General features: G+C 47.3%; 2 protein-coding genes across 7 annotated transcripts; one reads left to right on the forward strand and one right to left on the reverse strand.

Annotated features, from left to right (window-relative positions):
- Positions 1-20,506: 20,506 nt before the first annotated feature.
- Positions 20,507-58,243, forward strand: LOC109732028 (uncharacterized). 6 transcript variants are annotated; one of them, XM_073508857.1, is made up of 22 exons: positions 20,551-21,002; positions 21,087-21,162; positions 21,618-21,790; positions 23,376-23,490; positions 24,517-24,632; positions 37,584-37,798; positions 38,974-39,352; positions 48,607-48,749; positions 48,968-49,010; positions 49,088-49,505; positions 49,824-49,956; positions 50,095-50,188; positions 50,538-50,606; positions 51,945-52,266; positions 52,651-52,909; positions 53,043-53,125; positions 53,493-53,592; positions 53,682-54,165; positions 55,366-55,744; positions 56,298-56,376; positions 57,182-57,267; positions 57,972-58,243. In XM_073508857.1, exons 4-9 carry the CDS (start codon positions 23,456-23,458, stop codon positions 49,004-49,006), a joined length of 927 nt encoding a protein of 308 aa, XP_073364958.1. In that variant the 5' UTR covers positions 20,551-21,002; positions 21,087-21,162; positions 21,618-21,790; positions 23,376-23,455; the 3' UTR covers positions 49,007-49,010; positions 49,088-49,505; positions 49,824-49,956; positions 50,095-50,188; positions 50,538-50,606; positions 51,945-52,266; positions 52,651-52,909; positions 53,043-53,125; positions 53,493-53,592; positions 53,682-54,165; positions 55,366-55,744; positions 56,298-56,376; positions 57,182-57,267; positions 57,972-58,243. The 6 variants fall into 6 exon arrangements, 5 of the variants coding, with proteins under 5 accessions (XP_073364967.1, XP_073364958.1, XP_020146808.3 ...); XM_020291219.4 differs by lacking the exons at positions 48,607-48,749; positions 48,968-49,010; positions 49,088-49,505; ... (10 more) ...; positions 57,182-57,267; positions 57,972-58,243 and adding exons at positions 35,840-37,500; positions 37,911-38,863 and having other exon boundaries at positions 23,376-23,497; positions 38,974-39,543; XR_012203131.1 differs by lacking the exons at positions 20,551-21,002; positions 21,087-21,162; positions 21,618-21,790; ... (11 more) ...; positions 57,182-57,267; positions 57,972-58,243 and adding exons at positions 51,145-51,372; positions 51,455-51,846; positions 53,281-53,394 and having other exon boundaries at positions 55,366-55,794.
- Positions 40,572-41,873, reverse strand: LOC141041737 (uncharacterized). Its single transcript, XM_073508871.1, has 3 exons — positions 41,442-41,873; positions 41,200-41,337; positions 40,572-40,751 (listed from the first exon to the last, which is right to left on the reverse strand). Exons 1-3 carry the CDS (start codon positions 41,535-41,537, stop codon positions 40,662-40,664), a joined length of 324 nt encoding a protein of 107 aa, XP_073364972.1. The 5' UTR covers positions 41,538-41,873; the 3' UTR covers positions 40,572-40,661.
- Positions 58,244-70,959: the final 12,716 nt, after the last annotated feature.

A 70,959-nucleotide genomic window follows, 5' to 3' on the forward strand; every position in this document is an offset into this window, starting at 1 on the left:
CACCCTATGATGATACAAGTTTTGGAGCCTCCTCTAGTTGATCTAATTCTAGTTCTAGTTGGTCGTAGTTGACTAATTAGAGCTAGCCCTAGCCACCTCCAATCCTTATAATTATAAGCCTTGTGTGGTTCTAATCTCCTTCCTCTAATTCTCCGATGACGATTAGCTCTGGACGATGAAGCGCTGCTGGATCGTGAAGACCGTATGCTTGCAACCAAGTAGAGAGGTCGTGCTTTCGTTCTTTGGTTCGAGGGCGGTTCGCTGGATCGACGTTCGAGGGACTCCAGGTATGATAGAAACCGACTCGTCTACTTCCGCTTCACTCCAGAGTCAGTAACGATAGTTGATCCCAACCTAATATGCATCTTCATATTGTTCCTGGGTGTTCGTAGGGTGAATTTTTTTGTTTTCTACTATGTTTCCCAACACACCTGGGTTGTGGGCCCATGGTTTCTCCCATGTGGTACATCTTTGCTTTAGTATTTTTTATTTATTCCATAAAAAATCACCGTAAAGTTTCGTCCAATTCCAGGAACTTTTATTTCTGCACAAAAATAATACCAATGTAGTTATGCTAAACCAACATTAGTCCGGTTTAGTTTCGCTCAAATCATACAAATTAGAGATAGAGTAAAGTGTTTGGAAAAGTAGATACGGTGAAGATGTATCAGTGCGCGCGCTCTCTAATCGCACTATTCCAGTAGAGAAGAGACGGGTAGGACACTAGACGAGCAGAGCATGCATGTGCAAGCTTACGCTCAGGCAAGGCACCTCCGCGTCTAACCACGGCAGGCAAACTCCTTATCCAGGAAACATCCGACTTCCGACTCCATTGCCTGGGGCCGTTACTAGTCTAATCCGTTGAGCAAAGGCGTACTCCCATGCTAGTCAGTGTTGTGCCTTGCACAACAAGGAAATGATGCGAGCGACATGTGATATTCCTATCCACGACAATATATACAAACTATCCGTGAGTACACACATAAACAACCTGTGAAACCCAAATCATGCAGCAGGCTTGCAAAAAGCCCCGAACGATTAATGATACACATAGCAAAGGAGATCTACAACCACAAAGTTTCTTAAAGAAAAAACATCACATACCATTAAAAGCATTGAGAGCATCTAATGTATTGAGCGCCCACGAGAGGGCCCCACGGCATGCCGCCGCATGTTTGCTACTTATGGTATGCGTTGAGATTTACCCGAAGAGAAAGGGTGATGTAGTATAGTAGCAGATAGTATTTCTCTTAGTAGTGAACCAAGGTTAATCAAACCAGTAGGAGATTCACGCAAAAAATGTCAACGATACCTGCACAGACACAAACAAATACATGCAACCAACGCGGGCAAGACGAATGCCAATCCCATTGTACTCGTTAATTGCAAGGATTAATTCTGATAGTGGTACTCATATAAATTGCAAAACTAAATAAAAGTAAATAAATTGTAGCAAGGTATTTAGGGTTTTAGTAATATAAGATGAATGGACCAGGGGGCCATAGCTTTCACTAGAGGCATCTCTCTCAAGAACATAGCAAACGGTGGGTACACAAATTAATTTTGGGCAATTAATAGAAAAGCGCATAATTATGATGTTATTCACGACATGACCAATACATACGTATTCCGTCCATCATAAGTAGACCGTTAAACTTACTGGCGCCTACTACTATTACTCCACTTCGGAGCGCTTCTATGCTTGCCTCTATACGTATTAAGCTCATGACAAACAGAGTAATACTTTTAAGTATGATGACATAATGTAGACAAAAAAGATCAATCAATATGATCAAACCCCACCTGTCTGGGGTGTCGTGCGACATATGCCAATGGGTGGCTTATCATGGAGGGGGCTAATAATACGTCGCCGGTGCCTGGAAACGGGATAAGGCGCAAACATGCCCGCCGACGAATCTTACCCAGGTTCGGGGCTCTCCTAGGAGATAACACCCCTACTCCTGCTCTGCGGGGTCTCCGCATGATCACTCAAGCAACAATGGTGGCTACAAGCTTGCTCCTTGAGCTGTTTCTCTAGAGGGGGAAGAAGAACAAGGCCAGCCCTAGCTTCCTCTCTCTATGTGTATGTATGGGTGGACTAAGGTCTGAACCCTTTGCATGGGAGCCCTGGGGGGTTTATATAGGCCTACCCCTAGGGATCCAATGGTAATCTGGCCGGGTGTAGGACCCGGCTGTCAGTGTCTACGATCGCCGGCTTCTTCGCCGGCCGCTGCGGCCCGCCGCCCGATGGGTCCCGCCGGCTGTCTCGTACTTGGCTGATAGACCGCGCTCGCCGCTGGTGGGTCCTGTCGGCTGCTTAGTACTGTGGCAATGCCACTGATGACGTGTGCTTTGTCGGGGAAAGCATGGCTATAGTACCACCACCTGGTGGGCGTTCACTGTAGCCACTCCCCGTCTCTTCTGATTAATGGCGCACAGACTTTGAGGGAGGGGGAGGGCCGCCTGCTGGGAGTCGGCCTACCCCCGCGCCGACTGGTCGGGGCTTGCCGCCTTCTGGCTTCTCATGGACAGATAGGGCTCGCCGCCTGCGGGCCGTACCGACAGCCCGTAGTGGGAGCATGGCCTTCTCTGCTATGGGTGAGGTCATGGGCTGCGTGGCAACAGTGCCGCGCCGGGCGAGGGACGTTCGCCCGGTACGTTGCACTGCGGCCATGCTCTGCCTGGGATTCAGGGGTGGCAGGCTGCACTGTAGCCACGCCCCGTCTCGTCGTAATTATGTGGGTGCTACTTTTGAGGGCGTGAGGGGCCGCCTGCTAGGAGCCGGTCTCTCTGGAGGCCGCCTGCTAGGAGTCGGCCCGTCTCATGGCTTTCTTCGGAGGACCGCCGCCCTCTGGCAGCCGGCCGCTTGGACCAGCCGGCCCCGAGAAGGCGGCTCTTCGGCCTTGAGGCTTGAGGGGCGCAGCTGGCCCCGATATCTTGAATCGCCATGGGGACCAGATGAGGCTACCCGTGATCGTTTACTCCGACGGTAGTCCCCGAAGCTGGTGGGGCGCCGCTGCTGAGAAGGCGAGAAGCCTCAGCAGCTTCCTACTCCGAGTGGTCTGATTTATCTTGCTCCGTCCGTCTTCTGAAGCGCCGACTGCTTGGAGCCGGCCGTGGCCAGGCAGGCCGCCTGATGATTTCGAAACGTCGTGGCGGGAGCCTGGTGGCGCGCCAGCCAGGCGCCAGGCTCGCCGCCTACTGCCTGCGTGCCACGCGGCGCCAGCCCACGCGCGCGACGGGACGTCGCCGCAGGCTGGGGCCCGCCACTACCGGGCCTCGGCGCGCGCGCGGATTTGGTGCGGCCGAGGCAAACAGTTAGGATTCCGTGGTGCAGTAACTACGCGCTGTTACTGCGCGGTAAATGCGGGGGCATGGGGTCATGGGCACAGTTAATCCCACGTTCTCGCCCACTCGGCTTCGCCGCCTGGGGCTATAAGTAGGGGGAGGGGGCAGCAGACGCACGCGCACCCTCCTCTCCCTTCGCCATTTCCTTCCCTCCTTTCTTCACTGCCGCAGCCCCCTGCCTCTTGCCGAAGCGCTGCCGCAGCTCATCGTCACCGAGCTTTCCCTTCCGCGGCGTTGCTGCTCCGCCGCGGGTTCGCTCTTTCTTCGCCGTGTCGTGCCTCCGTCGGCTCAAGTTCTCATGGCGCGCTTCGGTGACTAGGACGGCTCGAACGTCCACGATGATCACCTCTCCTTCCGCCACTAAACGCGGCGGCTGCCTGGTGAGGGCTACGTACAGGTACGCGCTCCGCCCGCGAGGGAGATCTCGCTGGCGCCGGAGGAAGGCGAACGCGTCATCTTCCGGTCACACTTCCTTCGCGGCTTCGGCCTGCCGGCAAGCGGCTTCCTCCAGTCCTTCCTTCAATTCTATCACCTCCAGCCGCACCACCTCACACCAAACACGGTGGTGCTGCTGTCCGCGTTCGTTACTCTCTGCGAGGGTTACCTTGGTGTTCTCCCCACCCTCGAGCTCTGGGGGAAGTTCTTCTACACCAAGCTCGGCGCCGTCGTCAAGGGGGAGGCGGCCCAGTGCGGATCCTTCATCGCAGTGCGACGTCCGAGCTCCGGGAATAGCTTCCCGTCCATCAGCTTGACACAGTCGGTCAAGCTGTGGGAAAAATCTTATTTCTATGTCAAGAATGTCCACCCGACGGCCGACTTCGTGAACCTGCCGGCTTATACAGCCGGCCCGCCGGCTAAACCTTGCACCAACTGGACTTTCAAGCCGAGGACGCTGTCGGCCGCCTCCAACGCCGCCATCGATCGGCTCAAGGAGATGACCGAGTCAGAGGGCCTCAAGGGGTCGGATTTGCAGACCGCCTTCGTGGTGCGCCGGGTGCTCCCTCTTCAAGGTCAGCCTCATCTGATCAGTCGAATGAGCGGGCATCAAGACCCGTGCTGGATGTGCACTAAGGAGATGCTGGACGCGGAAGTGGCCCGGCTGGTGAACTATATTTCGAACTGCAAGCTCTCGGAAGCGGAGTGGCAGCTTGGCAAACGACCCTACTCCCGCGCAGACCCGCCATCCGCGGTGAGTCCTCAATTCTTTTCTCTTAGTTTGCCGGGTTCTGCTTTGCCACCTGATCAGTCGGTCACGATGCAGATCTTCACAACCCAGCTGGCAGACGACGCCCTAGAACAGGGTCAGGAGTACCAGCCAGACCGGTCAGTGAGTGATGTCAGTGTCAAAACCGGCGGATCTCGAGTAGGGGGTCCCGAACTGTGCATCTAGGATCGATGGTAACAGGAGACAGGGGACACGATGTTTACCCAGGTTCGGGCCCTCTCTATGGAGGTAATACCCTACTTCCTGTTTGATTGATCTTGATGAATATGAGTGTTACAAGAGTTGATCTACCACGAGATCATAATGGCTAAACCCTAGAAGTCCAGCCTATATGAATATGGTAATGAGTCTCTCTATCCAGACTATGCTCTCCGGTTTATATAGGCACCAGAGAGATCTACGGTTACATGGGGTCGGTTACATAAGAGGGAATCTTCGGTCGCCAAGCTTGCCTTCCACGCCAAGTAGAGTCCAATTCGGACACGGGTACAGTCTTCGGCCTTCATGTCTTCACAGCCCATCAGTCCGGCCCATGGATAACAGGCCGCACGCCCGAGGACCCCTTAGTCCAGGACTCCCTCAAGTGATGCAGACGACCCCGACTTAGGGGCGGCCGCCCTGGAAGAAGACAACGCCACAGGTGGCGGTGGCGGAGCAGGCGGCTCGGGAGGAGGCGGCGTCGAGGACTGGCCCGACGACTACGAGGAGGAGGCCGAACCACGCCGCCCGCAGGGCGTCGATAGGGTGGGCGCGAGCTCCTCAGCGGCGCGCCGAAGCGCTGAGCCGGCCCGCCGCTGTTCGGTAGCCGGCCGAAAAAGCTCAGGAACACGGCCCCTGTGACCAGGCGGCAGGAGGCCGCCGCCAAGGCGGCCCAGTTCCAGAGGGCCCTGAAGCAGCCGCCCACAGTGTCTTCGTTAGTGTTTGCTATCTCTTGCGCTTTCTTTTTCTTCTTTCTTGCAAACTCCTACTGAGTTTCTTCTTTTCCTTGTTTGAACAGGGCCCTGCTCTCTCTTGAGCAGTCGGACTCCGCCTCCGTGATTGGGGCGCCGGAAGGCTCCGCCAACACCCGCCGTGTTGACCCGCGCGCCGAGCTCCAGGCGGCGACGGAGCAAAACGCGCAGGAGGCACGCGAGGAGCGGGAGGAGGCGGAGCGGCAGAAGGCGGCGACCACCAAGGCCGCATGGGATGAAGCTGACGCGGCTGCCAGAGCTCAGGCCGACGCCGTGGCCAAGGAGTGGGCGGACGCGGCCGCCAAGGAGCAGGAGGCGAAGGTGGCCCATAGCCGGGCTCCGCAACTCGTCGTCCCACTGCGCTCCGCGCCACCTGCGCCCGAGATCCCAGCGCCGACTGGGGGAGCCGGCAATGTCCAGACGGTCATGGAGAGGGGAGGGGGCGACGCCATCATCTTGGGGGCGGAGGTGCCCCCGCAAGCGCCGACTACCGACGTGCAAGGCAGTCGACCTGAAGTGCCAGTGGCGCCATCAGCTGACAACGAGTTGGTGGTGGGTTCGACTCAGGTGGTCCGCACTCCGGAGCGCCGTCGTTCGGAGAAGGCGGCGTCCGCGCCAAGGCCGCTGGACTTTGGAGCCGCAAGTTCTTCGGCCCCTGACGCCGAAGCCAGCAGCGCCGCCCCACCAGGGTGGACTCCTGGGGGCGGTACGGGCATGCTGAATCGGGCGGCGAATGACGTCCAGGCCCATCTTTAGGCCCAAGGCGCCGCCCTCCAACAGTACACAAAGGAGTTTTTGGCGACGCGTGCAGCCATCCGGGTATGTCTCTTGACTGCTTGTTTTTTATTCTTGCGATCTTCTCGAAATCTTCCGTGGGGGCGCGCCAGCGCACCCACTGGGTGTAGCCCCCGAGTTCCGGGCTGGCTGCTGAGCAGGCGGCTCGGAACTTAGAAGTAAGTTCCGAGTGCTAACCTTTTTCTTTTCTCTTCTGTTGTCTTCGGTGTAGGACTACCACAACAACCGCGCGACCGCCTTCAACTCCCATGTCCAAGAGCTGGCCAAGCGGACCGCCGACCTGTCCGACAGCCGGAGTGAGCACTCCGCCCTTATTCTCACGGGGGCGCGCCAGCGCACCCGCGGGGTGTAGCCCCCGAGATTTGGGTCGACTGCTGAGCAATCGGGCCGGATCTTCCAGTAACTACTTTTTTCTTTTGTTGATCGCTGACTGTCTTTTCTTTCTTGTCTTCCGCAGGAGCCAACGCCGCCTTGCAGCAGCAGCTGGGCGAGGCCCAAACCGCGCTGCGTGCTAAGGAGGAGGAGTGTCGCAAGGTGGCCAAAGAGCGCGACCGTCTGGGCAAGAATCTGGCTGACCAGGCGGATCAGCACAAGGCGGCCCTCGAGGCAGCGAAGGACGGCGAGGCCAGCCTCCTGGCCGAGTTTGAGACTGAGCGTTCGAGCTGGGCCGAGAAGGAGAAGGCGTTGAGCGACGGCTATGGCTATATTGAGGACATGATTGACGGTGAGTTGCCTCTTCCTTTTGAACAGCCGCCGACTGCTGCAGAAGTCGGCTTCTGGTTTCTAATATTTTCTTCTCGTGCAGAATTCTTCCCTGGCTACGCCGTTGCCGCCGGTCAGGCCATCGAGGCACGCCGCGACGAGCGAAGGAGCGAAGGCGCAGAAATCGCGCCCAACGCGCCCCGGACCCTCAACGAGCAGCTTCTCGCCATCCGGGCGCGCCTTCAGCCGGCTCACCGAATGCTTCGCCGCCTGCAGCGCGTCGGAGCTCAGGTGATGTCCGCCCTCTGGCCAAAAGCCAATATTCTGCGCACTCCCCGTCGAACTGCCGACTGGCTGGAAGTGGCAGTTGGCTGTCTTGAGGCGTGGAAAGGCTCTTCGGCCCGGGCGGGTGCACACAGGGCCTTGGAATTCGTCAAGGCCTGGTATCCCGGGTTGAACCTCGACCAGTTGGCCACCTTCCGGCTGGAGGCTGCCGGGGAGTTGGCGGTGGTGGCAGCCAAGCTTACTCAGCGTGCGGCAGCGATCGCCGAGTACACCAACACCAATGACTTCATCCCCAAGCTGGACGAGGAGGGTGTCGAGCTGCCGCCCAACTGGTTAGGGCTGAACCCGGCCGATGGCAAGGACTCGATGGAGGAGATCGCCTCCAGCGACGAAGGTGAGGACGAGAAGGGCGAGGATGGTGAAGACGACGCGCCGGAGGACGGAGCGGATGGGGAAGTCGGAGCAGATGGCCAGCCTCAACTTGACCGCACCTCGAGCAACGAGCCGCGTGCGAGCACGTCGACTGCTGCTGAAGGCAACCAAGCCGAGACCCGCCAGCCAGCCGCTCCACCTGCCGGACCCGCCTACTGCTCCTCTGGCCTAGGCGGCCAGTTTTATCTTTAACTTTTCCTGCTTCGTAGTTTCTTTGAACAAAACTTGTCAAATTTGCGCAGTTCCACCCGTTGGGGGTGTATTCAAACTTTGTTGAATGCTGGCCAAGGGCCCTTTGATATGTAAATTAATGCTCGCACGAGTTGTGCTTTTGCCGAATTCCGACTTTTCTTGCTTTCTGTTCTTTGGCCTTTTTCCTTTGCCGCCCTCCCACGACTGCCGTCTTGCCAGGCAGACAGCCGCTCTGCGGACCGTGGCTAGGTCAAGTACTTAGTCATTTGGGAGGGCAAGTACTTTGGCCGATTAGAATGTAGTAAGCTAAGTAGGAAGCCGGCCGGCCGGCTGCTGCTGCAGCCAGTCGGTGAGGCGAGGAGCCGGCTTGGCCTATGTGAGTGCTTTGGTCCTTAGACATTTTTCATGTGGGCATTGTTTCTTGCCTTTAGCTCTTGCCAGCCGAACAGTCGCTCTGCGAACCGCGGCTTGTGGTAAGAGAGGGCTTAGATGCCGGCACATTACTTGTCTGACTGCAGGTAGCACCGGCATAGTACAAGGCGGCAAGCCCCCGGGCCGAATGGTCGAACCCGGTGCCAGGCAGAAGAATGAAATAACGCATTCATAGGCATAATATTTATCATATAGATAAAAAGGGTAGCCCCCGAGTGCTCCTCGAGGGACCCGATGTCTTGCGCTTAATACAAAAGGTAGCGTGGTACATACTGCATTAACTGTAAAATCTTCGGAGGAGATTTGCATTCCACGAGCGCTCTGATTCCTTGCCAGAGTCGTCTCTCTTGCGTGCCCTGGGCTTCTGTGCGTCGATCAGGTAGTAGGAGTCGTTGCCCAAGGCTTTGCTGATGATGAAGGGGCCTTCCCAAGGGGCCGAGAGCTTGTGCTGGCCGGCTGTTCGCTGGATCAGCCGAAGCACAAGGTCTCCCTCTTGGAAGGATCTTGGCTTGACCTTCCGACTGTAGTAGTGGCGCAGACTCTGCTGGTAGATGGCGGACCGGCTGAGTGCCAACAGCCGGCCCTCTTCCAGCAGATCGACGTCGTCTTCTCGTGCTTCCTTCGCCTCCGCCTCCGTGTACATGGTGACGCGAGGTGAGTCGAACTCGATGTCAGTTGGGATGACAACCTCGGCCTCGTACACGAGGAAGAAAGGAGTGAAGCTGGTTGACTTCTTTGGAGTGGTGCGCAGACTCCAGAGGATGGTCGGCAGCTTGTCGATCCAGCAGCCGGCCGAGCGCTCCAGAGGCTCGACCAGTCGGGGCTTGATGCCGGATAAGATGAGGCCGTTTGCTCACTCAACCTGGCCGTTTGACTGCGGATGGGCAACGGATGCTAAGTCCAGTCGGATGCCCTGCGTCGCGAAGAAATGGGCCAAGGCGCCTTTGGCAAATTTTGTGCCATTGTCGGTGATGATGCTGTGTGGTATACCGTACCGGACGGTGATATCTGCGATGAAGGTCACAGCAGTCGGACCATTGAGCTTCTTGATTGGCTTTGCTTCAATCCACTTGGTAAATTTGTCCACGGCGGCAAGCAGGTGGGTCATGCCGCCGCGCGCTGTCTTGAATGGTCCCACCATGTCCAGCCCCCACACGGCAAAGGGCCAAGTGAGGGGGATGGTCTTGAGTGCAGAAGCCGGTAGATGTTGCTTGGAGCTAAACTTCTGGCACCCTTTGCAATGCTTGACCAACTCCTTGGCGTCTTCCAAAGCAGTCGGCCAGAAGAAACCATGGCGGAAAGCTTTGGCGCCAAGGGATCTGGAGGCCGCGCGGTGGCCGCACTCGCCTTGGTGGATATCCTTGAGGATTGCTTGGCCCTTCTCTGGTTCTACGCAGCGCTGGAGACTCCAGTCACGCTGCATCTGACAAGCTCTCCGTTTATTATTGTGTAGGCTCCTGCTCGGCGCTGCACTTGCCGGGCTGAGTTCTCATCGGCCGGCAGCTCTCTGTTCACCAGAAACTTGAGGATGGGTTGTGCCCATGATGGTGCTTGAATTTCTTCTACTGCCAGTTGTACTAGGGCGGTTGGGTTGGGAGGCGGCGGGTTGGGGTTGGTTGTCGCTTGCTGCATCGTTGAAGTCCCCGGGCCGACTGCTGCAGCCCCCGGGCCGGGTTGTGAAGTCCCCGGACCGGGTGCGACTGCTGTAGTCCCCGAAACGCTTGGTGAAGTCCCCGGGCCGACTGCTGCAGCTCCCGGGACGGGTTGTGAAGTCCCCGGGCTGGGTGCGACTGCTGCAGTCCCCATGCCGCCTACCGAAGTCCCCGGGCTGGCTGCTGCAGCCCCCGAGTTGGATCCGACTGCTTCAGGAGGAGCCGGCACGAAGATGGACTCAGATTCTGGAGAAGGCTTGATTGACGGCTTGCAGAAGCACTGAAGGGAGACGCCGGCTGGTATTGCTTGACAGGTGGAGCCGATCCGTGCGAGAGCGTCAGCTGGCTCGTTTTCATTCCGTGGCACGTGAAGGAACTAGCACCCCTCAAAATATCCGCTGAGCTACTGAACGAGGAAGCGGTAACTTGCCATGTTTGCATCCTTGGCGTCCCAGTCACCAGACGACTATTGGACCACCAAGTCAGAGTCGCCGTAGCACAGGATCCGACGGATGCCGATCTCTTTGGCTAGCCGGAGGCCGTGTACTAGCGCCTCATACTCGGCCACGTTGTTGGAGGTGGCGAAGTGAATTTGCAATGTGTATCTGAGCTTGTCGCCTTTGGTAGAGGTGAGGACAACGCCGGCTCCCAAGCCAGTGTGCATCTTCGAGCCAACAAAGTGCATTCGCCAATGAGTGGAGTCCGGAGCTGGCGGCAGGTACTGGGTCTCGGCCCAGTCGACGAGGAAGTCGGCTAGTGCTTGGGACTTGATGGCGGTGCGTGGCTGGTAGAAGATGGTGTAGGGGGCCAACTCGATGGCCCATTTGGCCACCCGATCAGATGCATCTCTGTTGCCAATGATCTCAGCAAGCGGGGCAGTGCAGACAACCGTGATTGGGTGCTCTTGAAAGTATGGCTTCAGCTTCTTGGCGGCAAAGTGCATGCCGTAGCACATCTTTTGGTAGTGAGGGTAGTTCTGCTTTGAGGTTGACCTCACTCAAATAGTACACAGGCCTCTGGACCGGCTCTGCCATGCCGTCTTCTGGGTGCTCTACTACCATAACAGTGCTGACCACCCAGCCGGTGGCGGCGATGTAGAGGTACATGGGTTCTTTAGCAGTCGGAGCCGCCAAGACAAGCGGCGTGATCAACATCTTTTTCAACTGGAGGAAAGCTTCGTCCGCCTTGTCATTCCACTCGAAATGAGTGGTCTTCTTCATGAGCTGGTACAGGGGAAGAGCCTTCTCGCCCAGCCGAATGATGAAACGGCTGATGGACGCCAAACAGACGGTGAATTTCTAGACGTCTCTCAGTCGGGTGGGTCTCTCCATCCTCTCAATGGCCTTGATCTTCACAGGGTTGCACTCAATGCCGCGTTCTGAGACCAGGAAGCCAAGGAGCTGGCCGACTGGTACTCCGAAAACACACTTCTCTGGGTTGATCTTGATTTCAAACCAGCGCAGATTTTCAAAAGTTTCCTTGAGATCTTCCAAGAGGGTGTCGCGCTTCTCCATCTTCACCACAATATCGTCTATGTAGACGTGGGCATTCCTGCCGAGTTGCTTGAGGAGGCACTTCTGCATGCAACACTGAAACGTGGCACCAGCATTTCTCAAGCCGAATGTCATGGTCAGGTAGCAGAAGGCTCCGAATGGTGTGATGAAGGCGGTCTTCAGGCGGTTTGCCGGGTTCAACTTGATATGGTGGTACCTTGAGTAGGCATCCAAGAAACTCAACAGCCCGCATCCGGCTGTGGAGTCTATCACTTGGTCAATCCGAGGCAACGCAAGCGGATCATTGGGGCAGGCTTTGTTGAGACTGGTGTAATCAATGCACATGCGCCACTTGTTGTTTTTCTTCAGTACAAGGACAGGGTTGGCAAGCCACTTTGGAAAAAAAACACTTCCATGATGAAGCTGGCTGCTAGAAGCCGGGCTATTTCTTCACCAACATTTCTTCTCTTTTCTTCCGACAGTCGGCGGATGGGTTGTTTGACTGGTTTGGCATCTGCTCTGACATGTAGCTTGTGCTCGACGAAATCCGTCAGAACACCCGGCATGTCCTTGGGAGACCATGCAAAGATGTCCCGATTCTCACGGAGGAAATCGACGAGCTCGCCTTCCTATTTGATGTCGAGGTGAGCACCTATGACAGCAAACTTCTCCGGGTGGTTCGGGTCCAAGGAATCTTCTTGGTTTCTTTGGCCGGCTGGAAAGAGCCCTAGGTCTCTGACTCTTTGGGATCTGGTGACAGGTCCGGCTGCTTGCTAGCCATGGCCACCACCCGGTCCAGGAGCTTCTTCTCGGCAGCAATCACAAGGGACTCGGCCAGCCGGCTGCTGGCAGCAGCACAGGCGACCGACTTCTTGTAGTCTCCAGCTATAGTGATAATGCCCTTGGTGCCCGGAATCTTCATCTTGAGGTAGGCGTAGTGTGGTACCACCATGAACTTGGCCAGAGCAGGCCGGCCAAGCAGCGCGTGGTAGGGGCTCTCCAGGTCAACCACCTCAAACCAAATTGCTTCGCGGCGGAAGTGATCTTTGTCTTCGAAGAGGACATCTATCTTGGTCTTGCCGATTGGTGAGCAGGAAAGGCCAAGTACAATGCCGTGGAAGACAGTCCGACTGGGCTGGAGTTGCTTCTCTTTGATGCACAACTTCTCCATGGTGTCGTGGTAAAGGATGTTGATGCTGCTACCGCAGTCTATCAGAACTCGGGAGAAATGAGCAGCTCGCCTCTATATTGTGAAGGTGGCATCCAACACCAGGGCATAGGAACCCGGGGAAGGCATCACCTCCGGGTGGTCAGCTCGGCTCTAACTAATGGGCTTCTCGGACCAGTGCATGAATTCCGGGCTTCTGAGGCGACACCGTTCACCTCTCGGTGTTGCTGGCGTCGGTTTTGCTTGTTGTCGGCCACACTGGTGAAGACAACGTAGGCTCCATGCTCCTCAGGGAATTCGTCTTGGATGGCGCCAAGTGCCGGACGGCCGCCGGCTGCTGAGGAGGCGGCGCTGGCGGGCTGGAAGGCAGAGGAGGCAGCAGTCCTTCGCCCTGGGAGATTCGGGTGAGCCAGTGGCACTTTCGGGTGGTGTGGTTGGACGGCTTCGCGCCGCTATGGAACTTGCAGGGAGCATCGAGGGTTTGCTCATAGGAGAAGGCAGGCAACCAAGCCGGCTTGCCGCCCTTCTGACGCTTGGGTAAGGGTTGTCCCTCCGGCTGCTGATCCTCAACTGTCGCCACCTGCCGGCTGGTGAAAGCCAACTGCGGGGCCTTGCACTTGTTGTCGTTCTGTTGCTGGCGCCGGCTGTTGTCTCCAGACGACGTTCTAGGAGCCGGTGGGAGCACTTTTCCGGAAGCGTCCACTCGGAGCTCCGACTTCATGGAGGAATCGGCAGTGGTGTACTTGTCCGCTGTGATCAGCAGCTCGTCGAGGGTAGCCGGCTCGTCGTAGAGGAGTCGGTGCTTGAGTAAGGTGCCCTCTCGGCACCCGGCGGTGAAGTACTCTATGGCTTGTACTTCGTGCACCCCTTCGCAGGAGTTGCGCAGTTCAGCCCACCGCGTCAAGTAGTCGCGGGTGGACTCATCCGGGCCTTGAACGCACAGCGAGAGCTGGCGAGGCTTGGGCGGCCGCTTGTAGGTGCTAGTGAAGTTCCGGATGAACACTTCGGTGAAATCTACCCAGCTGTTGACGCTGTAAGGCTTCAGGTTGTTCAGCCATGTCCGGGCCGTGCCCTGGAGCATGAGCGGAACGTACTTTACGGCAACGCTATGTTGACGGCCGTGGAGTAGTCGACCAGCCAATCTTCCGGATTCACGGAACCGTTGTACTTGGGCGTGTCTCGTGGGAGCGAGAACCCCATCGGGAAGGGCTCGTCACAAAAGGCGGGGCCATCGTGTCTTCTTCTTCTAATGCCAAGGATCGAGCGAGGCGGTCGTTCCGGTGGCGGGCATCATTCCCTCCGACTCCTTCACGGCGGCCCAACCAGTCGCCGAGAGTCGGGTGCTCAACAGGCGGCAAGGAGGCGCACCTCTCCCTACGAGGAGGAGGAGGAGGCGGGCGATCGCCCTGTCGTTCCACTGCTCGTGGGCGGCCGTCTTGGGCGCGCTCGATGGTGATACACGTCCGGCTGCGGCTAGCAGCCGGCTCTCGGTCTCTCTGGTCGCGGGCGCCGCCTGTCGGTGTCCGGGAGATCGTGCCTTGATCTCAGCGGGGGGGGTCTCATCGTGCGCGCCAGGCTCTGACACGCGGCGGCCGGCTTCTTGCTGCGCGGCAGCCGCGTCGATGAGCTGCTGGACGTGCTTCATCATGCAGCGATGCTCGTCTCCTTCCAGGCGGTCCAGCTCGTCTGCCGCCGCTTGGGCAGCACGTATGTTTTCCACGGTCATGGTGTAGATCGGGCGGTCCACCCCAAACATGCTGGCGATGGCGCCCCCACGTTGCCGGACCATGCCCACGCAGCTGGGTTCTCCAACAGCCGGGTTGCCGCTGATGGCGCGGTCGACCTCGCGCTGATAGGCCTCGAAGAGGCGTCTCTAATGGCAACCAACTTCTTGGCGCTTTCAACGAGCGCGATGCGGCGAGCTTCCAAGGTCTCGGCGTCAGCGTCTGCCGCGATGGGTGCAGACAGATCTCGCACCGCCGCTTGCAACGGGTCCTGAGCGGCTCTGCCAGAGGCCCCGTCGTGGCTGATGACGAGCGCCTCCGTGACGGTGCTGCCGCTGCTATCCGCGCGAGGGAGTGGGTCGTCGATGACCACCACGTTGGTGGGGAAAGCATCGAGGGATGCCGTGTCGGAGTCGACAAGCATCGGGTCGGTGGAGCCGATCGACTCTAGGTCGGAGAAGGGCTCGTTGGCGATGTGGAGCTTGCCAAGGAGGTCGATGAGGCAGCTCTCGGAGCTGGCTGCTCCCGCGTCGGGCGCGGGCTCGTTGGAGAGTCAGATCTCGCCGACAAGATCGGCGAGGCAGCTCGCCGCGCAGGCGACTTCCACGCCATGCAGCGCGTTGGTGCAGACGCCATCGGGCGTGCCGGGTTGGTTGCGCTCGCCAGGAAGGAACAAGGTTCCCGTCCAGAACAGATCTCTGGACACGGTGCACCTAGCCCCATGGTGGGCGCCAAATGTCGGGGGTGTCGTGCGACATATGCCAACGGGTAGCTTATCATGGAGGGGGCTAATAATACGTCGCAGGTGCCTGGAAACGGGATAAGGCGCAAACGTGCCCGCCGGCGAATCTTACCCAGGTTCGGGGCTCTCCTAGGAGATAACACCCCTACTCCTGCTCTGCGGGGTCTCCACATGATCACTCAAGCAACAATGGTGGCTACAAGCTTGCTTCTTGAGCTGTTTCTCTAGAGGGGGAAGAAGAATAAGGCTAGCCCTAACTTCCTCTCTCTATGTGTATGTATGGGTGGACTAAGATCTGAACCCTTTGCATGGGTGCCCTGGGGGTTTATATAGGCCTACCCCCCAGGGGTACAATGGTAATCTGGCCGGTGTAGGACCCGGCTGTCAGTGTCTACGGTCGCCGGCTTCTCCGCCGGCCGCTGGGGCCCGCTGCCCGGTGGGTCCCGCCGGCTGTCTCGTACTTGGCTGACAGGCCGCGCCCGCCGCTGGCGGGTCCTGCCGGCTGCTTAGTACTGTGGCAATGCCACTGATGACGTGTGCTTTGTCAGGGAAAGCTTGGCTACAGTACCGCCGCCTGGCGGGCGTTCACTGTAGCCACTCCCCGTCTCTTCTGATTAATGGCGCACAGACTTTGAGGGAGGGGGAGGGCCGCCTGCTGGGAGTCGGCCTCCCCCCGCGCCGACTGGTCGGGGCTCGCGGCCTTCTGGCTTCTCACGGACAGGTAGGGCCCGCCGCCTGCGGGCCGTATCGACAGCCCGTAGTGGGAGCATGGCCTTCTCTGCTATGGGTGAGGTCATGGGCTGCGTGGCAACAGTGCCGCGTTGGGTGAGGGACGTCCGCCCGGTATGCTGCACTGCGGCCACGCTCTGCCCAGGATTCGGGGGTGGCAGGCTGCACTGTAGCCACACCCAGTCTCGTCGTAATTATGTGGGTGCTAACTTTTGAGGGCGTGAGGGGCCGCCTGCTAGGAGTCGGCCCGTCTCATGGCTTTCTTCTGAGGACCGCCGCCCTCTGGCAGCCGGCCGCTTGGACCAGCCGGCCCCAAGAAGGCGGATCTTCGGCCTTGAGGCTTGAGGGGCGCAGCTGGCCCCGATGTCTTGAATCTCCATGGGGAGCAGATGAGGCTACCCGTGGTCGTTTACTCCGACACCACCGTTTATCCTTGGTGGCAACAATATAAATATGTGCCTCGCTACCCCTTCTGTCACGAGGTGACGACACCGCAAGATTGAACCTAGTAATATGCACCACTTTCCACTGAAGATCTAATCATCAATTTTCCCAAAGATGACTCATATATCGGAAAGCATTACATAGCTATAACAATCACACATAATAAAGTTAAGAAAATACTTAATTACTTTCAATGAATAGTCTGATCATAAACCCACAATTCATCGGATCCCAACAAAACGCACCTCAAAAAGATTACACCAAATAGATTAGGGAGTTTTGGAATAATTGTTTCGGGTCTCTCTCTAGGATATTTGGGAATTTATAGCACTGGAATTAGGTCAAACGGAGCCACGCAGGGCCCACTAGGTGCACAACGCGCCTACCCCCCAGGGCGCATTGTGCCGCCTTGCCGTCTCCTCGTATGATCTCTGGACTCCCCCCAAAATTTCCTAGATCTCTTTTGGTCGAGAAAAAATCATTGAAAAGTTTCGGCGTGTTTTGACTTCGTTTGGTATGTATTTTATGTAAAACCAAAAACCTGCAGTAGTTCTAAAAAATGATATAAAATGATGTATAAAACATATAAGATTGATAATATAACAGTATGAAAAATAAAAAATTATAGATACATTGGAGACATGTTAGTGATGCACAACTCGAAGGCTCTCTCCGCTCGGGCCAATGTGAGAAAGGGGGCCGCGCCCACCGCTGCCCAATGACGGTGGCCCCAGGCGTGCCCTATGGTCCACCCTTCATGGACCTCCCGGCCAGGTCGCCTAGGTCTGAGCCGTCCGGGGAGATCGAACAATTCGGATCCGCCCTGAGAGGTCCTCACAGGACGAATGGCTTGGAAGCGCTCTTCACTCGCGAGGTACCTAGGGAGGCGGGTACTCTAGCATCTTTTATAGGAGTAGTGATGTAATCATTATCTCACTTCATAATAAAGGTAGAGGAAAGTTATTTAAAAATGCATAGATATAAATAGTACTCCTCCGTCTCAAAATAAGTGACTCAAGTTTGTACTAACTTTATACTAAAGTTAGTATAAAGTTAATATAAAGTTGAGTAACTTATTTTTGGACGGAAGGAGTAGTTGAGATAAAAAGAAGGTTTGTTTCTCCAATTTTTCGTAACATCAGTTTTTTTCCGTATGTCGTCTGCCTCCTCGGAATTCTCTATTTGAGGAATTCTGCATCAAACAACCGAGGCATCACACACGAGGATCGCATCAGCGGGCGCAATGGGCCGGCCCATTCAGAGGCATTTTGTTCAGGTTTTCGTAACCTTGCAGAAGGTTCCAAGCCATTTTTTCACTGTTTTGGGAAGCTTCTAGAAAACCTCGTTGTTTTCTTCTTCTTTTTTGTTGTTGTTTTTACTGGTTTTTCCAATTTCCTTTTTTGATTTTGATTTTTTGTTTTCTCTTTTTTTGTTTCTTTTTCTTCATAAATTTTAAAATTGCTCAAAATTTCAAATATTATTTGATTTCTCAAAAAAATGAACTTTCAAATTTTTGTTCGTGTTATTCAAATTTGTTCCTATTTTGTTGGAATTACAATTATTTTCATGTTTTATTTTTTCCATTTTTATTTTTCTTTAAAATTTTGAAGCATGTTTACAATTTTCATTAATAGTTCAAAAATTCAAAAAATGATCAGAATTTCAGTTTTATGTTTATATTCTCAGAAATTTACAAGTTTTCAATATTTCATTCAACTTTTCAAAATTTATTCAAAATTTTGAATTATATTCAAACTTTTCAATAATTTTTTGAAAGTTCTAAGTTTGGAATTTCATTTTCTATATGTTTACCAATAATGAAAATTCAAAAAATAGTGTTCACTCATTTTTCCAATTTCGTTTGCAATTTTGAGGGATACGTGGAATTACTTTTTTTAGGGATGCGTGACATAATTGGCTTGCGGCCAATAGGCCGGCCTAGTTTGCTGCCCGCTTGTAGCCTTGTGCTATACACAGCAGAATGCGTCATATAGGACGTCCCCGCCTCCTCTTCTGTGGAGCTCCTATATGGCGACTAACGCGCTGGTTATCGTCCAAGCGCGTACCCCCCTGCTCCCCGCGCACCCTCATGGGCCGACTCATGTGCGGGGCGGAAAGCCTCTTTGTTTTTTTTCTGTTTTCAGTTTTTCCTTTTTTAATAATGATTCGGGATAACAAAAAATTGTGAATTGTGAAAAGAAGTTTGTCAATTCAAAAAATGATCATGATTTGAAAAAATGTTTGGGAAATGATAAATGCTCACGATTCAAGAAAATATTCATGATTTCAAAAAAATGTTAGGTTATTCAAAAAATGTTTTCAATTTCTTTAAGAAATGTTCATGAATTCTAGAAAAATGTTTGTGAAGTTTTAGAAAATATTTATAATATTAAAAATATGTACAATTTAAAATATTTTAGGAAATTCAATAAGATGTACAAGACTTTAAAAAGTGCTCACGAATTTGTAAAAAAAATATTACGATTTTCAAAAAAAGTACTGAATTTATAAAAATGTTCATCATTTGAAAAACTGTTCGCGGTTTCAAAAAGTGTTCACGAATTAACTAAATGTTCATCATTTTGAATTCGTTGAATAAATTTTGGATTAAAAAAGTTCACCCCGATTTGAAAAAACGATGTTCGAATTTCAAAAAATATTCACCAATTTGGAAAAATTGTGCTGGATTTCATAAAATGTTCTGGAAATTTGGGGAAAAATAAAAAAGGAAGAAAAAGAAAACTAAAAGTTAAACGGAAAAAGAAAAATTAAAGGAGTAAATCTGGAACGAAGTAAAACAATGAGAAAACCGGTTTGGAAAGGTTCAACCTTCCCAAAACCGGCCATTCGTGAGTTTGATCGGCCCGCATGTACGCCAGCGGGGGGGGGGGGGGGGGGGGGAGCCGGGTGGTACGCGCGCGGCGTGCGCGCCCTACGTGTTGTATAGGAAAGGCAAAAGTCTAAAATAAACCTTGAATTTGTATCTCGAGTCTGAATCAAACACTGAATTCAGAATCCTTGAAACTGGCACCCTGTACTCACTAATCCCGGTCTATCCCGGTTGATTTCTGCTAAATGCTTGTTTGGCGCACTGGAAAAAGAACGATCTTGATCACCACTCCCGCTGACTACACGGGCCCATGTGTCGTATTCATCTTTCCCTGCCCGGACTCTCTCCGCCAATCCTTCTCCTCTCAGATCCACTCTGCCGCCACATCTTCTCCTCACCTCGAAGTCACACCCGTCGGGTCAAGGTCTCGGAAGAGGCCCGTCATCGCCACCATGGTCAACGGGAAGAGACCGGAGGTGGTCGCCGGTGGGAATGAACGCGCCGACGCATATACTCGTCGCCCTCGAAATCCTCTGCCATACCAAGGGCCACGATCATGGATGATGCCACATTGGATCCGCCTCGCGTGAGCCCGTTGGCTTGTCGCCCTCGCCGCCGACCTGCCGCCCTCGCCGTGGTTGATGGGGGTGCCGGAGCTCGTGATTAGATGCGACAAACTGTCAGCGCTTTGCTGGGAGCAGCACGACCTGATGTGCGTGACGCGGCCGCGTGCGACACCTACTTCCGAGTGCTCCCATGTGTAGCCGATGCGCTCGTGCAGTTCGTAGCACCTCACCGCTAGAGTCTCCGTGCTCACGCTGCCCCCAAAGCTCCACTCTACACACCGGTTGCACCTGCATGGCCGAGGTGATGGAGCCTTGGCGCCCACCACGCTGTAGGCGGAGTACACGCCTGTACGGATGCCCAAGATCCATCCATGTTGGGCTAGTTCCGATTCCAAATTCTTTTGTCTTTTCTTTTTCCCGTTATCTGCATTAGCATGTTGTGATGATGGATCTGGACAGAAGAAAGATAAAGCAGAAAGAAAGAGAGTGTGTGGAAGAAGATGGATATGACTTGTAGGCCCTTGTAATCAGTGAGAGAAGCGGGTAATCCTGACCGGGATTGTTTCTTTCCCGGTTTGACGAAAGTATAGCATAAATCAACTGGAAACGACCGGGATTAGATAATACAGGGTGACAATTTCAAGGATTTTTAGTTTAGGGTTTGATTCAGACTTGGCTTATAAAATCAAGGTTCATTTCAGACTTTTCTCTATGGAAAAACCCCCTATTCTGACCGTTGGTGCGTGGCCTCCACTTACCAAAGTTGTTCTTCAACAAGAAAGAGAAAAAAAAAAACCCAGCCCAGTCGCCCACGAAGCAGAAAAACCAATCCACCGCCGCTGTCTTTTCCCTCTCTCACATCCCGTCGCTTCCGCCGCCGGCCGGTTACCGTTTCTTCGTCCGTCGCACGCACGCACGCACGCGCACACCTCCTCTCATCCCCGTCTCACGAGGAGCAGGGGATCGATGGATGTAAGGTTCGGCTTCCAATCCATCCAGGACGCCGGCCAGTCCACCGAGGGGAGAGTCCAAATTGTGCACGCGAAAGCCCTAGGCGCCGCGCATACCATCTTCGCCGCCTCGCCCAGCTCTTGCTCGCCTTAGCTCGCGGAGATGGAGCAGGACGCGCCGCCCGTGCCGCACCAGGCCCAGGACGACGGCGCCGTGGACGGCTGGGCGCGCGACGACACGGAGCCCTCCCCTACGGCGTCCCGGCGGAGTGCCCCGAGGCGTAGATCCTCCTCCTTGCCGCCGCCTCCGTGCAGCCGCTCGTCCGCACCCTCAACTACGACTGTGCGTGCTCTTCAACCCTTTGTCTCGAATCCATGGATTGTATTGTCATTTGTTTCTGATTTGAGCGTCCATGGGTGGTGGCAGCGGTGGGGAGGAGCCCTGGGACGACCTCGACGCCTGTTCCCGCGACCACAACCACTGCGTCCGCCCCGCAAGAAAGGTACTAAACCAACCACACATCCCCCCTCAGGAATCAGAAACAACCATACATGCTGCCATGAACAGCCCAAACATTACATTGCGTTGTTAGGACCAGCGAATTCACATGGTAGGAACGGTTAATAAGATGAGCAGCCGTGGATACAGGGAAGTGGCTACAGAATTTCAGAATCCAGACTGTTTGCTGCTAGCTCTACTCTGCTCCACCATTTGGTAACTGATGGCAATGCAGCAGCTGTGTGGTTCCCACTTTATGCGGCAGCTGTTCTTCTACCAATCTGTTGCTCGGTGATCAATTGTGTGTGGTTGGTTAATTTACTGGGTAAACTGCACAGCTCAGTAGCATGCAATGCGCTGGGATGACCGGACAAGTCACATGTTCCGTCAGCCATTCCCTGCCTGCCTATGGCTGTGTGTTCCAGCGATTTCCTTCTAAATTCCACTTGTTATGTGCAGCCGCATGGATTGGGGATATGTACTTCGGTTTGGGTTCATCAAAAGGGGCAATTGTTGAGCATTTGTATCAACTATCGAGGATCTCAAGTTCACATGGATCACACTATGATCAAGTGCATTCTGGTGCTGTGATGATTGTGACGGAAAATGTTAGCAGCAGAAGCAATCGCTACGTAAGTGATAGCCTGTATGACGTCTCTTTTGATCCTGCTTTGTTTATTTTTCAAATCATTAATATTTCCATTGCTTTTCTTCTTGCATAATTGCTCTAATCTCCAGCAATTTTCTGTTGTTGATAAAAATTGGTAGTATATGCAGCTGTGATCATGAAATTGTATTGGGCAGAATAGGGAAAAGGTCATTTGATTAATGGAATAGATGATGCCTTAACTCTGTTCAAGATAGGTCTCAGCTGTTCAAGATAGGTCTCAGCTGTGATCATGAAATTGTATTGGGCAGAATAGGGAAAAGGTCATTTCATTAATGGAATAGATGATGCCTAACTCTGTTCAAGATAGGTCTCAGCTGTGATAATGAAATTGTATTGAGCAAAACAAGGAAAATGTTATTTGTTTAATGGAATAGACTATGCCCTCGTGGCAGGTCTCAGCTCCAATATTAAAAATCAGTGCACCTGAATTGCGACACAATTTTTCTCATTTGGAACTGTGGTTATAAGGTGTTTAATCTGAAAGCTATGCGTTCATGAAATCATCAAGTATGGAAATGCTTGACCATTTCTGTAAATTACATAGTACAACATTATCAGTTTGTTTTTTGCATTATTTCCCAGTTCTCTTGCGGTACTATTCAACAACCTATCTTCCTGTCTACTAGATGAAAGAGGGTTTTTGTTTACTTAACATGGTTGCCTTATTAACAAAGTCATGGTTTCTGTCAGTTATTTTTTATACACTACCTAAGGAACAACTCATCTTCCTGCCTACCAGATATACTACTGCTTGATTGCGTAGCTCCCTGCTTAAGAAGCTCCACCGTTCTTCTATATGTAAAAAATTGAGTTCTAATTTTGTGGAAAGACACGCACAGTGCTGATGTTCTGAGGGCCGGTGTTCATTTCTAGTGGCAAATAATCTCAGATTTCTATGTGAACTATAATCCCATCTAGATAATCCCTCTCGATAAAGCTCCCTTCATTTGAACAGCACAATCTAGCATACAACGGTTCTGATTTGGATTATGGGTGTTTCTCCAAAAACTAAGATTATATGCCTGAGAACAAACAAATAACATTATAAACTTACCTCAAAGCCTATGGGATGACTGAAGCTTGATAAATAGTTTAATATGCACTGTGGTCTTGTAACAGTAGAAATAACCTTCGAGGGAAAGAGAACCATAAGTATAGGTCACTGCATAGTAGAAGGCCTGTAATCGTGTCGTTCGTATGCACTATAGTCTCTTTATAGAAGCCGACAAAAACAGGGACATCCTAAATTTGGTTTTCTGCTCTTTCTCGTCAGTTAAGAAAAGAAACATTAACTCTTGGATTATCAGTAAGGGAATATGCCTTATTAGAATACTCTTATGGTGGTTATTATTGCTCAACGTTGTGAGGAAAAAGAAGAATATCACGTTTTTGTCTTAGAAAAGGGTTGTGGCAATGTTTTCATAAGCGCACCCTGTTATAAGAAATGGAAGTATAGACAATTAGATCAGCTGCATATTTCCTTTGTTATTATATATGTAATCCAGAAGTGCAGGTTCGTGAACTGAAAAAATGGTGGCTCCATGCAGGATCTTGACCTCCATACGAAATCTGCAAGGGTATCAACAACAAAGGAAACTGGTGTAAGATTGAGTACTAAGACTTGAAGATGAGCTACCATCAAGATTATGTCTCGACAATCAAGTATAGTGTGAGCACTTATTTTTCTTTTATACATCAATTAAAATTATCAATTAACTACAAAGTTATCAACATATTTGTCTTAGATATTAAGAAAACTTAGTAATGTCATGTGCTGTATGGACTTAACTTTGTGTCATCTAGTTAATCAGAGCACAAAGAGTGAATATCAAGTTGTCTAACTTGAATTATCTGGAACTTTCACCATACCACCTGTACAGTATCCATTAAAATCTGAAATTGGCTCAGTAGTGGCCTTCCCTACTGATTTTCAGTTTAAAAAAAAAATCTCAAACTTAAGACTGCAATGCAATATGGGTGCATGTCATTTTTATGATGCCCGAGTAACTGAGAAAGAATTCATATATAGTTCTGTTGTGAGTAAACTAAGAAGGGTAAAGTTGCGAAGAAGAAACACAACGATCAACAGTAGTCATATCTTTATTGTTGAATTATAAACTAAAGTTGCCATGGTAGCAATATTTAGAAAAATCTGATTTTGTAGCAGGGCGCTAAGTTTGACTTAACCTGCAAAAAGTTAAATAAGATTCTAGCATATTCTGATGGCCAGCAGATATGAATGTTTCTAGAATAATTATATTTGATAAACTTACACACTTTACTGGCTTGATTGATCTAAAAAATTATTGTTATGCAACCAAATTATATTTCTAAAGTTGGTACTATATATAAATTTGAGAAGTGATATAAACAAAGCAGTACGTAAACATGCAAAAAATGTCAGAAGAACTTTAAGGTATCATATTAGTTTAATAATCACAGTTATGCAAGAGAATACAGAAATAAAGTGGACTATTGCTTGAATCTCGAAATAACGCATGATCCATATTAAGTTAATTACCAATACGGTGTCACTTACATAAAAGATCTTATATTAGTTTACAGAGGGAGTACTTAAGATAATATTCCTCCAAACCTGATGAAAGTTCTTTTACAGTTAAGATCTTTGTTAAAAGGAAATACAAATTCAGTATTTTTGCAATATAACTGGTGTTGGCTGTTCTGCAGGAATTTTTTTACTGAACTCACAGAAGTAGATTGCGTACCCCATCCAGCGTTCAACCCAATGGACATCGAGGGAACCACTTTGAGTAGGCAATTGTTTGTGTGGAGGAAAATGCATGGTACTAAAACTAACCTTCCTCTGGTCCAGATGAAATCAAGGCAACTGGGTTTCTATCTTCAAACATCAATTTGTTAGTTCTTCTTGGCTTCAGTGTGTCCCCTCATATTACTGTGTTTAAACTACAATGCAGTGTGCTAATTATTTTCTAAAAAATTTAGAGTGTATTAATTAAGTAAAACTTATTTGAAGTAGATGTAGCACGGCCTTTAGGATTTTGCACATTTACCACACCAATTTCGAGTAGTCGTACTTCTACATACATATCTGCTCACCAAATAGCTGCATGATTATTATGAACGTGGTAAACTCTAAAGCTATTTTCTTTAGTAGTCCTAAAAGAAACTGAACTATTTGCGTGGGGCCAGAGAAGCGTACTTTCAATACAAACTGCAATTGCTTGGGCAAGAGAAATCAACTCAATACTGCAATTTTCCATATGAAGTAGTAAGAGGAGGCGTACCATTGCAAACCAATGTAGGCTGAAGGCTAGCTGCATCTTTGGCGTGTGGTCAAACCCGGCAAGCTGCAACTATGTGGAGCATCCACACTACTGCCACCACATGCTTGCTAAAACGCTTAATCTGACTGTCCCTGTACATCAGCCAAATCTTCGGCGAGCATGTTTGATGGCAAGCTCGGGCAACTGTTGTTGTATTGAGTATCCTGATGATAACCGTCATGAAAATCACTATATGGATCGATGTGCCCATCATGTCTGGTAGTAGCCCACTTTGGAGAAGAATACACCAACCATTTTGGTAGTGGGCATCTCAACACTTCTATTTGGGCCTCATTCCCCTAATACGCTAGTAATTGTCTCCTTTCCCGTATTTCTATTAGTCTCACTCCCATACACTTCATGATCCGAGAGAGGGAATGCTAGCAGCCATGGTGTCAGTGTCCCCTCCGGCCGTTCATGCAACTTGAGAGGATGAAGTCTCTAGCGATGTCGCGCGAAAGGCATCGGCGCTAGTGAGTTTGCTACCATCCTAGCCGCGACGACAATGCGGCAGAGCATATAATGGAGGGCAGAGCAAGACGGTCGAGGGAGATGGCTCATCAGAAGAATCCACAACATGTGGACGACCAGTGTAGTAGAGAAGGGAAGCCTCAGGGGATGAGCCAAGTGAGGTAATCTTAGGTAATGAACGAGGCGGGAAAGCCGCATGTGATGATGAGCTTGATAAGAAGCCATTAGAGGTAGAAGAAATCTCAATCCCTAGGAAGTGGCAAAGAGGACCAAGATCAGACATAAGAAACCCACTATGATGAGCCTTCACAAAGGCAATGTACTTAAGAGTCATCGCAGTGATGATCGACATATAGAAGAAGAGTTTGACCATGAGTTGAAAGGTGGGTAAGAAGTGTAGGATCATGAGCACTCGCCGAAAACTAGCCACAATCACCACTGAGACAAAACTCCAACTAGGCACGAGGGGTTTGCTTATGGCCATAAAAGAGCCATCTCCGGTGGTGGCTATATGTAGACCTCATGCAACAGGGAGGAAGAGAAATGATATCCCACATGCCTATGCATGCAAGAGCAACAATCTTCTCTACAATCGCATGCTGTAATTCATGATGAACAAATTCGTCATAGTAAGAAGTCGTCTCGAGAAAAGCGACGCCAGAATAACCAATAACCATAGCGGTCAATAGGCAGAAGCGAGCGAGCTCGGAAGCCATAAGTAGGCTGAGCTTTAGGTGGTGCGTTGCCACCAGGAAAGGCCATAGTAGTCGAGGGAGATGGCTCATTAGAAGGATCACAACACGTGGACCACAAGTTTAGTGAAGATGATAAGGGGGACTCATCGGGGAAACCTCATGGATGAGCGAGGTGAGGTAGCCTCAGGTAATGAACGAGGTGGGGAAGCCGCAGGTGGCGACGTGTGGGATCTATAACAGTAGTACGGGAGGATAAGCTGGGATAGGTGGGCGAGGGCAATAAATGAGTGATAAGTGTATCAAGAAAATTGAGGGAAGAAATATCCTCAATGGGGGAGGCTGAAGGAGAGTATGGACGTGGATAGAAAGGAGGAGACTCAATCGAAAGTCACATCTCAAGAAATGCGCAATCGACGACTAACAAGATCCCAACACCGATAGCCCTTGTGCTCATCACTTTAAACTAAGAAGACACATTCAACAGATTGATCAAACAGTTTGGTGCGTGAAGAACATAGCAAACACAACCAAACAAATGAAGTTGACGCTCAACCAAATAGTTAGGAGAATGCTCAGAAAAATGCTCGAGAGGAATGTCACTCTGTAGAGTTGAGGAGGATGAATGTTGATGAGATAGGTGGCTATGATCATCAACGCGCTAGCTGCCTCACAAAGGTGACGATGCTTGCGCTCAACAACCCCATTCTAAGCATGAGCACCGGGACAAGAGAACCGAGCAAATGTGCTTTGCTCAACAAGGAATCTGCGCAGCAAATGAGAGAGATACACACAAGCTGTATCTGCATGAAAGACAGATAGTAGTGGAAAACTGGGTATGAACCAAGGCGGCAAACTTCTTATAGATAGATAAGACTTCACTACAAGAAGGCATAAAATATATCGACTTGTGTCGAGAGAAATAATTGTAAAGATAATATAGTGGCGATGGCCTCCTTTCGAGGCAAAGGGAGCTGGGTCCCAAACATCATAGTGAATAGGATTGAAAGGACGCTGAGGCAGTCTTGCTATGAAGATATGGTAACTGAACGTGTTTACCCAGCCAACAAACTTGACTGTCTAAAGTTACATTGCGAGAGACAAATCCTAGAAGACGACATCGTTCTAAGGATGAGAGACGAGAGCCACACATGTAACTGAGATGATGATGCCACAAAGAGTCGGTAGACAAGGTAAGAGAGTTGAAGAGATTGGTGGATGTGGTAGCGGAGGGAAGGCGACGCCCGGCAAGCTTCGGAGGCCGTGCGAATCACAGCGTCGAGGGCCAACACAAAGTAGAGCACTAGTGTGCTGATCCTAAATCAGAACAAGAGTCAATGTCAAGAATATTGGAGTAATAGAAATATTGTTTGTGTTAGGTTCAATGATATATTTGCTTGGATTCTAGGTCGGAGTTAAACTTGAGAATGGGCACTTGGATTTGTGATATTTTGACATGAGCTTGAAACTGGAGAACTTGAAGGTGTAGCATGATGAACCTGAGATGTATTTGATTTATATAGGTATAGTATGATTAGCATGAATGTGGTATTAATTGACTATTGGATGGTCTTGGATATTACTAGTTGGATTCTAGGTTGGAGATAACTTGAGCACTTGGATTTGTGATATTTTGACCAAAGCTTAGTAGCTTGTATGTGCCCCATATGGTATGAGCATGGAGATGATACAAACGGATCGTAGTTGGTAGACTTTGATGATTTTGCTAGCCCTCCCCAAGAATGTTACGAGTACAGGATCATGGGAGGATGATTTGGATTACTTAGAATGGATGACAATTTCAGTGGTATGAGTCTTGTTGGAGCAGCTGATCTTGCTTTTATTATGTGTTTGTGCTCCTTTAAACGCAGTAATAGGAGGAGGGTAGTACTTATCAAGTGATATTATGTTCGTGGATAAATAGATCTTTAATAACCTTAGAACAGTTCTAATTTATTTAGATGATTCTGATCTTGAAAAAAATTCTGGTGGATAAGTACCTTCTAATTTTTGGATCTATAGTAATCAGGTGCAAGCTTGCTTTATACTGGACTTAGCTAACCATGATAGTGAGCTTGATTGTATCATAGTCATGATTTGTACTAGATGCACACCTTTAGAGATTGAAACTTGAGAACTTTAGGGTCTAGTATGATCAATCAGAGATATATTTGATTTAAATGTGTAACATGATCAGCTTGGTTGTGAAAATTGATGGACTATTACATCATCTTGGATTGAATTAGTACGAAGAAAACAAAGATATTGGCGTAATAGAAATGTTGTTTGTGTTAGGTTCAATGATGCATCTGCTTGGATTCTAGTTCGGAGTTAAACTTGAGATTGGGCGCTTGGATTTGTGATATTTTCACATGAGCTTGAAACTAGAAAACTTTAGGGTGTAGCATGATCAACCTGAGATGTATTGAATTTATATTGGTATAGTATGATTACGATGAATGCGGTATTGGTGGACTATTGGATCATCTTGGATATTACTAGTTGGTTTCGAGGTTAAAGATAACTTAATTACTTGGATTTGTGATATTTTGACCTATGCTTAGTAGCTTGTATGTGTCCCATATGGATATGAGCATGGAGATGATACAAATGGATCGTAGTTGGTAAACTTTGATTTTGCTAGCCCTCCCCAAGAATGTTACGAGTACAAGATCATCATGGGAGGATGATTTGGATTAATTAGAATAGAGGACAATTTCAGTATTATGAGCCTTGTTGGAGCAGCTGATCTTGCTTTTATTACGTGTTTGTGCTCCTTTAGATGCAGTAGAAGGAGGAGGGCAGGAGTTATGAAGTGATATTATATTGGTAGATAAATAGATCTTTAATAACCTTGGAACAATTTGGTTTACTTAGATGATTGTGAGCTTGAAAAAATTCTGGTGGACAAATAACTTCTAATTTTTGGATCTATAGTCATCCAATGGAAGCTTGTTTCATATTGGACTTAGATAACCATGACAGTGGGCTTGGTTACATCATAGTTATTATTTGTACTAGATGCACACCTTTAGAGATTGAAACTAGAGAACTTTAGGGTGTAGTATGATCAATCAGAGATATATTTGATTTATATGAACATAATATGATCAGCATGATTGTGAAAATTGATGGAAGAAAACAAAGATATTGGAATAATAGAAATGTTGTTTGTGTTAGGTTCAATGATATATCTGCTTGGATTCTAGGTCGGAGTTAAACTTGAGATTGGGCACTTGGATTTGTGATATTTTGACATGAGCTTGAAACTGGAGAACTTTAGGGTGTAGCATGATCAACTTGAGATGTATTGGATTTATATAGGTATAGTATGATTAGCATGAATGCGGTATTGGTGGACTATTGAATGATCTTGGATATTACTAGTTGGATTCTAGGTTGGAGATAACTGGAGCACGTGGATTTGTGATAGTTTGACCTAAGCATAATAGCTTGTATGTGCCCCATATGGATATGAGCATGGAGATGATACAAACGAATTGTAGTTGGTAGACTTTGATGATTTTGCTAGCCCTCCCTAAGAATGTTACGAGTACGAGATCATCACGGGAGGATGATTTGGATTAATTAGAGTAGATGATAATTTCAGTGGTATGAGCCTTTTTGGAGCAGCTGATCTTGCTTTTAATATGTGTTTGTGCTCCTTTAGATGTAGTAGGAGGGTAGTAGTTATGACGTGATATTGTATTGGTAGATAAATACATCTTTAATAATCTTGGAACAATTTGGATTTACTTAGATGATTGTGATCTTGAAAACAAATCTAGTGGATAAATAACTTCTAATTTTTGGATCTATAGTAATCAAGTGGAGGCTGAGGTAGTTGCAGAGGAGCAATGAGAAAGCGCATCAGAAGTATTACTCGATTGCTTGAAGATCGACATTGCAACAATGGCTTGGCGCAAAGGCCGATGCGGCTGACAGGGTTTACACCCTCTCCCACACCTCCCGTGCATTGTTCATTTCCCGCCAATTCGGCTTGATGTCCTTACCTTGTTACGGGTTCCGTGCCACTGACTTGATCCGACATCACACGTTCTCCCGCCGTGCGTCCTTGGCCTTGGTGGTAGGTAACGTCGTGCTCTCGGGCTGTGTCTCGTGGGTTAGCCATTGCGTTGCCGACTGCCTGTGTGGCTATGGTGGCGCCCAGCAGGGAAACACGGGATGTTGTTGGATTGAGGCATCGCACATCGCACCCCGAAGCCAGGCAAAGGATGCCGGTCGGACTGACATGGAGCGTATTGCACATGAGGTATGGTGGAAGGGATGAAATTGTTATTGGGAGCGGAGTGTCATTGCCGTCATTCATTGTACTAGGAGCCAAGCGTTGAGGGGATGACGATTGGGGAAGGTGGGAAGATGGTTGGATCATAGTTATGATTACTACTAGATTCACAGCTTTAGAGATTGAAACTTGAAAACTTTAGGGTGTAGTATGATAAATCGGAGATATATTGGATTTATATGTGTAATATGATCTGGATGATTTTGAAAATTGATTGACTATTACATCATCTTGGCATGAAATAGTAGTAAGTAAATAAAGATATTGGAGTAATAGAAATGTTGTATGTGTTAGGTTCAATTAGGATTCTAGGTCGGAGTTAAACTTGAGAATGGACATTTGGATTTGTGATATTTTGACATGAGCTTGAAACTGGGGAACTTTAGGGTATAGCATGATGAACCTGAGATGTATTTGATTCATATAGGTATATAGTATGATTAGCATGAATGCGGTATTGGTGGACTATTGGATGGTCTTGGATATTTCTAGTTGGATTCTAGGTTGGAGATAACTTGAGCACTTGGATTTGTGATCTATTGACCAAAAGCTTAGTAGCTTGTATGTGCGCCATATGGATATGAGCATGGAGATGATACAAATGGATTGTAGTTGGTAGACTTTGATGATTTTGCTAGCCCTCCCAAAGAATGTTACGAGCAAAAGATCGTGGGAGGATGATTTGGATTACTTAGAATGGGTGACAATTTCAATGGTATGAGCCTTGTTGGAGCAGCTGATCTTGCTTTTATTATGTGTTTGTGCTCCTTTAGATGCAGTAATAGGAGGAGGGTAATGCTTATCAAGTGATATTATGTTCGTGGATAAATAGGTCTTTAATAACCTTGGAACAGTTTGGATTCAATTAAGTGTTTGTGATCGTGAAAAAAAATCTGGTCGATAAATAACTCCTAATTTTTGGATCTATAGCCATCTAGTAGAAGCTTGCTTTATACTGGACTTAGATAACCATGATAGTGGGCTTGGTTGGATCATAGTTGTGATTTGTACTAGATGCACACCTTTAGAGATTGAAACTGGAGAACTTTAGGGTCTAGTATGATCAATCGGAGATATATTGGATTAAAATTTGTAACATGATCAGCTTGATTGTGAAAATTGATGGACTATTACATCATCTTGGATTGAATTAGTTGGAAGAAAACAAAAATATTGGTGTAATAGAAATGTTGTTTGTGTTTAATTCAATGATACATCTGCTTGGATTCTAGTTCGGAGTTAAACTTGAGATTGGGCACTTGGATTTGTGATATTTAAATATGAGCTTGAAACTTGAGAACTTTAGGGTGTAGCATGATCATTCATTGTAGTTGGAGCCAAGTGTCGAGGGGATGACGATTGGGGAAGGTGGGAATATGGTTGGATCATAGTTATGATTACTACTAGATTCACACCTTTAGAAATTGAAAATGAAGAACTTTAGGGAGCAACCCGAAGCCAGGCAAAGGATGCCGGACGGACTGGCATGGAGCGGATTGCACATGAGGTATGGCAGAAGGGATGAAAACGTTGTTGGGAGCGGAGTGTCATTGACGTCATTCATTGTACTTGGAGCCAAGCGTTGAGGGGATGGCAGGAAGATGGTTGGATCATCGTTATGATTACTACCTTTAGAGATTGAAACTGGAGAACTTTAGGGTGTAGTATGATCAATCGGAGAAAATTTATATGAGTGTAATATATGGAGTAATAGAAATTTTGTTTGTGTTAGGTTCAATGATATATCTGCTTGGATTCTAGGTCGGAGTTAAACTTGAGAATGGGCACTTGGATTTGTGATATTTTGAGATGAGCTTGAAACTGAAGAACTTTAGGGTGTAGCATGATGAACCTGAGATGTAGGTTGGACTCTAGGTTGGAGATAACTTGAGCACTTGGATTTGTGATATTTTGACCTAAGCTTAGTAGCTTGTATGTGCCCCATATGGATATGAGCATGGAGATGATACGAACGGATTGTAGTTGGTAGACTTTGACGCTTTTGCTAGCCCTCCCCAAGAATTTTACGAGTACAAGATCATGGGAGGATGATTTGGATTAATTAGAATAGATGGCAATTTCAGTGGTATGAGCCTTGTTGGAGGAGTTGATCTTGCTTTTATTATGTGTTTGTGCTCCTTTTGATGCAGTAGTAGGAGGAGGGTAGTATTTATGAAGTGATAGTATATTGGTGGATAAACTGATCTTTAATAATCTTGAAACAATTTGGATTTATATAGGTGATTGTGATCTTGAAAAAAAATCTGTGGATAAATAACTTCTAATTTTTGGATCTATAGTCATCCAATGGAAGCTTGCTTTATACTGGACTTACATAAACATGATATGGGCTTGGTTGGATCCTCGTTATGATTTGTACTTGATGCACTCCTTCAGAGATTGAAACTGGAGAACTTTAAGGTGTAGTATGATCAATCGGAGATATATTGGATTTATATGAGTATAATATGATCAACAAGATTGTGAAAATTGATGGACTCTAACATCATCTTGGATTGAAATAGTAGCAAGAAAACAAAGATATTGGAGTAATTAGAAATGTTGTTTGCGCTAGGTTCAGTGATATATCTGCTTGGATTCTAGGTCGGAGTTAAACTTGAGATTGGGCATTTGGATTTGTGATATTTTCACACGAGCTTAAAACCAGAGAACTTTAGGGTGTAGCTTGAAGAACCTGAGATATATTGGATTTATATAGGTATAGTATGATTAGCATGAATGTGGTATTGGTAGGATGTTGGATCATCTTGGATATTACTAGTTCGATTATAGGTTGGAGATACTTGAGCACTTGGATTTGTGATATTTTGACCTAAATTTAGTAGCTTGTATGTGCCCCATATGGAGCATGAAGATGATACAAATGGATCATAGTTGGTAGACTTTGATGATTTTGCTAGCCCTCCCGAAGAATGTTACGCGTACAAGATCATCATGGGAGGATGATTTGGATTAATTAGAATAGATGACAATTTCAGTGGTATGAGCCGAGTGAATTGCAAAAAACATTGACATTGAAGGCTAGGGTTGCAGAAATCACAAGTCTCTAGTTTTGTGCCCAAAAACACTAATTCCCAGGCTAATTTTTTGCAGAAACCACAAGTCGCTCGGTTCGCTCGTTTTAAGTGGGATTATGACAGGTGGGGCCCGCTTTTGTCGATGTGGCATAACTGTTCATCTGTTTCACTCGTTAGACGCCGTGCGCGGGCCGACTCAAGCCGGAACCCTTTTGACTGGTCCCTCCCCGCCAGCTCTTCTCCATCTCTCCATCTCTTTCCCTCCCCCACACCTAGGGGTGGGCGTTCGGTTACACCGAACCGTTCGGTTCGGTGCTTCGGCCGCTGGGAATATTCGGTTCTAGGAAATCAAGCACCGATCGGTCAATGGTAATTAGGCTAACCGAGGCTTCGGTCCACCGTTAGAATCGGTTCGGTGTCGGTTTGGACCGAACACACCCAAGAAAGCCCATGGGCTGGGGCGCTGCAGCGCTGCCCAATGGGCTGGTCGGCTGGAAAAGGAGCTTCCTCTTTTTTCATTTTTTCTAGCGACAGAGACATGTTCAGGCTGGGAAAGAACAAGCAAACAACGGCGTGTTTCTTCAGAGTAGTTTTCTGTGCGTCGGACCCTGCTGCTGCATCGTTTGTCCCCATGGTCTCCTCTGTCGTTGAAGACATCTAGAATACAACGCAAATGTCAATTACCAACGATTCAGAGAGGAAAACTAATCAAAGCACGTGTAACCATTGAACTGAACAGTACGCTAATCAAATCACCATTGAACTGAACATGTACGCTGTACACATGTTGGGTGAGGAATTCCGCTGCTGGGTTACCGTGCTTGCAGTAGCCGACCGCCGTTGTTCTTCCACAGTTCCGCTACCAATTTTCGTCGGACGGCGCCGTCACCTATGGCTAGAGTTCAGAGCTGCGGATGGGGATGGGGAAGCTGATGCAATCCCTATTATATATAGGGATTTCGGCAGGAAACAGATCGAGCGAGACTTGCGGTCTTCGGAGAGGAAGGTATCATCCACGCCGAGATTTTTGGAGACGAGATTTGGGAGGCGGCAAGGACGCATCCCTTCCGCGCTTCGTTGATTTTGGAGGAGGCACAGGCGGGGGGCGGCGACCAGTTTCAGTGCGTTGAGGGGCTTCGGTTGCTCGGTTAGTTCGGTTGACAGAGGGCCACGACCGAAATCACCGAACAAAGTTCGGTTTTCCACCAATGATAACCGAGCATGGTACCGAGAATTTCGGTGTCGGTCAGTTCGGCTTCGGTGCAGGTTAATACGGTTCGGTTGATCGGTTCTCGGTTTATATGCCCACCCCTACCCACACCCTCTCCTCTCAGACATGGCGACGGCGAGTGGCGGCGGCGACTGCGGTGGGCCTGCCGGTGGCGGAGACGACAGGCCACTGGAGGCGGATCTCTGCGGTAGCTCAAACCCCGGCGCCCCTTCGGACAACAGCCCCAACACCAGCCCCCAGCACTCGCTGGAGTTCGCGGCGGCTAGATCTTGGGCCAGGCCGTGAAGGCGGATCCGACGGAAAGCCGGTGGGGCTTTTCATTCGGCGGCGTCTAGTAAGTTAACCTCATTTGTACAGATTCTAGGGTTAGGGTTAGGATTCGGCGGCTGGATCTTGGGATGTATGTATGTGTGGTTATTTTGATTTACAGTGTTAAACCCTAGCTTGTGTACTGAAACACTCAATTTGATTTTGGGGGAGGGGGCAGGGGAATAGCCCACTGTCATAGACTCATATAGTTGATATGTAGCAATGTGAACTGTTAATTAGAGCAGTGCCAATACAGAACACATTAGAGTAGCTTATATTGTTAATATGCTGTGTTAATTAGAGTACATTAGAGTATCTACATCTGTAGTTATGCATTGTTAATAAGAGCAGTGCCAATAAAGGGCAAATTAGAGTACCTTATTTTGTAGTTATGCATTGTTAATTAGAGCAGTGCGAATAAAGGGCAAATTAGAGTAGCTTCTTTTGTAGTTATGCATTGTTAATTAGAGCAGTGGCAATAAGAGGAAAGTATAGTAGCTTCTTTTGTAGTTATGCATTGTTAATTAGAGCAGTGCCAATAAGAGCAAAGTATAGTATATTTTGTTAATATGCAGTGTTAATTATAGCATATTACTGTGAACTTTTTTATAGTAATTATGCAATGTTAATTAGAATTGTTGTTTTATTTTGTTGTCTAGTTTGGACGATGCTGTTTGGGAAGTTAGAATGCACTTTCATGAAAGAGACAACTTGAAGAGATCCCTCTGCATTTCAGACATCACATATCACAATTTGGTAGCATTAATAGAGACAGAGGGATATGGGCTGAATGATTACATTTACTTTGTGAGGGAGCCTGGTGTGGGTATTGAAGGATTGGTAGAAATTTCTGATGATGACAAGGTGGATGAAATGCTTGACCATATTGCTAATAAGGATCAGACTGTAGTGAATTTGACAGTGATTAGGGCCACTGATCCAAGACCTGCAGATTTGAATGCAGGATATTTGTATGAGGAGCAGGTTCCTTCGAGTCAATTAGGAGAAAAACTTGTCTATGAAGTCAATCCTTCTGGAGTTCTATTCAGATCACCTGAGAAATCAAATAAACAGAGGCAGTCAGAGCCACTTCAGTTCTTTTCCACACAGCAGAGCACAAACTTAGATATTGCTATGGAGCAAGATGAGCAGGAGACACTAATGGAGCTAAAGAGGAGAACCAAGATTGAGAACTTTAGGAAACATAAGGAGGCATCTGAGCATGTTCAAATGGTTAAGCAAAAACTACCAGTTCTTCTAACTGAAGATGACTCTGATCTGGATGCAGATGAGGACTTTGTTAAAAGGCTTAATGATTTGAGGAGGCAGAGAGAGGATCCACTCCTTCATTTTGAAGGAGACACTGATGTGGATGAAGTGTATGGGGAAGATGAGCAAGTGGAGCAAGTGGAGCAAGTGGAGGAGGATGAGCAGATGGAGCATGAGGAGGAGCAGGTGGAGCAACAACAGGAGCCACCAAAGAAGAAGGAAAAAAGAAAAGGGCCAACCAAGAGGTCACATTCAAGCTTGGAGCAAAGATTTGAGGATGTGTAGGTACCATCATCAGATGAGGAGATAGATGTAGGTGATTTGAAGCAGGAATATGATGATGGAGCTGAGAATGCACCTTTTATTTTGCCCAATGGAAGGAAGAGCAGAGCATATAAAGCACAACCAAGGAAGTGGTACAGTAAAGAAAGAGAGAACCCAGAGGAGCAGTTATGTAGAAAGCTTTGTTTCCTTAATGTGTACCAATTTAGGAGAGCACTTCAGACATTTCACATAAGTCAGAATAGGAACTATGACTTCCACAGAAACTGCAATGACAACATCATAGTTGTGTGCACTAATGTAAAATGTCCTTTCTACATTGCAGCTTCTGTTGTTGCAAATGAAACTACTTTTTGCATCAGAAAGGCTAATTTTCTGCACACATGCCCAGCACTAGCAGAGAATACAAAGGTCACAGGAAAATGGGTGGCACACCAGTGTGAGGATATGCTGAGAATTGATATTGGCACACCAATCACCACAATAATGCAGAATTTGAAGAAGAAATATGAAGTAGAGATCTCAACCCATATGGCCTATAGGGCTAGGAAACAAGCATTGAAGGTTGTCCAAAGAGACCAGAGAGGTCAATACACTAGGATTAGAGATTATTTGCAGGCTGTTTTGGACACAAACCCAGGAAGTAGATGTGTTGTGACCACTAAGCATTTGCCACAGCACCCAAGCAAGAACCCAAGGTTCCATGGCCTGTTCTACTGTCTTAATGCTTGCAAAGAAGGGTTTTTAAATGGATGTAGGCCATTCATAGGTACATTGTGTTGTAACTTGTGTAGTGTTTTTGTTATTTGGCCATATTAAATACACTATCTTCTCACATTTGTCACTTTGCAGGGGTAGATGGTTGTTTTATCAAGCTGTCAACAGGTCAGCAGATCCTTGCTGCAACAGGAAGGGATGGAAACAACAACATATACCCTATAGCATTTGGAGTTGTTGACAAAGAGGACACAGACAGCTGGACCTGGTTCTTAACACAACTGAAAGATGCACTTGGTGGAGAAAGTGGAAAGTTTGGGTATTATACTATCATTTCTGATAGGCAGAAGGTAAACTTCTCTTCTCATATTTCTATTGTACTATTAATTTTTCATATGCACATTGCTTTGTGAACAATTCAAATGGACCAATATTTAGCTCTAGTTCTTATTGTGTCAACAGGGCCTTTTAAATGCAGTAAACCATGTTTTTCCCAATTGTCCACAAAGATTCTGCCTTAGACACATTTATCAGAATTTCCAAACTGCTGGTTTTAGAGGTGATGAGTTAAAGAAACACATGGATGCAGCTAGCTACTCTTATACTAAGAATGAACACCTAGTTGCAATGAATGATTTGAAAAGCGAGTGTAAGGCAGCTTGGGCATGGCTTAATAAAGTACCAGTTCATACATGGGCTAGACATGCAATGGATTTTACATGCAAGACTGACCTAGTTGTGAACAACATCAGTGAGGTGTTTAACAAAATGATCCTAGATGTTAGAGGGAAGCCAATAAAGACCATGCTGGAAGGAATTAGGACTAAATTGATGGTCAAATTTAACACCAATAGAACTAAGACAGAGACAGCAAATTGGGAGATTTGCCCAACATATGCAGAGATGTTAGAGGAGGCAAAGTACAACTCAAGGTGGTGCCAATCTTTGATGGCTGGTCCTAACATTTACCAAGTTAGTGTAGTGGAGATAACACCTACTTAGTGAACTTGCTGCACAGAACATGTGGATGTAGGAAATGGGATATGACTGCTATGCCTTGCAATCATGCAGTCTCTGCAATTGTGAAAGCTAAGTTGCAACCTGAAGACTTTGTTGATGATTTCTTCAAGAAGGCAATGTACAAAAAAGCATATGGCCATATCATATTTCCTGTCCCTGGTCCAAATCTGTGGCCAAGGTCAAGAACTCAGGACATAGAGCCTCCAGTTTTCAGAGACAAAGTTGGGAAGCAACAAACAAAGAGGAGGAAAAACCAATTTGAGAAGCCAGCACCAAGAGATACATCTAGGATGGCATCCATTACTTGTAGCAACTGCAAACTTGTAGGGCACAGATACACTGTGTGCTCCAAGCCCTTGAAACCAGCTCTTGCTATGAGACAAAACCAGCATCAGGTTAGCTTCATCTACAGCTCATGATATTCATAGCATCTTTGTTTCTGTTTTTGTAGTTATGTCTCAATTGATATTCATAGTTCATGATTGTTTCTGTTTTTTAAATGCAGCCAAACAGGTCACATGCTTCTGCTTCATCTACGGTTGCTGCACCAACAAGGAAGAGGCCATCTCCATGCACAGCAGATGTTGGGACTGCTCCTCCCAGGAAGAAAGCTGCACCTGCTGCAACTACACCTACTGCTCCTCCAAGGAGGAGAGCTGCACCTGCTGCTATTGCACCTACTGCTCCTCCCAGGAGGTCTCCCAGGAAGAATGCTACCCCAGCACCTACTGCTCCTCCAGGGAGGTCTCCCAGGAAGAAAACTACCCCAGCCGGTACATCTTCTACATCTGCTGCAGGCCATAGGGGAACATTTCATGCTCCAAGACAGACTGGAAGGAAGAGGACAGTTTCCTACAAGATGAAAGAGTACCTATATGCTTATGGTAACTAGATGTTGCCTTTGTTGGCTGTTGAACTAGATGCCTTTGTTGGCTGTTGAACTAGATGCCTTTGTTGGCAGGTTTGAACCAGATGTTGAACTAGATGCCTTTTGATGGTTGTTGAACCAGTTGATGCCTTTTGTTGCCTTTTGATGGTTGTTGAACTTGAATGCATGATGTTGATGCTTGTTGAACTTGAATCACCTAAATGAGTCTAGGGTGCCTCGACGTCGAAAAAACCACCTAAATGAGTCTAGGGTGCCTCGACGTCGAAACAACCACCTAAATGAGTCTAGGGTGCCACGACGTCGAAAAAACCACCTAAATGATTCTAGGGTGCCTCGACGTCGAAAAAACCACCTAAATGAGTCTAGGGTGCCTCGACGTCGAAAAAACCCACCCAAATGAGTCTAGGGTGCCTCGACGTCGAAAAAACCATCTAAATGAGTCTTGGGTGCCCAGACGTCAAAAAACAACCTAAATGAGTCTAGGGTGCCTCGACGTCGAAAAACCACCTAAATGAGTCTAGGGTGCCTCGACGTCGAAAAACCACCTAAATGAGTCTAGGGTGCCCCGACGTCGAAAAAACCCACCCAAGTGAGTATAGGGCTATTTCAGATATACAAATCAACATCAAAATTCATCACATTCAGCATATTGGGAGATCCATACATAAGCAATACATAACTAATTAGTAGCATAATTGGGGGATCCATACATGACCATTACATAACTAATATGTAGCATAACTGGGAGATCCATACATGAACATTACATAACTAATAAGTAGCATAATTTGGAGATCCATACATGACTAATAAGTAGCATAATTGGGAGATCCATACAAGACCATTACATAACTAATAAGGAGATCCACACATGACCATGAACTCCATGACCATTACTGCCCAGTGTGGCTCATTCATCTAAGATTGCCTTGATCCCATTCAGCTTGGCCTTGGTCTGCTCCACAACCTTCTCAAGCTCATCAATATGGGCCTGCAACTTAGTCTTCTCTTCAGCAAGCTTCAACTTCATGTTCCTAATGACACTGGCTTGAGATACTGTCAGGTTCTTAACCATGTCATACTTCTCCTGGAGCTTGCTCTCATCAGGCTTCCTTTCCATCTGGGCCCTCCTCTCATTCTCATCCAGAAGGGCTTGAACATCTCCAACCAACTTGTCATAACTGGCCTGCAGCTTGATCTTCTCTTGTGTCAGTTTGTGAACAGCAAATGAGTTCGTCAGATTGTCCTCAGTCCTGTTTCTCTTGATCATGGTTTATCTAAGTCCAGTATAAAGCAAGCTTCCACTACATATCCCACAACTTGGACAGTGCATTCTCCATTGTAGCTGGCCAAGATGGATCAACCCATTCAACTAGTCCACAGTTTTTACCATCCTGTTAAATTACAGTGTTAAACAACAAGATATGAGCTACATGCCAAGATGAGTTCTTTACTAATAACAAGTAGGCACTCCAACCAGTACCAACAATTAGGCAATCTAAATAATGAGTGCTTACTAACTAAAAGCAACTAGGCCAGCAATACTTAATAACAATTTTTAATGAGTGCTTCCAAACCCATGCACATGCTTGACATATAAACAAACCTCACTTGTCCACACTGTCACATGCTGACATATTAACAAATGACCTCACTTATCCACACTGTCATATGCTCACATATAAACAAATGAACATGCCACAACACTCTGCACATATGCTCACATAAATACAATGACTTCACTGAGCCAACAAGACAGATCTGCTAACTACCAAAATCAGTACTAAACAATGACCAATATGGATGCCCACAGCAGCTAATTAGCAGAAATTTGACACATACCTTCACAGCACAAGCAAGGAACCTCCTGCCAGTATGGATGCCCTCGAAAGCAACAAGTCTTTCTGCTCGCTTCCGGTGTTCATGGCACAAAACATAATCATTGCCCTCGAATTCGGAGTCATCCGTGGTAGCAGGGATCTGCACGTGCAAAGGAAAGCAAGAGATTTGGGAAGGAAACTTCAGATCTAGCTCAAGAGGAAAATCCCCAAATCCAAACCGTAACCCTATTTCTACCAACTCACCTTCACGATGCCGTCGTCTGAACCTGAGGTGGCGTACTGGTAATACCTGCCGTGCTCACCTTCACTGCTGTCATCATCCTCACTCCAGGAAACCATGGCGACGCGGTGGCGGCGGCGGCGGTCGGAGATGTGGACGGGTCGACGGCGGCGAACGAGTGGGAGCAGAGAGCGCGAGCGAATGAGGGTTGGGGTGGGTGGGCCTGTAACGATTCGAGGGAGGGACCGGTCAAAAGGGTTCCGGCTCGAGTCGGCCCGCGCACGGCGTCTAACGAGTGAAACGGATGAACAGTTATACCACGTCGACAAAAGCGGGCCCCACCTGTCATAATCCCACTTAAAACGAACGAACCGAGCGACTTGTGGTTTCTGCAAAAAATTAGCCTGGGAATTAGTGTTTTTGGGCACAAAACTAGAGACTTGTGATTTCTGCAACCCTAGCCTTCAATGTCGATGTTTTTTGCAATTCACTCGTATGAGCCTTGTTGGAGCAGCTGATCTTGCTTTTATTATGTTTGTGCTCCTTTAGATGCAGTAGTAGTAGGAGGGTAGTACTTATGAATTGATATTATATTGGTGGATAGATGGATCTTTAATAACCTTGGAACAATTTGGATTTACTTAGGTGTTTGTGATCTTGAAAAAATCTAATGGATAAATAACTTCTAATTTTTGGATCTATGGTCATCTAGTGGAAGCTTGCTTTATACTGGACTTAGATAACCATGATAGTGGGCTTGGTTGGATCATAGTTATGATTTGTACTAGATTCACACCTTTAGAGACTGAAACTAGAGAACTTTAGTGTGAGTATGATCAATCGAAGATATATTGGATTTATACGAGTGTAATATGATCAACATGATTGTGAAAATCTATGGATTCAAGAAGATATATTGGATTTATACGAGTGTAATATGATCAACATCATCTTGGATTGAATTAGTAGGAAGAAAACAAAGCTATTGGAGTAATAGAAATGTTGTTTGTGTAAGGTCCAATGATATATCTGCTTGAATTCTAGGTCGGAGTTAAACTTGAGATTGGGCACTTGGATTTGTAATATTTTGACATGAGCTTGAAACTGGAGAACTTTAGGGTGTAGCATGATCAACCTGAGATATATTGGATTTATATAGGTATAGTTTGATTAGCATGAATGCGGTATTGGTGGACTATTGGATAATCTTGGATATTACTAGTTGGATTCAAGGTTGGAGATAACTTGAGCACTTGGATTTGTGATATTTTGACCTATGCTTAGTAGCTTGTATGTGCCCCATATGGATATGAGCATGGAGATGATACAAATGGATCGTAGTTGGTAGACTTTGATGATTTTGCTAGCCCTCCCCAGGAATGTTACGAGTACAAGATCATCATGGGAGGATGATTTGGATTAATTAGAACAGATGGAAATTTCTGTGATATGTGTGCCTTGTTGGAGCAGCTGATCACGTTTTTATTATGTGTTTGTGCTCATTTAGATGCAGTTGTAGCAGTAGGATAGTACTTATGCAAAGATGAATCCAAGGGCGAATGTTTGGTCTTGCTAATTTCGATCGTTATAGTTCATTATGTTTTTCCTCAAATCTTATTGGATGATGTTTTGTTGTCGAACTGTATTTTTGATCCCTCTGAATCTTTGGATGATCGCAAATTCTCGGACCCTCTTGATTTAACTTCTTCGCTTGCTCAGTCCAATAATTTAGTCTCGAAAGATTCTGATTTGGATTTGTTAGAGTTATAATATAAGTCATGTACCCCTTTGTATTTATCCCGTTGTATAAGGGGTTTTCTGCATATGTTCCACACCTGTACATGTATATATATCGGCCTATGGCCTCATGGGAATACAAGTTGCTTATTCCTAACATGGTATTAGAGCTAGGTCAATTTTTTGCATGCTGCAACTCGTGCGTTTGATCCGTCTCTACATCCCGATCGATCTCCAACCCCGCTCGATCTCCTCTTCGTCTGCTCGATCGAAGCAGGGGGCTCGTCCCGCAGGCCCCCGATCTCCTGCTCCTGCCGCTCGATTGAAGCAGGGGGCTCGTCCCGCCGGCCCCGATCTCCTGCTCCCGCCAGCCCCGGACTCCCGCAGGCGCCCCCGATCTCCTGCTCCCGCTGCTCGATCGAAGCATGGGGCTCGTCTCCAGCCGGCCTTGATCTCCTGTCGATCTCCTCTCCAGTCGGCCCTGGCCCCTGCGGTTCTTCAGCCGCCGACTGCCAGCTGCCCCTTGATCGACTGCCTGCCGCTCCCCGATCCCCTCCCGTTCCCGATTGGAAGCTCTCTCGTCGGATTCTGTTGATTTCGGATCTCTGCTAAAAAAAATGTTTGCTGCATCGGGCTATGTTGCTGTCCCTCGCTGTCCGGTGATCTTCGATGGTACTAAGTACACCGAGTTCGCTGGCTTCATGCGCATTCACATGCGTGGCATCCGTCTCTGGGGTGTTCTTTCTGGCGAGGTCTGCTGTCCGCCACGTCCGGTTCCTCCGGTGGCCCCTACTCCGCCGACTCCACCGGTTCTTCGTACGGACGCTAATCAGGCCGCCAAGGATGCGGCTAAGCTTGCTGATGAGGCTGCTGATCGTGCTTATGATGAGAGGGTTTTGGCTTATGAGGAGGCTCTTCAGACGTATCATGGTGCTTTGTCTGTTTACACCCAGTGGCTTGATGATGATGCTCACTGCCAGTGTTTTGCCTCAGTTTGCTTCTGAGTTTCTGGGTCTTCCTACTGTCTTTCAGATGTGGACCTGTCTTCGTCAGCGCTATGAGCCCTCTGGTGATGCCTTATACCTTTCTGTGGTTCGTCAGGAGCATGCTCTTCAGCAGGGTGACTCTACTGTTGATGACTTTTATGCACAGAGTTCTGCTATCTGGCGCCAGCTTGATTCTCTCCGCAGTGCTGGTCTTCGTACTGGCCCCTGCTGCCAGGCTGTCCAGGCCAATTTGGAGTTTCATCGCGTCTACGAGTTCTTGTCTCGGCTCCGTAAGGAGTTTGAGCCCCGGCGTGCTTAGTTGTTTGCTCGTGGCTGTATTTCTCTCATGGAGGCGCTTTCAGAGATTCGTGCTGAGGAGACTCGCTTACGTGGTGTTGGTTTGCTGGAGGTTCCCTCTGTGCTCGCTACTCGGGCTTCTTCCACTCCACCTGCTGCACCGACCCATTCTCGCTCGAGTGCTCCGCCGCTCTTGCCCACTCCTTCTGGAGGCTCAGGTCGCCCCCGTCCACATTGTGACTACTGCAACAATGATGGTCATATTGAGTCCCAGTGCTACACAAAGCGGAAACACCTGCGCAAGGCGCGATCATCCTCCTCAGGGACTTCGTCATCTCCCTCGACAGCTTCAGCTATTGCTTTGACTGAGCAGGATATTCTGAGACTTAAGCGTCTGCTCGCGGCTTCAGGTTCTTCCTCGACGGGTACTGCTGGTTCTGTGACTGATGCTTTCCGCACTGAGCAACCGCCCTCTACACAGTCAGGTACATCCCCATGGGTTCTGGACTCTGGAGCTTCTTTTCATATGTCTTCTCATTCTTCCGCTTTGTCCTCTCTTCGATCGCTGGATTCTCCTGTTCATGTCTTCACTGCTGATGGTACTCCACTTTCTATTGCTAGTAGAGGCAATCTTTCCACTCCTTATTCTGTTCCTGATGTTGCTCATGTTCCTCGACTTACCATGAATCTGTTTTCTGCTGGTCAACTTACTGATTCTGGTTGTCGTGTCATCCTTGACGTTGACTCTTGTTCTGTCCAGGACCGTCGCACGCACACTCTGGTTGGGGCTGGCCCTCGCCGCCGTGATTCTCAGGGTCTTTGGGAGTTGGACTGGCTTCATGTTCCTTCCGCTGCCACCACCATCGCCAGTCCCTCCGCTTCTGTCGCCTCTGTTACTGGTTCCTTCAAGCAGTGGCATCATCGACTTGGTCATCTGTGTGGTTCTCGGTTATCGTCTTTAGTTCGTCGAGGTCTTCTGGGGTCTGTCTCAGGAGATGTCTCTTTAGAGTGTCAGGGTTGTCGTCTTGGCAAGCAGATTCAGTTACCATATTCACATAGTGAGTCAGTGTCTAAGCGTCCTTTCGATTTAGTCCATTCTGATGTATGGGGTCCGGCTCCTTTCGCTTCGAAAGGTGGTCATAAATACTATATTATTTTCATAGATGATTTCTCTCGTTACACATGGCTTTATTTCATGACTTCTCGTAGTGAGGTGTTGTCTATTTATAAGCGTTTTGCTGCCATGGTTCATACTTAGTTCTCTTCACCCATTCGTGTTTTTCGTGCTGACTCCGCTGGCGAGTATATCTCTAAGATGTTGCGTGGTGTCCTTGTTGAGCAGGGTACTCTTGCCCAGTTCTCTTGTCCTGGTGCTCATGCTCAGAATGGCGTGTCTGAGCGCAAGCATCGTCACCTTCTTGAGACGGCTCGTGCGATGATGATCGCCGCCTCTCTTCCGCCTCAATTTTGGGCCGAGGCTATCTCCACTTCCGCCTATCTCATCAACCTTCAGCCGTCCGCTGCTTTGCAGGGTGGCGTTCCTTTTGAGCGTCTTTTTGATCGTTCTCCTGATTATTCGATGCTTCGCTTGTTTGGTTGTGTTTGCTATGTTCTTCTTGCCCCTCGCGAACGCACCAAACTGACCGCTCAGTCTGTTGAGTGTGTCTTCTTAGGCTACAGTGATGAGCATAAGGGCTATCGTTGTTGGGATTCTATCGGTCGTCGGATGCGTATCTCTCGAGACGTGACTTTTGATGAGTCTCGTCCCTTCTACCCACGCCCATCTTCCTCGATTTTTTCAGTGGAGGATATCTCTTTCCTCACTTTTCCTGACTCACCTATCACCCCCGTCGCGCCTGTGCCTATTCGTTCCACTCCCTCTGCTTCTCCACCTCTAGTCGATTTGCAGCCACCATCTTCTCCGGTCTCCTCGCCTAGCATGTCACCGGATTCTACACCTTCATCTCCGGTGACTTCTTCGTCACCACCCCCCGATTCTACCTCGGCGATTCCTCCTTCTATTGTTCCATCCTTTCCTCAGCATTACACTCGTCGTTCACGACCTGTGGATGCCTCCTTGGATGAGTCGTCCTCTTCCTCTCAGCCTACTTATGGCTTGCGTTCTCGTCCTCGTCCGCCTGTTGATCGCTTTGGATTCCCCACCGCTGGTGCTGCTGTTCTTGAGCCGACTTCTTATCGTCAGGCTGTTGTTCATCCTGAATGGCAGTTTGCGATGGCAGAGGAGATTGCTGCTCTTGAACGCACTGGTACCTGGGATCTTGTTTCTCTTCCTCCCGGAGTCCGTCCCATCACTTGTAAGTGGGTCTACAAGATTAAGACTCGCTCCGATGGTTCTCTTGAGCGTCACAAAGCTCGTCTTGTGGCTCGTGGTTTTCAGCAGGAGCATGGTCGTGATTATGACGAGACTTTTGCTCCTGTGGCCCATATGACCGCTGTTCGTACACTTCTTGCCGTTGCCTCTGCACGTCACTGGTCTATATCTCAGCTTGATGTTAAGAATGCCTTTCTTAATGGTGAGCTGCGTGAGGAGGTGTGCATGCAGCCACCACCTGGGTATCCTGTTCCTGATGGCATAGTATGTCGTCTTCGTCGCTCTCTCTATGGCCTTAAGCAAGCCCCTCGCGCCTGGTTTGAGCGTTTTGCCTCTGTGGTCGCTACTGCTGGTTTTTCAGCAAGTGCTCATGATCCAGCCTTGTTTATTCACCTTTCTCCTCGTGGTCGGACTCTTCTTCTTCTCTATGTTGATGACATGATCATCACTAGGGATGACCCCGAGTATATTGCCTTTGTAAAGGCCCGTCTTAGTGAGCAGTTTCTTATGTCTGATCTTGGACCTCTTCGCTACTTTCTTGGGATTGAACTCTCTTCTACCTCTGATGGCTTTTTTATATCCCAGGAAAAGTATATCCAGGATCTTCTTGCTCGTGCTGCTCTCACTGACAAGCGCATTGTTGAGACTCCTATGGAGCTCAATGTTCACCTCCGTGCTACTGATGGTGATCCTCTCCCTGACCCGACGCGTTATCGTCATCTCGTTGGCAGTCTTGTCTATCTAGCTGTCACTCGTCCGGACATCTCTTATCCGGTTCATATTCTGAGTCAGTTTGTCTCCGCTCCCACATCGGTTCACTATAGTCATCTCCTTCGTGTTCTCCGATATCTTCGGGGCACGATCTCTCACCGTCTATTCTTTCCTAGCTCCAGTTCTTTACAGCTTCAGGCCTATTCGGATGCTACGTGGGCTAGTGATCCTTTTGATCGCCGTTCACTTTCTGCTTACTGTGTTTTTCTTGGCGGTTCTCTCATTGCCTGGAAGACGAAGAAACAGATTGCAGTTTCCCGTTCGAGTGCTGAGGCTGAGTTGCGAGCCATGGCTCTTTTGACGGCAGAGGTGACCTGGTTCCGGTGGTTACTTCAGGATTTTGGTGTTTCTGTTACTACACCGACTCTGCTCTTATCTGACAGTACAAGTGCTATTAGCATTGTGCGCGATCCTGTGAAGCATGAGCTCACCAAGCATATTGGTGTTGATGCTTTCTATGTGCGCGCTGGTGTGCAGGATCAAGTTATTGCTCTTCAGTATGTGCCTTCCGAGTTACAGTTGGCGGATTTCCTGACGAAGGCCCAGACTAGAGCACAACATGGCTTTTATCTCTCCAAACTCAGTGTTGTTCCTCCATCATGAGTTTGAGGGGGGGTGTTAGAGTTATAATATAAGTCATGTATCCCTTTGTATTTATCCCGTTGTATAAGGGGTTTTCTGCATATGTTCCACACCTGTACATGTATATATATCGGCCTATGGCCTCATGGGAATACAAGTTGCTTATTCCTAACAGGATTATTATTATTATTGGTTGTTTCTCTAAAACATGGGATTATATGCTTAGGGGCAGGGTTGACTTATCTTCTTGATGATCTGCATTGGTTGTTCATGTCTTTGATTTAGGTTATTTGCTTCTGCCCTCCTTGTGATTGCAAATTTAATTTAAGCCCAGACCATGTTGGCAGTGAGTCGGAATCAGTTAAAATCGTTATGTTCTCAAGTTGTCTCTTGCTCTGTTTCTCTTGCCTACAGATACATTTATTCATTTTCGCTGACCGGCTATGTTCTATTGTAATTCGAGTTCGAATGTTTATTTTGTAGCCCTGCTTTGTGCTGTCCTAATTCAAGTTGCGCCGCCACAAAATGCTGCTAGTTTAACTGCTGTAAGCGCAGCAATAGGAGCAGCGCAGGCGGCCGCTGCAGCTAAGCTCGCATGGAACGTATGCCCTGTTGCAGCCTCGCAGGTACCCACAGTCGTCTCTCTCTTTTGATCTGATCCCCACAAATTCTCAGCTTTATTTCTGTGGATTCTGTTTTATCTATGCTTGCTATGTGTTTGATAAAAATCCAAGCAGGCTGAGGCGAAGATTTTGTGCTTAGGTTTTTACTCAAGTATTTCATCTTTTTCTGAAGTTTAGCTTCAATGAACTGAAATTTTTTGGCATCCCTTTTTCTCCTGCAGGTCATTATCATCTCATCTCACCACACTCATGCAACATAACCTGGCGAGTTCACTCCTTACTCATTCTATGTACCAGTTCCATAGCTTTATTCACTGAACTGAGATGATGTTTGCGTTCAGTTAGATGCTGCTTGCTCGATTTTGACTGTGCCGTCGGCCCCCTCCTTTCTCCCCGTGCCGCCGGCCCCATCCTTTCTGCCCGCGCTGGAGCAGAGATGCCTCAGTAGGGGCAGAACACCGGGGCTTTATCTCTCCTTGTCTAGCACCGGCCGGTGAACAAGACGGAGGGTAACCAAGGTCGCCTCAAATGGCCGCTGCTCTTCTCCGGCTTGGACCAGAACCCCGGCGTATGGGTAAGTACAGGCGTATGGGTAAGTGCAGAGGAGCGAGCAGAGAAGATGGTGCAGCCAGCCTCCTCCTCTCTCCCCCTCCCCTTGCCGCGAGCAGAGCAGATGGTGAAGCCGGCCTCCTCCTCTCTCTCCCTCCCCTTGCTCTCACTAGCTTTCGGCACCCTCCTCGCCATTGGCTCCATACCCAGGTTCATCTTTCTCTTTCTCTGCCCCTTTATCTCTTATTTATTTGATTTGATCTGAGAATAGAATCACTAGCGATATGTATTTTAGATTTAGGTCTTCAGAAAGAGTATGGGATGTCTGAGGCAAGCTTTTTATCCATGCATTTTTTCCTATTGCAATATTTAGCTGATTTCGGAATAGAAGATCTGGAAATATTCCTTACAGATTTAGGCCTGCAATTCATGTGTTTGTTAAGGAGCTCCTTCAGTTAGTATGCTTGAATATCTGAGGTAATTCTGCATTCTGACATGTTCTCCTTCATCTCTCTTTTTGTTCTACAGATAATTGATGAAAAAACTTTGATAAATAAATACCGGCGCCGTCTCATCGTCTTCATCGACATGAGCATCACTGTCAGTCCACGCGTCCATGCCTCCCCATGTACCATGCTGGAGTGGCCGCCACCTGGTTGAGGTATCGCGCCGCCGCCGCCGCCGCTGCCCGGGTCATCCTCTCCACCTGCAAGACACCTCGGTTTTCTTTTCTTTTTCACTATTTCTGTTCTTCCACTTGTTTCTTCTTCCTGGACCTCCCTGTCCGCTGAAATTGCAGGCTGAGGGGAGCACCATGAGGATGAGGAGGTCAGTGGCTGATATAGAGAGCTCGAACGAGGAAGTAGGAGCAACTCGAAGATGTCATTTTTCAGGTATGTTCACCGGAAGAGGGGTTACTATTTTGGCATGTCCAGTTAGTTCATGTAACCTTTGCATCTAACTCTTGCTAGCTTGTCCAGATTGCATACATGGTATTGATGTGTTGGTAAAGTCCTTTTAGATGAAAAGAAAGTGCCTTTTTCTTTCTATATAGTTGACCTGTGAATATTTATATTAATGAACGCCTTTTTCTTTCTATATAGTTGACCTGTGAATATTTATATTAATGAATGTAAGAGTTTTCTGAATTTTATCTTCTCGTTTGCAGTTTAGATGGGAATCACTACAAATAGTTATGTTCATGAATGTAAGAGTTTTCTGAATCTTACCTCTCATTTGCAGTTTTGATGGGAATCGCTACAACAACAATTAGAAGAGACTGCATTGCGCGTTCAGAACCAATTTCTAGGGGTATGTACAAGCTGTTTTTATTCCATCTTGGTTTTAAATTGGTTAATTAGCATAGCATATTGATTGTTGAGCTTTATTTCATCTACATTTGGTTCTGAACATGTGTGCTTTTAAGAAACTTTGTATTCTTCCCTATTTTGAAGAGCCCACAGAGAGACTAAAAAAATGGTGATAGGCATGTCCAGAATGTCGAAAGCTTCATTTTGGTCCATTGGATAGTTTATAGCTTTGTCACTGGAGGGTAGGTTGTCACATAGGGGTTGCTGCTTGTGAAAATTATATACAGCCATGAGTCCCTGACAAAATAATCGCAGCTTGTGAAAATTATATACAGCCATGAATGCGGAAGCAGCGATTCGGTGCTCGAGCTCAGCTGAGCCCGAAACCGCTGGCGTCCGCCCCTTGCTTGGGATTCGAGTAATTCGCTCTGAGCAGCCTGACAGGAGGCGCTGGAAAAAGGATGTACGGTCTGTATACGGTATGGAATAGTGCGTGGTCGTGGGCCCAAATCGTATGCGCGTGCAGGCCATGAGCGCGCGGGCGTCTTGGTCCGTGGCCCAGATAGTTGTGTTCAATTCTGAGCCGCTGAGGCCCCCATCCGAAACACACACATGCGCATCCCCCCAATCCCATTCCCCCGCACCGCCCCCAGCCCCAGGACAACCCTACCAAAATCCGTTCATTAGCTGCGGCGGACGCTGTCCTTCGCCGGCGACGAACTAATGGAAGACGGTGGTCGAGAGTTTTTGCTGGATTTCGTCGACAGGTTAGTGCCTCCTTCCTCGATTTAGATCTGGAGATTCCATAGATTTAGATCTGGAGATTCCACATCCGTCCGTGTGCTGTAGGTTCCCACTCCGGGGAGGAGTTCGCCGCCAGCCTAGAACACCCAAATCCGGTCCCTCTCGTTGTGCTGCGGACGGGCGAAGCCAACCCTGCTGCGCCGACACCCGTGACTGGTAAGACTTGAGGGGGAACCGAAGGTGTCTGTGGTGTGGTGCTTTGAAGTTGGCCGGGCCAGTACTTTGGCTTGTTAACTGGATCGGGGACAAAGCAGCAGGAACTGTTGCTCTTTCTCACCCCCCTCCTTCCACCTGTTCGACGCATATCTTCTGTCTCGGACCCACTCAAGAACAGAGCAGGAGCGGCTGCGTCCATGGAAGGCCTCGAGTTCTTCTTCGAAGAGGTCGATTGAATGGAATAATGCTTGTACTGTCCGGTTAAATATGGCATTGGCAAGGCATTCAACACCCTCCCCTTGGTGTCATGAGCTTTTTATTTACCTTTTGCTAGATCCAGGGTAGCTGATGCCTGATGGTTGGAATCCTGCGTTTGTAGGTTGCCGAGGAGCGGTTATATTGGCAACATGTTTGCCGTTGGAGTTTTAGCTCAATGGCATCCTCGAGAAAGATCTTGCTCTCCTGCTGCTAATTCCAAAGCATTCAGAAGATGCTGGTGAGCAAGTTGTTCACCTGGTCGTGGGGGGCGGAAGCTACTCAGGATGCACAACAGAGACAAAAAAGCTGGACGATATGTACTCTAGGGACACTGACATTGTGGCTGATTCAGATGTGCTGCAGCATTCATATACTATGCTGGAAGAGGGGGGTGAGGAAGGAGTTGGCCTTGGAAAGTACAACGGTGGCTCTTGGACGAAAAGGTATTGTTGCGACTAGGCTAATCTGTTTAATGGTTTAGCAATCTTTACATGTGAAAATTGAACTCACGCTCTTGTGCAGAAATCAATTCCATGAACTTGGTATATGATATACATCGTTACTTCTGGCCTATGTAGTTGTTTTTTAGATGAAGAATTCGATTTTAATTGGCTTTAATTGTTCTTGCCGTGCTTTTTGTCGCGCCTGATCTGGATATGCAGTGTTAGTGTATCAATCAAAATTTTAGTCCGATGTTGTATTAGTTAGTTAATTTAGGCATAGTAAATCTAGGAATATTGGTCTAAATGGGTGGCACAATTTAAATTTAATGTGTCGCAACAAAACATTTTTCCTGGGCGCTTGATTTATAGTCTTTCGTTATGCAGGGTAATGGTTGCCAAAAATCATGATGAAAGAGACAGGGACCCAAACAGGTTCCACAGTGGAGCCCTCTCTGCCAGCTTATGCTGACAAGAAGTCGGGGGCTGTTGTTAATCCAGCCACCGGAACGAGTTTCAATTCTCTTGAGGCTTATGATTTCTACAACCCTTACTCATGGGAAAGTGGATTTGGTGTTTGATGCCCAAGAGCAGACTTAATGTTCATAGGGAGAAGTGCATGCATGAAATAGAGTACGGCTATGTGGTACGTCAGTTGTTAGTTTTCTGAATTTTGTTTCGGCACAGATTCTTTTTTTTTTCTGGTCCTTGTGCTTTTTTTTAAAAATAATTCAGAATGCTGACGCTCATGCGCATGCTTGTATTTGTATGATGTTAAGGGCAATCTGTTAAGGGATAACCGTCGATCATCACGTTGCGGCAACACGGCGATGATAAGGTTGCTCCGGTCAGATGACAACAGGTATTATGTGGCCGAGCACATGATAGATCACAATCACCGAGTGATAGTTATTAGAATGGGTTTGGAAGGAAATTTGCGAGGAGCCTGGCTCTGCTTAACTTGTTGTGGACGAGACGGCATATATGGTTGACCATAAAATTGCTCACGGTGTACAGCTCCTAGTTTTTGTGAGCCAAAAAAAGTAAGCGAGTGGAGTGGCTCCTCAGAGTGAAGCGATCAAGAGCTCTTGTGTGACCATGGCATCCCTGTCAAGCTTGCGTGCTTCTGATGCAAGTCTATTCCTCTGATTTTTGTTGTTTCATTATTCTTTATATTGTGTTAGAAATGATGCTCTGTCTTTTAACATATTTCTGGTGGTGTGGTGTAGGGTGGTGTACGAGGTGATAGTAAGAGACGAAGGACTGGAATTTGAGTGTGAGTGCGGACAATTTGAGCACACAGGGATGTTATGCTGCCATGTACTAAGGGTAAATCCGCTACTAGATTTTGTACTCTGCCACTCTGCGCGTTTTCAGATAGGGTTCTGATTTGCCTGCCATTTGTCGATCTTGTCCAGGTGATGGATGTTCTCCACTTGGAGGAGGATCCCGCAAAGCACATCGTGAAGGATGGACCAAAGACGCAAGGATCATACTGCCCGCGCACCTCGTTCATTACCAGAAAAAACAGTCGGTAAATCTGTCATTCACATGCAGGTATTCGACTCTGTATATGCAAGCAATGGATGTTGTTCGCCTGGGTGACGCAAGTGCGGAAGCGTTTGAGCATATGTGAGCTGGTCTGAAGGCGTTGATGGTGAGTGGGGCACCATTTGCAGAGAAAAGGGATGGTTTGGGTTTTTAGGACCATTTGGCAAATCTGCCACTAGGGAAGCTTCCTGGCAATGGAGGGGTTGCATTTTTATGGAATGGCGCCGCAGAGCATGAAGACAGTGGGTGCCTCTCGGCGAATGTGAATGCACTTCAAGGACTAGCTGCTCCAGGGAAGCAGAGGGGTATCGGCAGGCTGACTAATAGCTAAGGGATTTTCGGTGTGTTCTGGTGAGCAATGGTGCACGCTTGTTCCTCTGTTACTAGAGTTGAGGCCTCGTGTATAGTTGAGTAGACTGTACTATATCTTTAATGTGATTTACTTTGTTTGGATTGGGGGAAGCACAGTGTTTTCGAATGCTGAGGAGCACGCAGCATCCCAGCTGTGTGTTTTTAGTGTGAGGTCGAGTGGTGTACAGCTTGCATGAGATTGGTGATGAACATGGTTGCTGGTGATCTGCTCATGCGGCGAGTTAGTGTGCCGGAGGCGGCTCAGCCTGGCACAGAACAGTGCCTGATCCGTTCTCGAGTTTCCTGTTCTGCCTCTCCCTTTCGGTTGTCTACTCATTTAATGCGTCTGCTGGCTGGCTTTATTTTCCCCTCCATACAGCTGCTATACAGAGCACAATACAACACTGGTCACACATCCACATGCCACCTGATGGTTGTGATTTCAGGATCAGCTGAGCCTGGGCTCAGAAACCAATATTCGCATGAATGCTCCATAGTTCTACATGCAACACAGCTAATTACTGAATCTGCAATGCATGCTTATTTCTGGCAGAAGCTTAGTGGATGAATTAGCATTTTGTAAGTCTGTCTAAGCTCTTGTCTCTTTTCTTTCTATAAACTGGAAGGCCAGGATAGATTTCTTAATACCATTTTGGGATTGTTTGAGCACTGAATAATGTTAACAGGTTTCCCGTTTCTCATTTCTTAATACCATTTTGGGATTGTTTGAGCACTATACCAATGTTTTGCTTTCTGCTAAAGTCAAAGATATTGTATCCAATGTTTTTAAATTGCCAACACATGCCAAATTCTGCATATTCGTTCCATGGAGAGTGCGGAAGTAATGTAATAATGTGGCACCGAGATTGGCGAGTGACGCCTACTTCCAGTATATAGAGTTTATCAAAATGCACATGAGTTGTCCTGTCAAATGTTCAGAAAACTGTTATGTGTTAAAACTGCTGCCAGATTAGTTCACATGTGTCTTTCTCTTTACATAATTTGTTGCTTCTTACTGAACTTTACGCTGCATTTCTCTGAACTTTCTTGCTTGCTTGACTGCGTCGCCTCAACTTTGGCTTGCGTTCTTCCCTCTCCCATATGGTAGCCGTCTAGGCTCTCTTCCAGCGCTTGCTCGGATCATCCGACAAGGCTCTCTGCCAGATGCCTAATTCTTATTTTCTGATGTTTTGTGTGCAGGATTATGGCAAGGAGCAGTGGTCGTTCGGGTTCTTGGGGAACGGCATGCACAGGTTAACTCGGAAATTCAGAATTTCAGTCTTCGTATTGACATCCGAGAGGAAGAGAAGTGCTGCAGAGACGTGTTTTATTTCAAAGTGACGATACTTACAAAGTAAACCATGCTTTGTCAACCGAATATGTGTATGTATGTATAGGCAATAAAGGCGTAGAACAGAGTCTTTACTTCTCTTCCAACGGATCTCCTAGCGAAATGAAGATATGGATAGGTGCTACTGAAGTAGCCAACATATACTTATTATGGAGGATAGCTTGTGGGTGTACATAATAGGGAAGCAAGTGAGATCCCGAGAAAATACGCATACAAGTATATCACAAGGTGAATGCTATATTATTCTTAAATGAAAATTACACTAGGTTGACTTTTAATATAGTTGGAGCATCCTTTTTTCAACAGTCTAATTACTCCATGTAATTACTGCATCCATTTTGGTATGTGATACTGCAAGTGTAAATTCAAGAAAAAAAAACTATGTTGTTTAGTGTGAGCTGCAAATTTAGTTTTTGTTGGTGGATTTCCTCAACCATATTTTCGTTGCATAGAGTGGACTTGGCAGGAGTCTATTATTCAGCTCCGTTCTATGTTTGGAGAGCACTCTCTCTTTTTCCCTTTTGTGGGAAAAATATTTTATAGAGAACTCTGCACTAACCCATGATTAGTAGCTGTGATATATGATGATTATCCAATGACAAAACTGTTACAGAAACCTTCATTTTGAAAAGGAATCATGACCTAAGGTCTTTCTATACATTTTCCTGGCTAATTTGATATATATTTTGCATTTCATCTTCTATTTCAGCTAAATTCTTGCCAGCATGCTATTTACCACATATACGCACTTTAGCCTGCACAATTGACGGACCTGCTACAGTTCAGTAGGAAATTTCAAGCATGGACCAAGGAAACAAGATGCTGATGGAGTGTCATGTATTGCTGCTACCTGATTTTCTGTGAGCTTTCAAATTAGTTCTACGCTGTCCTTCAACAAATGCTTTGTATAATCCAGAAGAATTGGTATCTGCATAGGCAATTGGTACCGCGGTGCGCTTGCTTAGGCCATCTAACATATGGGTAGAGATAGAGTTTACCCGGATAAAGGGATATAGAGATTGTAGGCCAATGTATCATTAACTATACAATATGAAATAACTCAAGTGTCAATATCAAATGTTCTTCTCTTTACATAGACAAAAGGGATAATGTGGTTTACTTAATATATATAAATTGACATGCCATAGATATTTATGGTACTCCCTCCGTTCCAGTTTACAAGTCCTGTGCGTATACCTAGGTTGCCAATTTTATCACCCTAATATAAACTATATAACACAAAAATTATACTGTGTGAAAATAAAACATCTAAAGTTTATATTGGTATATTTTTTGTAATATATGACTTGTATTAGGTTAGTCAAATTGACGACCTAGGGGTACGCGCACGCCCTATAAACTGAGAGAGAGGGAGTACGATGCCTTTCCCACACATTCAATGGACAGTCCACTTCCATGTTTATTTCTTCTTACACCCAGAATATTTCTCTCTTGCAAGTATTGACTGAAAGATTAGCAATAAAATTATTAGAAGAGTTTATTCTTGCGTACATCGAAGCACTATAATGTCTACCATTCAGTTACAGTTTAAAGTTCATATATATTAATAGTATTATAGGTTGTTTTTATATTTTTATCAATTGAAGCTTTCTTATTAGATTTTTTTCGAGCTGGCTTCCTTCTCAACATCCTATACTAATATAGGTTATTGGATAAAGTTCTGTACTGATAGGCCAAAACTTTGTGGTCGCCCAGGCTATTCAGCCTTTAATCATATTTAACATCATCAGGTAAGTAAAGATGTCATGATCAGAAGTTATTGGCTATCTGCTATATATATGCGCATAATTTGATAAACTACATTGCGCATTCGATTGGTTTCAGGAACAATAGATTTTCTTAAATTCTTTTAACTCAATGTGAAAATGAACATTGATGTTTTTTGCCCCTCGAAGGAGACGAGGTTTAATATTTGCTTACATGACCAGGAACATTAGGAGATGTTCAAATGACTAGTTAAAGATGAAGAGTTATTTGCATAGATGATAGCTTTCTTTTCTGTACAAAGATGATGGCTATACCCACAGTATTGCTCTTATTACCTTCTTTTGATGTAGACCTTAGCTCATTTTCTTAGCAACAAAAATTCTGAACTTATTGTGCGCACATGCTTATTTGGCCAATCAGGATAATAATAATTTTGCGGTTTTTCTACAAGTTTTATCAGTTTATTGTTTTCAGAATTAGAATCTTGCTGATTAACCTATCTGCATTTTTAGTTCAGTAGCTACCTACATGAGGTAGGTCCATTAACTCTTTTGTAGAACCAGATTGTTGATATTTCCTCAGAAGTAAAAATGTTACCTTTTCCTTTACTTGCTTACTTGAAACCAGACTATTAGGTACTCACCTTCCAAGATATATAAACAACCAAAAATATCACGTGAGGCTATTCTTTGGTTCTTGATCAAACAACCAACACTCTGGTGTATAGGGTCTCTGGACAAACAAGCTCGAGGAGGCCATTGTTTGGTGCAGCCCACGACGACAACCACACCATTGACCACTGAAGCAAGGTCCTTATATGGTCACTGAAGAAATAATCTTTTCTTCCGACAGAAGGGCACTTTTCTTGAATCTTTGTCAGTGTCTGTTGTAATTTACTATCATCCCTAAGACAAACTTGATTCTGTGTTGCCGTTCTTTATCTATATTGTTTAATCAAAATTACTCCCTCCGTAAAGAAATATAAGAGCGTTGATCGTAGGGAGTACTACTGTGACATGATAACATATACTCCCTCCGTCCAAAAATAAGTGACTCAACTTTGTACTAACTTTATACTAAAGCTAGTACAAAGTTGAGTCACTTATTTTGGGACGGAGGTACAAAGTTAGTACAAAGTCGAGTCACTTATTTTGGGACGGAGGGAGTATGATGCAATGAACAATATTTCTAAGAACTGCACGGACACAGTGCTTTATCATGTCTTGAGCACATTTTATTTATTGTGTTGCCCATGTGTACAACTGCTTGTAAGCTACTAATGATTACATTCTTACATTATTAAGAAAATATTTGCATTTAGCTCTTGGTTTGAATTGGACTTTGCGTCATTTGGTGCAACGGGATACAGAATATTGCTACATTGGAAATCATCTTCTCTCAAATAACCAAGGATCTGACATGGTATCTTGCGCCATTTGGCGCAAAACAACATTTGTTTTCTGGATTCAATTTTGGTTCTTTAAAAAAATAGTCCGATAGTATTGCATTTTTCAATTCAAGTTGCTTGTACAATTGGCAAATAAATTTGTATCACTATCTATTTTATTTTCTGGATTCAGTTTGGTTCTTTAAAAAAAAATAGTCGGATAGTGATCTTAATGAAACATTGCATTTTTCAATTCAAGTTGCTGGTACAATTGACAAATAAATTTGTATCACTATCTATTTTATCAGGTAAATATACCGGCATGTTGTTTGTGGTGTATGTATGGTTGTAGTGAAGATGTGCGTACGACGATGCATTGCTGATCATGGAGCACTACAAGGCTTCAGGATATGTACCGCAACTTAGAGACTGGACACAGTGCCACTTGCTCCTATCACCATGCAAGTTGTCGATGCTTTACTGTTGAACTATTGATCGGTCCCTTTTTTTTTCTTTAATCTATGTGATGGTGTCCCTTACCATAAATACTTGTTATGTGGATTCAGTAGAAATGATGTTTTAGGCACGTTTGGTAGTTATGAAACAAATATCATAGACTACCTATTGCTATTATGGGGACGTTTTGAAAACTATTGTTCATCTGCTATTTATTGTTTGATGCTCCTTCATTATTTTCATACACAAGGGCTAAAGCTCAATCATACATGTTTGTTTAAGCCTAAAACTCCTAAGTAATGAAATATTTTGAAAGCACTCATGATTTTAAAGGTACATATATTTTTAAAGAAGAGCCTATGTATTTTTTTGCTCAAACGCAAAGTCATTGAAAAAGGCAAATGTTTTCAATGAGGACATGATTTCGAATGGGTCTATGCGAGAATGGTAGCAAGTATTTTGTGCTATCAAATTAAAATGTGTATATACGTCTCATTGTAGACAACAATCCACCATGATTCCTATTAATAAAGGGTATTAAACCATGGATATTTTTGTCATCGCGAACATGGATTTAGCGTGCCTCTGCGCCATTTGGCGCAACGGGTCCACTAGTTCTTTGAAATAAAGATGAAGTAAGCCACCATTGAGCCTACTTCGCAGACCATCTTGGTGTTTTAGCAACAACAGCTGCACATGTTTGTTTTATCTCTTTCAACTTCTCTTCAACAATCAGTGGCACAGGTTGAACCTGATGCTTTATAATGCGTTTGTTTTGTATGGTTTATCATACATGCATGTGTTTGATGTTATTTTGAATCCTGTGCGGCCGTTTTATTCTGAAAGTTACCAGTCGTCGTCTTTAGCCCCCACGTAGATGCTACGAGGGGTGTTTCGTCCTCCGCACTATGACCCTTAACCGACGTCTCGGTGCTCGAAGGCGGTAGTGCGGGAGGGAAATGAGGCAATCGGACTATGCGGTTTTATTACTTTCACTTAGCCATAGGAGCTTGACTGCGGGGGCTGGTGACTAGCCCCCAGTGTGTCGTGATATTCGAGGTATATACATGTATCACTTGGTTTGCTCGAAGACAAACCCTTCGTATTACACGGTGTAATCTCCAGCGATTTTAATACTTGTCATCGAATCGCCGACCAGTTCTCGCTTATTATGACAGCCAGTTTTCGGCTTTCTCCACTGAGGTACTTGACCGGGCTCGGGCTCGTTTTCTTGCCTCTCACGTCTTGACGGCGGTATGCCCTTCGGCACCTGTTTGATCTTCGGCTGCCAGAGCCGCGGTATGCTCCTCCGTCCGGAGTGAGCGCTCCATATTGCCATTGACTGTGATGACACCCCTTGGTCTGGTCATCTTTAACTTTAGATAGGCGTAATGGGGGAGGTCGTTGAATCGAGCGAATGTCGTCTGGCCGAGCAGGGGGCTTCAACGCCTGGGATTACCCCTTTGAATGTGGTATTATTGGGTTTGATCCTTGATGGGTCAATACCCCTTTCCTTACTGTATCTGCATAAATCAGATTGAGGCTGCTGCCTCCGTCCATGAGGACTCTAGTGAGGTGGTACCCATTGATAATTGGATCTAGGGCCAGGGTCGCCGATCCTCCATGACGGATACTGGTCGGGTGGTCCCTTCAGTTAAAGGTGATCGGACATGTCGACCATGGGTTAAATTTTGGGGCTACAGGCTCTATGGCGTAGACGTCCTGAAGTGCGCGTTTTCTTTCCTTCTTGGGTATATGAGTCGTGTAGATCATATTCACCGTTTTGACTTAGGGGGGTGGGGGATTGTTTCTAGCCTCCATTGTTTGGCCTGCGAGGTTCCTCACCGTCCTCGCTGCGGGGGCTTTTGCCCGTGTCCTCGGGTGTGAGCTAGCGGCCTGTTTGATTACCCAACAGCTACGGTTGGTGTGGTTGGCGGGCTTGTCGGAGGTGCCGTGGATCTGGCAAGGCCTATTCAGGATTACGTCCAACTTGGTGGGTCCATCCTGGTTCCCTTTAGAGGGTTTCTTTCGCGGGCCCGATTTGGAGTTGCGGAATTCTTCATTCACTGCAGTGTCATCGACATCGGTGCCATTGTGTCGACGCTTATTTTTATTGCGCCGTGGCTTCCCTTGGCGTCCCGGACTTCTGAAGTGCCGGGGTCCTAGGGGTTGGTGCTTCTACGAGCCAACCAACAAAAGCGGGTCATAAGGGAGGTAAGTGCTACCATTGTCCTCGGCTTATCTTGGCCGAGCTGGCGTGCGAGCCATTCATCCTGGATACTGTGCTTGAATGCGGCAATGGCTTCGGCGTCCGGACAGTCGACAATCTAGTTCTTTTTTTGTCAAAAACCGATTCCAAAATTGTCGGGCTGACTCTCCGGGTTGTTGGACCACATGGCTCAGGTCATCGGCATCGGGAGGTCGGACATAGGTGCCCGGAAAGCATCCCCGAGCTCTTCCCAGCTGCCTATGGAGACTTCCGGGAGGCCGTTCAACCAATGCCGGGATGGTCCTTTTGAGCTTTAATGGCAGATATTTGATGGCGTGGAGGTCATCTCCTCGAGCCATATGAATCTGGAGGAGAAATTCTTCTATCCACACGGCCGGGTCTGTAGTCCCATCGTATGGCTCGATGGTTACGGGTTTAAACACTTCTGGGAATTGGTGTTGCATCACCTCATCAGTGAAGCACATTGGGTGAGCGGCGCCCCTTATTCGGGCTACATCGCGTCGGAGCTCGGCTTCCATCCGGGCTCGGTGTTGCTCTCGATCTCTATCATTTTGGTCGAGCCGCGCTTGCTATTCGTCCCGTCTATCGGGAGGGTATCCCCTGGATCCGTAGATGGATCTTGTATTACCCATTCCGGCGTCCAAGTCGCATCACATGTCATATGGGTCTTTGGGCTCTACTGGCTCCTTTCCCCTTCTATGGGCAGGCGCCGACGGGTCCTCGGGCCTTCCAGCCGGCCTGTCCCTTCCTCGAGAGGGATGGTAATTTCACCGTAATTTAATTGATGCTATTTCAAATTGTATCGGATTTAAATTTGAATGTATGCTATAGATTTATTCATACCCATCAGGTTCAAACAACCAATGCATTATTCGATTCATAGGTACATATGTTCAAGAATTACATAAGAACCAAATAAAAAATGATGAACCACAGTTGTATACTTGTACTATTAAAGACGGTAAAGAAAGAGGCGAAATACATTCTGGTTGCTGAACAAGGTGAAGCGGAATGCCCATATTGTGCCCTCCTCCATGCAGAAGGCACGCACGACTCTAGTCCAACCCCTTGTGATGGCCGACTGCCCATCCTTCACGGTCTTCATGAAAACATCTAGATAATCATCGTGTTCTGGTAGAAATACTTTAACCTTTGCATGCCCACCAATCATGTAGTTTGAGAGATAATCTTGAGTAAACTGCTTTGGGAACCACTGCAAAGAAAAAAGATTCAGACATTGTCATCTAACACAACTCATTATGGACAATAAAAAGAAGGCTGCAGAGTTCTTACTTACCATCCTGCAGTTCGCTATTGTCTTGGATAAAGTGTAAACAAATAGTTTATTTGTCATCTTTTGACCCATTTTACTAACAATCTTTATTAGCTTCCTCACTTGATGCTGGTTCATCGATATCTCATTGCCCCATACGTAGAAAGGGTCGAAGTGCGGATCTTTACCAATGACATATGTACCTAAAAGCACCAAGTTAATATTAGAAGCTAAACAACAATTGCACAATGATGTAGTCCAACACCCTTTTATAATATCTTATAACATCCAATATACTCACATATTAGATGAATTAACATCTTATATTATGGGCCGGAAGGAGTTTATTGCATTCTTACAAATTATTGGTTGATTAACTGCTGTTGTATCCATGGGTTAGATTTAGTTTGAGCTAGTTCGGGCTCAAATAGCCCTAAAGTATATCCAAACATGAGGGCTAGTTTGAGCTAGTTGCATCTAACCCACCCAAAAAACTATCCGACCCAAGAGGTGCTAATTAGAGCTAGTTCTCCTAGTGCATTTATTGTCAATCTAACCCTGTCATCCAAACACCTCTTTGGATGGAGTTAGTTCAGGGTTAGTCATGAGCTAGAAACTAACTCTAACCTCTAGCTAAGTTGTTGTTGTTGTTGTTGCATATGATACTCTTTTACGTAGCCTAGGATTCCATATTTAGACATTAAGTACAGTGCATGTTGCTATGTAGCCTCAGATATATTACATATGGCCCTAGTTAACCTAACGATAAATGGGTTACAGATATATTCAGTTAAAAGTCCGATTCACCGATTAGTCCCTTATCAGCTCCCGGCCTATATGGTACCAACTACCGATATCCTGAACAATGAGTATATATAAGCCATGGGATGAAACTAACCTCGATGGAAAACAACAGTCGTTCCCAAAATTGTCATGTGTAGGTACATCAAGAGGCATGTTAAGCACAACAGGCTAAACATCAACCAAATATATCCATGGTAGACAAAATAATCTCCAAAAGATAGCTTCAGTGTGCAGGTTTAAGCACGCTAGTAAAGCAAAACAAGTGGAAAGGTGTGTTAACTGCAACATGCCTAACATTTAACAACAAGCAAACATAGTCATTCAAACTGGTATTGTGCCGGTCTAAGTACACTAGTTATTGTTAAATAAAAATGGAAAGGCGTGTTAACTACAAGATGTAGCAACCAAATGTAGTCATTCATAGTGGTATTGTTGAAACTGGTATTGATGAAATTGAACTGCACAGTTCATACTTGCACATATAGAACATCACGTTGTGAATAATTGGAATAAACAAGGCAAACTACGAACAACCAAAGATAGCATTTGAAACTGGACATATGCTAACTACAAACAACCAAACAATAAAAAAAACTTTAAAAGAGGCATATGCTAGCTATAACAGGCTTAACAGCAAGCAAATATATGCATTCCTATCGGTATGTTTAAAACTGGATTGATGAAATGCACACAGTAAATAATTGCACATATAGGGCATCACATTGTGAACAACTGAAATAAAAAAGACATACTACAAACAACCAAATATAGCAATTAAAACTGGACATATTCTCACTACACTACAAAAGGGACTCGACAAAACAAATCATGGGTTCCCCCCTGTGAAGAGGCACGGCAAAACAAATCATGGGTTTCCTCACTTGTCACAGATGGGCTCGTTCCCGTGGGAAGAGCACGAACCCTGGATGCGCTCCATGTTGTCGCAGATGGGCTCCTTCCCCTTGGAAGAGCACGGCTGTAGGGTGCCCTCCCTGATGTCGCAGACAGGCTCTTTCCCCTTGGAAGAGCAGATGGGCTCTTTCCCCTTGGAAGATCCGGAGAGGGTGCCCTCCTCGTGGTCGCCGTTGATGAGGTCTGACTTGGAAGCTGTGGATCCCAAGCCAGCATCGCAGAACGTGTCCTTCAGAAATGACAAAAGGGGCTCGATGGCGATGTAGGATGGCAAATTATTGACAACGAGCGAGAGGAGATCAGCGGCGGGGCCATCGATGAGATCGACGGCGGTTGAACCCGAGGGTTGGTGGTGGGCCCCTTAACCTGTGACATAGCCCGCCTCAGGCCATCGCTGTTGACGACCTCGATGTCGTAGTCGGTGTCCACGACATACCCGCATACTCTAGCCCGCTGATTGAGTGCCTACGTCTAGTAATGATCGTTAGCTTCCTCGGCGACGTCGGGCGAAGAGACCGCGATACCCGGTTAGTGTGAGTGAACCGTGTCTGTTGCGTCATCCGACTTGTCTAATATTCATAAATTTGGCGAAAAATGACGCGGGAGAGGGTCAGAACACAAACACACTTGCATGTGGACCAAATATATGTATGAAAAGGGTGGTTTGATGTTCAAATACCAAATGCAACTTCGATGTGGCACCTATCTCGCAAAGCGCACAGTATTGCTTGCCCCCCTCATGTCGGCAGGAAGGGAATCCTAAGCTATGAATGCATGCCCCCCCACGGAGGTTCACCTAGCAAAGTGCGAAGTAGCAATCCCCCCCCCCCCCACACACCCACTTTTAGTCGGCAGGCCAGAGAGGCATCTCACCAAGATGGATCGTAAAACGGACCAAGAATAATCCACCTTGGTCGTACAACCTCTCTCTTGTTGTTGGTCAAAGTGATGGCCGTCCATGCGACCCCGGAGATGGGCTAGCTCACCAATAATCACGCAAGTAGCTAGTCCCCGAAGACAACCACTGCCGCGTGTGGCCCAAACATATGTATGGAGAGGTGTGTTTTGAATACACAATGGAACAACTTTGATGTGGCACCGTGCTTTCGAACCAAAATCTCCACACTGAGCGTTGACAATGCGTATGTATGTGACAACACACTTCAAGCCAATGACGGGGATTCATGCATGCATGCATGCATAGTATGCGATCAAACTTAATTAGGTCTGAATCTCACCATGACCTATACTACGATAACACGAACCAAAGGAAAAATCCGCCATGGTAACCTATCTTGTTGTCGGTCAAGGTGATCATGGATGTCCATGCGGGCCCATGAATATATAGGCTTGTCGCCTATAACCACGCGAGGGAGTGTACCGTTCGAAGGCAACCACTACATGCATATGTATGGAGGTGATGCGTGCATGCATGTTTGAATACCATTTCACAACATTGATGTGGCGCATGCGCCGAAAATCGTACAGTCCCCACATAGAGCGAGACCGGTTCATGACGTGTCGTGGTACTAGCCACTTCGACTCGATGGGAGGGATTCATGCGTACACATGCATGTGTGTGCTCAAACTGTATCATGTCATCCTAGAGCATGACCCATATATATACCGTATTACATACAAAAAAATTAATCCCCTCCTAAGTCAAATTAACCTCTCTCATTGTCAGGCAAAGTAGTGATGGACCAAGCGATCCCACAGATGGAAAGCATCGATATCGCTGATAACCGCTTAAGTGGGTGCGAGAGGACAACCACCATCGCTTTGCGTGTGGGCCAAACATATGTTGAATACCCAAAATGCATAAATTTGATGTGGTGCATGCCTCGAAAACCGTAAAGTCCCCACACAAAGCGAGGTTCATGAAGCGTGCTACATATGATGGCTCCCTTCCCCCTCTTTGACGCATACAATATGCTCCTACCATAATACAACGCAAAAAGAATCCTCCTTGATGGTGAAATTAATTAACCTCTCCTGATGTAGGTCAAAGTGATACATCCATCGACGATGGCCTCGTGGGCCCACAAATGGAAGCGTCACACGTGACTGTCCTAGGATAACGACCACCCGCATGCATGTGGCCCAAAAAGGTGTTGTGTGATGTTTGAATAGCCAATTTCACAACTTTGATGTGGCACGTGCCTCGGAAACCGAAAAGTCCCGACACTGAGTGAGATGTACTTGTTCACGGACGCGTACGTATAGTATATATGCTAGTCCCCTCCCACCTCTTCGACGCGTACTATATATATACTCCCACTGTCGGTGTCAAAACCGACGGATCTCGGGTAGGGGGTCCCGAACTGTGCGTCTAAGGTTGATGGTAACAGGAGACGGGGGACACAATGTTTACCCAGGTTCGGCCCCTCTTGATGGAGGTAATACCCTACTTCCTGCTTGATTGATCTTGATGAATATGAGGATTACAAGAGTTGATCTACCACGAGATCGTAATGGCTAAACCCTAGATGTCTAGCCTGTATGATTATGATTGCCTCTACGGACTAAACCCTTCGGTTTATATAGACACTGGAGTCGGTTTACAGAGGAAGGAATCTTCATATCCGAACGCCAAGCTTGCCTTCCACGCGAAGGAGAGTCCCATCCGGACACGGGAGGAAGTCTTCTATATTGTATCTTCATGGCCCATCAGTCCGACCCACGTCACATAGCCCGGGCGCCCGAGGGCCCCTTAATCCAGGACTCCCTCAGTAGCCCCTGAACCAGGCTTCAATGACGATGTGTCCGGCGCGCAGATTGTCTTCGACATTACAAGGCGGGTTCCTCCTCCGAATACTCCAAACTAGTCCTCGAACACAGAGAACGTGTCCAACTCTGCAAAACAAGCTTCGCAAAGAGTATAACATTTAACAAGTCCCATCTACTAATATCTTTTGTAGTGAGACGCCATGTCTCTGCACGGTCATTATTTCGAACCGTTTTTTAGCCTCCCGCTCCGTGTTTCGAGATGCGGTTTCCATTGGCGCGTCTTGTCGAAGCAGAGATCGTGTCCCCTTATCACGGGATCCTCATCAATATGGGCATGGGTAATCCAACCGTGTTGTTAGCGATCCCTTGGGAATAGGCGAGCTTTAAGGCCCGTGAGGAGGCGTTCGATATTCTTCGTCTTTATAAAGGGGTACAGATCCGTCTTTCTTCCCCCACGCCTACCTCTTCCTCAACATTCCCAAACCCAGGCTCCAACACCCAGGATTCGATTTCTTCCATTGTTACCAGGCCCTCTAGTTATGTCCGGATCCATCTCCCAAGGTAGGTGGGCAGCCTCCTCGGTCACCGAGGAGGATATCGCGAAGCTTCAGAAGGCGAGGTACCTGACTGCGAAAATCCCCCACAGGCTCCCTACTAAAGGGCAGGTCATCCCCACACCAAAATCCGGCGAGAGGGTTGTATTCATCTCCCACTTCCTTCGTGGGCTAGGGTTCGCTCTTCACCCCTTCGTTCGCGGCCTCATGTTCTATTATGGGCTAGATTTTCACGATCTAGCTCCTAACCCTTTTCTCCACATCTCGGCATTCGTCGTCGTGTGCGAAGCCTTTCTCCGCATCCCCCCACGCTTTGGCCTATGGCTTAAGACTTTCAATGTGAAGCCGAAGCTAGTCAACGGGGAACAAGCGGAGTGCGGCGGTGCTATGGTGAGCAAGCTTACCAACACTATCTGGCCAAAAGGCACCTTCATGGAAACCTCCAACTCATGGCAGCAGGAGTGGTTCTATATCATCGAACCCCGCGGCACCAAATGGGCAGCCGCACCTGTGTTCCGACCTGGCCCTCCATTGCGGCTAGCATCATGGATAAATAAGGGGCTAGACTGGGGATCAGCTGATGAAGTACAGACACTGCAAAGTCGTATTCGGAGTATCCTCGAAAGGGATGTTGGCCTTATCAACGTGATCCAAGTGATGCTAGTCCGCCGGATCCTCCCATGCCAACGACGGCCTCTCCGTATGTGGGAGTTCAATCCGGAAGGACCGCGGACCCTTCAACAATTCTTCGGCACAACACACGAAGGGATGTGGAAACTATTCTTCAAGACTCGAAAGCAGTGGCCGGACACATCAGAGGACATCGGTCTCGACTGCAACCATCCGGATACCTCGGTAAGAACCCAATTTCTGACCGCGACTTAGTTGATTATCCCATAGTGATGTACTGAGAGTTCTATCTTTGACCAAGGCTGGATAAAGAAGGCAGAACGAATTAGGTGTTCAGCTCCACTTCCCGAAGACTCGGTCAATCCTGTGTTGATGAGGATGCTGGTCCCGACGCCGTATCAAGTGCCAGCGCAAGAGGGCAAGAAGAAGAGCGAAGAGGCCGAAAGCGGCCTCCACTCTGCGGGTATGTCGGACACTATGTCCGGGGAGACTGAAGCTCCCTCTCCGAAAGACGAAGGGGAAGGAGAAGGTGATATCCCTTCCCCTCATGGGAGGAAAAGGACTGCATCCGAAGACTTGGAGGTGGAAGCACCCAAGAGAGGGAAGGTATCCCTTCCATATGGTTCAGGTTCCGAAGCCGATGTCGTCGCAAGGCACCTCTCTAGGGACAAGCCCCTTGCCAAATCGTAAGTGAACAAGGATGCTCTAGACATATCCCGTTCCTTTCGGGTTGCAGGGGTAACATTTAAACTATATATGCTTGCAGTTCGGCCCACAGTCCACCCCGACAGTCCTCCTCATCAGGGGACTTAACTCCGGGGATGATGGAAAGCGAGACGCCTTCTCATGCTTCCTCGCCTCTTAGGGCGGACGACTTCGAGGTGTCATCTCGGAGAATCTCCCCTGACCATCAAGCGGCGTGGGGGACGATGAAAACAATGCCCGAGGGTGGTACTTCGATCATCAAGGGTCTAGGGGGCGCAGCCCCTACGGGGGCTAGCAATGAAGGCCCCGAACTATCCGGCTTATAGCCGAAGACGACTCTAGGGTCGAGCCAATGTACCCCTTTTAAGGGAATGCATACTCCCGCAGCAGCCTCCAGGAATCCGGAGGTACCGGATACTCTGATGAGCACATTACAAAGTGTATCCATTTCAGAGGAACATTGTACCTTAATGGGTACGGTAGTTGAAAGGGTTATGTCCGTGAGAAGCGGATTGAATGAAGCCTTCATGGGCCTGTTGAGAGGCTTCGAGGTATGCGATGTAATAGCTTAACTATTTTTATGTGCACAATGCGCCCGTGTACAGATAGTAGCCCCTGAGGCTCTGGTCGGCTTCCACAGGGAGGCGATCAGAGGATCAAAAAGATATGCTCAGGAAGTAACCTAATTAATTCGAACACAGGCCGTTACATCCATGGCGACCGCCCAAGCTACGGAAGTTGCAAATCTAAAGCAGAAACTTGAGTTAGAGGATGAGGACATCACTCTTATTAACAGGCGGCTCCACAAGGCACAAGGTATGTGTTGGGGTAGCTTGTTTATGCATGTATACTAGTATGAGAACGAGGCTGAAAATCATATACTGTGACATGCATAACTGTAGGTGGTGCTGCCGCGGTTGAGACCCTTCGGGCTGAACTTGCCCGGGCCAAGGAGTAGGCCAGAGTGAGCGACACAGTTGCCAAGAAGGCGACTGCGGATTTAAAGGCCGGACAGGCCGCTCAGCGCCAGTGCCAGGAGAGAATATCTACCATGGAGCGGGAGCTGAAGGATGCCACTAGCAGGTGCAAATCTCTCGAGGAGGATAACAAAGCCAAGGCAGCCAAACTCGACAAGGCCTTACTAGAGGCGAAAGAGGCGCGATCCGAATTTAGAGCGGCTTGGGAGGAGATCCGACAGGCTGGGGAGATAATGGCTGGTAAGCCCTTTCTTTTACAGACTAAGTTCGTCGACCCAAAGTATGCTCTGCTTAACCAAATGTGGAGTTCTCCAGACGCGTTCTTGGATCTGTCGAAGAGTGTTTCCGATGCGGCGCAGTTCTTCCAAGCATAGCAAGGACGTGCTGCGGAGAGGCTTTTCTGGTCGCAATTCAACGTGGCAAAGCGTCTGGCGCTGCTGAACGAACAGATGGCCCAGTAGGCCGAGCTACACAAGATGTCCGGAGCTGCCATGAAGGACGTCGTGGTTCGGCTATGGCCAGCCGAACCCGTTCCGAGCAGCTATTTTGGTTTGGTGCAGCGGCTCGTCGATGCATTGCCGCGTATTGACGCCGTCAAGCAGTCTGTGTGCATAGAAGGTGCCGAGATGGCCTTCGCCCGCGTCAAGACGTACTGGGCAAAGATGAAGGCCACCGATGTTGCAACCAAGGGTCCGCCTGGAGGCAAGGACCATCTCACGTCAGAGCATTATTTGGAGGACGTCCTAGAGGGCGCCCACTCGATAAAGGGTCAGTGCTCGAAGGATATTATATTTGAATAAATGTACCAAAATTGTGAAAAAAATATTATGATACGTTAAAGTTGTGTTATATATCTTTGCCATTATTTCCTCCTGTGCGACCGTTTCTTATAACCTGAAAGTTTGCCAGTCGTCGGCTTCGGCCCCCTTGCATATAATACGGGGGTGTTCGGAATAGCACTTGATCACTCTTAACCCAACGTCTTGGTCGGGAATGGAGGTGTTAGTGCGGCGAACTAGGCAATCGGACTATAGGGCTTTAACACCTTCACTTAGCC

The sequence above is a fragment of the Aegilops tauschii genome, chromosome 1 (assembly GCF_002575655.3).
Source record: "Aegilops tauschii subsp. strangulata cultivar AL8/78 chromosome 1, Aet v6.0, whole genome shotgun sequence".
In the NCBI taxonomy this organism is placed as follows: domain Eukaryota; kingdom Viridiplantae; phylum Streptophyta; class Magnoliopsida; order Poales; family Poaceae; genus Aegilops; species Aegilops tauschii.

Bases quoted from the DNA above. Each gene is read 5' to 3' on its own strand.
- LOC109732028 (XM_020291219.4), top strand. From the start codon at position 37,179: ATGCTGAGAATTGATATTGGCACACCAATCACCACAATAATGCAGAAT. The intron at 37,501-37,583 runs GTACATTGTGTT...GTCACTTTGCAG, and splicing joins TGGATGTAGGCCATTCATAG to GGGTAGATGGTTGTTTTATC. The intron at 37,799-37,910 runs GTAAACTTCTCT...TTGTGTCAACAG, and splicing joins TCATTTCTGATAGGCAGAAG to GGCCTTTTAAATGCAGTAAA.
- LOC141041737 (XM_073508871.1), bottom strand. From the start codon at position 41,537: ATGGTTTCCTGGAGTGAGGATGATGACAGCAGTGAAGGTGAGCACGGC. The intron at 41,338-41,441 runs GTGAGTTGGTAG...TTGCACGTGCAG, and splicing joins CAGACGACGGCATCGTGAAG to ATCCCTGCTACCACGGATGA. The intron at 40,752-41,199 runs GTATGTGTCAAA...GTAATTTAACAG, and splicing joins TCCTTGCTTGTGCTGTGAAG to GATGGTAAAAACTGTGGACT.